Here is a 72089-nt window from a genome sequence, read left to right on the forward strand (position 1 = left end):
AATACGCTGAAAGCTCCGCTTACGTTTCAGACCAAGTTTTAGCCCTCGCCCTGTCAGAGAAGTCGCCCTCACACTGGCGGCACAGCGGCAGCGGGTGGAGCACGCTGCCCAGGCCTGAGCTCGGGACACCCGCGTCCCCGTCAGCTGCGACGGCACCGCGCTGGGCCTCGCTGCTGACAACACGGTTTGCCCGCTACCTCCACCGGGCTCCAGCTGCTGCAGCCAGGCCCGCGTGGGGAAACTGCTTTTTTTTCCTCGTTTCTCGGTTTTGTTTTTTTAATGACCGTGGCTGCGGCGAGGCCCGGCAGCGCAGGGGCGGCTCCCGCCCGACAGGTGGCGCGGCGGGCGGCGGCCGCGGCGAGGAGGTTTGTCCCCGCTCGCCGCCCGTAGCCCGCCCGGCGGAGGCTGACGTGTAGCGGCGAGGCGGCGATGGCGGCTGCCTGGGAGGAGATTCGGCGCCTGGCGGCCGATTTCCAGCGGGCGCAGTTTGCCGAGGTGGCCCACAGGTGAGCAGGGCGGCGCCGGTACCCGCCGCGGCCTCTGGAGCCCACCGCCTGCCGCTGCGGACCGCCTGCCGGCGCCCCCTCCCCGCGCCGGCGGCCCTCCCTTCCCCCACTCCGCCCCCACGGCCCCAGGGAGCGGTGTGCCACGGGCCCCGCTCCTGACACACGGCGGGGTCCGGCGGGGTCAACCAGGCGCTGCCCCTCTGCAGTCCCCCTTTGGTTGGCGCTGACCTGTGTGTCAGTTCTTGTGAGCCCTGAAGGGGCATTAGGGCCTCCAGGGCGTGTATGCAGGTCCACGAAGGTGCGTGGGTATGTAATCGCCCTTCAGTTCAAGCTGCTGGACACCGTCACGGCTCCAGTGCTCTGTTTCTTCCTTGTGTGTTGTTGAGCAGTTGAGGTTGCTGCCCAGAGCTTGGTTTTTATTACCAAAAAAAAAAAAAAAATCCCAAACAAGCAAAAACATCCCCTAAAATAAAAAAGTGCAGAAGCATCAAAGATACAAATTCTGTGAGCACAACCATTCCTAAATTCACGGACAGGTGCATTCTTACAGCAAAAGGGGCTGACAGCTGTTCAGGAGAAGAGTAAAAGCTGTTTTAGAGAGATGACCCACACAAGTGAAGCCATATGGATGATTTGGGGGATGATAAGTAGGATCCTGAAATTAGTTTTTTGTGTTAAAAAGTATTCGCACAGAACAGCAAGTAATCTTCATTGTACTTCCTGTGTTTAGTATTTTTGAAACATCAATTTAAAGATAATTTTAGCAAGTACTTACTTAGAATAACTGATTATTCTTTATGCTGTTAATAGATTGTCAGAACGGAACTGTATAGAAATTGTCACTAAACTGATTGCGGAAAAGCAGTTGGAAGTAGTGCACACACTTGATGGAAAAGAGTATGTCACTCCAGCACAGATTAGTAGGGAGATCCGGGATGAGCTTCATGTTTGTGGTGGTAAGTGTGGCATTTGCTTTCTTCCTCTGGATTTGGAAGTTAATTTTGAGGACTACAGAAAGAATTTGAAAGTTTTCTTCAGTACCCTTAATCTTGCAAAAAAAGTGAGCTTGCTTCCTATTGCTTCATCTACACATTAATTCACCTACTATTATTTTATTTTCACTTTAGATCTGTGTTAAGCTTTTAGGTAAGCATATCAAGATATGTTACTTGGTTCATTTTCACCCATGCAGAATTTCTGAGGTAGAAGTGGTCTAAGAACCCTTCTGAAGGAAATTTGGCATTTCGGTATGGTTGAGTATCTGGCCCAGATGTTTGGCCTTGACTCAGAATTTCAAAATCATTCTCCTTTCATGTCATTAGTAATAACAATATTTTTAAATTGTCACTGACAGGTCTTTTATTTTACCAGTATGAAAAGCCGTCTGCTTTGTAAGATCTGACTTAGATATATAAGGAAGCAAATAGGCTTCAAACTGCTTTTTGTCAATGGTTTTAATGAGAAGACAGTGTATTGTACTTTTAGTTATATTTAAGGGTGCATTTCATGGCATCGTATGTTTGGAAAATCAAGTTCCTTATTATGTTTGTACAGATTAGTCATTTTCTTACTATTACCACAAGTATGCCTCAGTTTGTGTTAGGCCGTTGTGTATCATACCAGTATGATAGCTTGAATTTAATTTAAAGTTGCTGGTTTTTGTTAGTAGCATCATGCAAAGGTAGAAGGTTTTGGCAGTCTCCGTTTTGATACTCATGGAATAGTGGTCAAATCCAGATCAGCATCAAGGCAAAAACTAATTGGGAGGGAGTTTGAACAGTGATTTTTACTTCTGGAATATCTGTATTGGGTTGTCAGCAAGGCTGTAGGGTAGAACAATATGGGATATCTTGCACTGACCACCTGTGGTGTCCGTGATTTGACAATGTATAAAGCTGAAGTTGGTTTAATTGGTCTACAAAAAAGTAATGAAGAAATATGTTGTACACGATGGTCTATGCTATATTCTAAATCTGTTCAAACGTGTTTTAATTACTAAAAGTATATTTGTACTTTTTTTTGAAGGTCGAGTAAACATTGTTGACTTACAACAGGTAACTTTTTAGTAATAAAAAACTATACACTTATTTCCTTTCTTCACCTTGTATACTGTAAATATGGAGTTCATCAGTTATACTCCAGCTAAGTTATTTTTTTAAAAAAGAACAAACTTTATGAAGAGCTGGTAGCTCATGTCAGAGTACTGCAGATTACTTAATCCATCCATTTACTGCTTTATTGAAAGCTCCTCTCTGCTTAATGATAATCTGGGACCTCTGAAATCATAGAATCATAGAATCATAGAATCATTGAGGTTGGAAAAGACCTCTAAGATCATCGAGTCCAACCGTCAACCCAACACCACCATGCCCACTAAACCATGTCCCTAAGTGCCTCATCTACTCGTCTTTTAAATACTTCCAGGGATGGGGACTCCACCACTTCCCTGGGCAGCCTGTTCCAATGTTTCACCACTCTTTCAGTAAAGAAATTTTTCCTTACATCCAATCTAAACCTCCCCTGGCGCAACTTGAGGCCATAAATAAAATCTGCATAAAATATGCAGATTTTCTTTAAGAACTCTTCCTTTATAAACTAAGGGGGGCACACAGAGAAGAAATATGTTTCCCATTTAAATTTAAAGCTGCAGGAGCATGCATAATTAACTTTGCACGCCTCTTTGGATCTTCCCTCTGCCTTCATTAATCTCTTGTCTCCACTAATCTTTATCCTCCAGTAGTCTTCCTCTATGACTAATTTTCCCTTCTGGCTTGAGTAAAATTACTTGGAATCAGAAAACCTTTTTGAAAGACAATTTAGTATTTTCTGTTCATAGCTTTCTGGAATTTTTTATTATATAGGTTTCTTTTAACCTTGTCACAGTTGCAAAGAGAGCTTTTTCCCCCTAAAGCATTGCTGCTTTATTTCAAATCACAGATTAACTGCGTATGTGTGCAATAGTATAAAAAAATAAAAGCTGCTTTCCTCAAGACATAGGAATGTGTAAGTGTAGTATCTCGATGTTTGAGTACTAATTTCAATTTAAAGTTCTGATAAGAGGTTTTGTTGGGGTTTTTTTTTAGGTAATAAATGTGGACCTTCTGCACATTGAAAACAGAGCTAACGACATCGTTAAATCTGAAAAAACTATTCAGCTTGTACTGGGACAGCTTATAAATGAGTGAGTACTTTCAGGAGCAATATGTATAATTCACATCTCAATGCAGGCTAAAAGTGATGGCCAGCCTTAGTTGCTTCTGAAGCGAGATACATTTTTCTTGACTGCTACTAGGACTGCTTGGTGGTGATCGGCGCTTCTTTTCCAAATGGCGAGTGAGGCCGATCCCTGCAGAGCATCCAGTGAATCCATGGAGCAAAGGCCTTACTGAATGTCTCTGCCCGGTATCCTGCATTTAAGAGGCTTCATTTCTTTCCCAGTGTCTTTGTGTACAGCAGCCAGATCTCATTTGCTCTGTGGCTTTGCTATCCGCCTCAGCTATTGACAAACCCTCTCATTTTTTCCCACCTCTTGCTTTACTTCACGAACCTGAGATGTATGAGCAAGTTATTTCATGGCATTCAGCACACTAACAACCACTGAAGTAATACTCTTATGGGGTTGTCTCTAATATTGATTGCACTGCAGGATTTATTCTTGGCAAAGAATGTGGCTCTGTTGAAATAATTAAGACCTATCGTGCTCACTAAAGCCCTTTTATAAGTCTCATTGACATAATGTTTTCCTGTTCCTGCTTTTTGACAGTTTCATACAAGCAGATAAATGGCCAATTTTAATATTAGCCACCTGGTTAGCAGGCTTTCAAAAAAACCCCACATTTTCACTGACATTGTTCTCCTTTATTCCTTTAAAATAACTTTCAGTTTATTTTTGCCAAGATGCAACAGAAAGAAGTATAGTGCCAGGTCAATTAATAATTCAGCATGTGGCTAACAGGTTGATCTTGAATTTCACACTTAATGTGTTGGGTGTTTTTTTTTCTTGTTTTTAAACAAGGAGTTACCTGGATCAATTAGCAGAAGAAATAAATGATAAACTACAGGAAACTGGCCAGGTGACAATATCAGAACTCTGTAAGGCGTACGACCTTCCGGGAGACTTCCTGATACAGGTGATGCAAGCCACCAACCTAGCAAATGTAGAATTGATTGTCTTCACCTTCTTTTGTTACCTTTGCAATATCCATGTCTTTAATTGTGATGAGCTGCTTGTCATTCTAAGAAAAGTATTAAAAACATAAAGGTTGCAGTGTAACAGCTATTCACAGATTGAGGTTGATGTTTGCCTTTTCACTACTGGGCAAAATTTCTTCAGAATCTTTATGACTGTTAGGAACAGATTAGGATTAGTAATGTTAGGAACAGGTTAGATTAGTGTAAGATCTGAAAAATTATTTGTTTGAAATACTAAAGATGTAGGGGTAATTTCATCAGTCTCATTAACTACCCAGGAAGCAGAAATACAATGGTAGAGACCTTTCGATTTATTCAGAAAAGGTAAAATACACGTTCGTTTCTAGAAGCTGAAGCCAGACATTCAGAGTAGAAACAAAAAACTATTTACCTTTGTTAGTGACTATTGTAGTGTTTAAAAGGATTAGCTCTTACCATTGTTGACTTTTGGTCAAGGTTGGATTTTGTTTGGAAGATACTTTTTTCAAAGGCTAATCCTATGGCATGGGTTAGGTGAACAGTCATATTAGGTACCACAGACAACCTTGCTGACGCTCAGTTTATGAGCAGATTTCCTCTAATATTTGTCACATGATCAGCTTCTACAAAAACATTTCTAACATACAAAAATTATTACATGGTTTCTCTTTGTTTCCTGGGCAATGTTTCCTGAGTTTAGTTCACTTTGCAAGGATGCACATTTATAAACTGTTTGCACCTCTTTCTTTTGTGTTTATTGTTGCTAATTTTTATCTTGACTGTTTGAAAAAATGGATAGTGAATTTGTCTGCCACTGGTTTGTACAAAATTAATACAAAGGTTAAATCTTAGTTTTCATTGTGCATCTCCAAACCATACTAATTTATTTTGCAAGGTTTTCTTTCATCATTAGATACACATATATCTGATAGAAGAGGGCGTTGTTAGGAAAGCTGAATACCCTGAGGCTTGGAGTGTGGGCCATAAAGGCTTCAACTTACATGTAGCAAGACACGTTCTCAATATACCTAAATAATAATTTCCACTCGTAGTCCTCATTTCTGAATATTTTATCTGTCGTAGCAAAACTAATTTGCTGATCTGTTAATACAGATTTTTTGATTAATTTTTGTTCAATATCGTTAATATACAATTTTAGCAGTCATCCCAGCTTCTATTTACAGGCATTATCCAGGCGTTTGGGTAGAATTATTCATGGACAACTAGACCAGGAAAACCGTGGGGTGATTTTTACAGAAGCCTTTGTGTCCCGGCATCGAGCACGCATTCGTGGTCTCTTCACTGCGATTACTAGGTAAATTGCAACACCAGCAACCACATATTAAAATTTTTTTACCATAGGTTTTTATGGACCAAATTCACTTGCGATTGAAAAAGAACAGAAAATAAAGACCTATAGATAGATTTCTTTGAGTGTTGTTCAGTTCCTGGGTTGAAATATTTAGTTATATTAGACTCACTTTTTTGAAGTGGGGACCTCCTTTTGAAAGGAGAACAAGGAAAGTATAACAATGTACAATATACAACATACTTAAGTTTTTTGGCTGAAGAAAATGTTAATCGGTAGTTCTTTCATTTGTTTGGAGAGCATCTATCCTCATTGTCATTCCACTGCTCCCCAGTCAATTACATATTGATGTCTACCCACTACATGTGATTATAGATAATTTTTTCTTATTAAATCAATAACCTCTGCATCAATTTGTATGAAGATAAAAACTTGGGACAGCAGAAGTTTCTTTACAATAATTGTCATGGCTTTGTTACAAGATATAACTTCATAGTAATTTGAAATTAAAAACTTGTAAGCTGTGTTAACCATCAGTGTAGCACCCTGGGGCTAAGATATTATGTAGTTTTGTCCAGCTCTAGTAACCTCTCTTATTTCTAGATTCTCCACATCAATTTCAGGTCATTAACTTATATTGTTTTGTTTTTCTTTTTTCCAAGGCCTACACCTGTAAGTAACTTGATCACTCGGTATGGATTTCAAGAACATTTACTTTATTGTGAGTTTCATTCAGACTGTTTTGTATTTTTGTAAATTCATAGATTCTTCATTACTAGAAGTATGCTTTCAAAGAAGCATTTTAGTATATAGCCTTAATTCTGGAGTAAAGAACAATATATTTCTCTTTAGTGTAAAAAGTATTAAACCTTTTGTGCCATCCATAACTGAAGAGATGTTCTCTGTATCTAAAGCAATGAAAGCATATGTTGATGAAATGCTTCTGGGGGCAGAATGGTGCAAGTAGTACAGTACTCATTTTGTCATCTGTTTTGTTATTTGCCTTTAGCTATTGGCAGTTTTATCAGTGAAGCACACAAAAGGGGACAGATTTTATGTAGCCAAATGGCATTAACTACTCTGGATTTTATTTATTGACTTTTCTCTGTGATAGCAGAGGCAGAGCTTTTGTTATGCTCTTAGTTAAATGTCTTTATATGCTGAGAGATAAAGCATATCCTTAAACTGTTTGCTTTTATTTTCCGCAGTTCCTTTTTTAAATAGAAATGCATAAAGATTTCCTATCCAACTGCTGAAACTTTTAGGCAGTACTTAATTGTTTCTCACTTCTAATGTTGCAGCTTTTCTTTGACTACCCCCTCCTGTCTGTCCAAAATGCTGCTTCAAGCATCATTAGTCTTGGATGCTGGCTGACCAAGTGCTGCTGGTCTTCGGAATCCTTTAATGGTTTTCTGTCTCTTCTCATGAAAGTTAATATTTCTCTTCTGTTCCATTGGGTCTTTTTGCCTTCAGGGCATTGCACACTTTAGCTCCACTATAATAGCTCTCTGCTTACCTTCTTGTTCTTTGCGACAAGCTTATTCATTAAAAATTAAAATCTTAGAAATTAAATAAAATCATATAAACACTCTACTTTCACATAAACAATTTAAGGTTTCCTCTTTTTTTTGGAATGTACCATCCAGGTATTCATAGAATAAAAGGAAAATCTGTTAAACTGCATAATAGTAATGTTGCAGTACCCAACAAATTTCAGTATGCAATTACAGTCTTTTTCAAACAGGTCCTGCAAATACATGATCGTGTTTTGCTCACGTACAGTATTAATGTGAATTGAAGTTCTAGTGTTTTCCTGTCACCAGTAATCATCATGATGGCTAAGTGTATTTCTAGTACTTTCTTTTTCTTGGGTTTTGGGGGTTTTTTTAGTGAGTTTGTTCATTTTTTTTTCCTTTAGTTTTTCTTACTGTATTTCATTTCCTCTGCGGTTTCATAAGTTTCAAAGAGCTTTTTACTCACTGCCAGAGTACATTTGATTTTATTCTATCCATTTGCTGAGGTACCATTTCAATTTCACAAATGCTGGAAACTTGGAAAATATCTTGTAATGATATTACTTATACTCTTCGCTTTTTATGTTTGTCATTACTAGCAATGTGCTTTAAAGTGGTCTTTGTCAGTTTTGTGTCTTTTCCAGAAAAAAAAAGTAAGTTCAGTGTACTGGTTGTATAATTTACAAACAGCTAATTATTTAATCAACACTTAGTGTTGACAAGATAAACAATAGCCTTTGGTTCTATCACATAGCTGTGCTGCTATTCCTGTTAAGCTGGCATGAAGTTATGATAGAAAATAATTTTAGGTATGAGAAACTGTTTAAGTTAAAACACTAATTACAAAGCATAATGAAAGCACAGATGTTCTTCGTTTTTGAATGTTGTGTTGCTGATGTAGGACAGGCATGGAGGGACGCTTATTGTCTTTGCCAGACTTTGACAGAGACCTAATAGGACACTACAAACTACTCAATCACCTTTAAAAAGTAAATGTGAGATTACAGTAGTTCTGCAAAGGTCCTGTTGTTTTGATTTAAAACAAAAGACCATCTAGGCATAATTGTAGTAGGGGCTGTGAAATCTCCTATGAAAGCACCTTCTCTGCCCTGGAGTTTTAGAACTGGCACTTGAAATAATACAAAAATTAATCGGCATCTCCATTTCTCCCCCTTTCTCTGAAGACTCTAGTTCATTGCTAGTGCTCCACAAAATTATTTGAAAATCTATTAAAGTTTTACTCTTTTTCCCAAAAACTTTGAATAAAAACAAGTTGAGATTGCAAATAGAGAAACAAACTGTATTTTCTGACAATTGCTTAAGTAGAATAGGCACGTTGACTCTTTATTTTCTAGGGTAACTAAACTATTAGTAAGTATAAAAGTCTAATTTTATTTTCAGAATCTGTCTTATAAGCTCCATTTTATACAAGGTAACTGAACCATGGCAGAACATGATTTCTAGCTCTTGTCCTAGATTACGTAAAGCTGTATCTTGTTTAAATCAGTTTCTCTTCTACATTTGAGGGTAGGAAGGCTCTGCAGAGGGACCTGGACAGGCTGGCTGGATGGGCCCAGGCCAACTGTATGAGGTTCAACAAGGACAAGTGCCGGGTCCTGCACTTCGGCCACAACAACCCCATGCAGTGCTACAGGCTTGGGGAAGAGTGGCTGGAAAGCTGCCCAGCAGAGAAGGACCTGGGGGTGTTGGTCGACAGCCGGCTGAACATGAGCCAGCAGTGTGCCCAGGCGGCCAAGGCGGCCAATGGCATCCTGGCCTGTATCAGAAATAGTGTGGCCAGTAGGAGTAGGGAAGTGATCGTGCCCCTGTACTCGGCACTGGTGAGGCCGCACCTCGAATACTGTGTGTTCAGTTTTGGGCCCCTCACTACAAGAAGGACGTTGAGGTGCTGGAGCGTGTCCAGAGAAGGGCAACGAGGCTGGTGAGGGGTCTGGAGAACAAGTCTTATGAGGAGCGGCTGAGGGAACTGGGACTGTTTAGCCTGGAGAAAAGGAGGCTGAGGGGAGACCTCATCGCTCTCTACAACTACCTGAAAGGAGGTTGTAGCGAGGTGGGTGTTGGTCTCTTCTCCCAAGTAACAAGCGATAGGACGAGAGGAAATGGCCTCAAGTTGCGGCAGGGGAGGTTTAGATTGGATGTAAGGAAAAATTTCTTTACTGAAAGAGTGGTGAAACATTGGAACAGGCTGCCCAGGGAAGTGGTGGAGTCCCCATCCCTGGAGGTATTTAAAAGACGTGTAGATGAGGCGCTTAGGGACATGGTTTAGTGGGCATGGTGGTGTTGGGTTGACGGTTGGACTCGATGATCTTAGAGGTCTTTTCCAACCTCAATGATTCTATGATTCTATGATTTTTTCAGTGTAAGTACTGTTCAGCTTTGTTAATGGCAGTTGTGTTCAATAGCTGGTAGCTTATAGAGGCCTATCTACACTATGGGCATATCTGACAAAAAAAAAAATCATTATTTAATATGCAGTATTTCTTCTGGAACGAGGTTTTCAGGTAAATTTTCCTGTGTAGGTGAGCTAAACCTCCTTATTCTGTATTAAGCATGTTGTAATGTTGACTGCTACTCATATTTAATGAGGAAGAACCCGTACCATGTGATACCATTTAACATTCTGTTCCAGGGTAAAATCTGTCTTTTAATCTGACAATTTAAATCTGTCTTTTAATGAAATAGAAATCAACACAAACTGAGGATAAAAAAGCCATCTAGCAAAGCTCTGGAAATCAGCAGAGCTTGGCAGTTGATGTCACTGATTTTTTTTTTTAATCTATCTAGTGACTTAGGAAAAGGCAAAAGCAGAACATAGGAGGCAAATCAGATATTCCTGTGTACCTTTAATGGATTGAAAATACCTTATTTAGCATCGAGAAAGGCTTAGTACTTTGGTACTATGAGTTACCAATACATTCTTTGTCAGCAATATTTGCGCATTATCAGGAGGTTATTACTGGCAACCGTGTGAACATTGTAAACCATGAAGATAGTCACCAGTAGGAGGTGCCCACATTTATGCAGTTTAGGTAGCAATTTTTCATGTCATTTTAGTGTGTTCAGATCTCTCTTTTTCATCTTGGTTAACATGCAAGCAGGGAATTCAAAGAGAACATTATTAATAAAATGCTCATATATTTTATTGTCTGGCCAGAGAAAGATTCTTTTATGACTACATTTTCTAAATTAAAAGCTCGAACTGTCCAGGTATATGTTCAGTAAAAAGTGTTTTGATCCTGCCATTGTGGCTCACTCTTTTGAAACATTGTATGATTTCCAGAGCTTTTATCAAGACATTCTCATGAGTGTTAAAAATAATTGATAGAACTCAGAAATGTTTCACTAGAACAAGCACAAACAACTTGGGGGGGGGGGGAGAAGAAACAGGGAAAATAATTGCTGTGTTTTGATTAATGGATATATCGAAGTGAAAAATGTCGCTTCATTTATTTTCTTCTTGTAGCTGTGCTAGAAGAACTTGTTAACACTGGTCGTCTAAAAGGCACTGTGATTGGTGGGAGACAGGATAAGGCTGTGTTTGTTCCAGACATCTATGCCAGAACACAAAGCAACTGGGTGGATTCCTTTTTCAAGCAGAATGGTTACTTAGGTAATTAATCTATATTCTCATAGATAAAATATCTTTCTAAAATCAGTTTAGGTAATTGGTCTTACCCTAATATAGCTAATGTCTATAATGAAGCCTCACAAGAATAAGTGGAAATCAATACAGTAGTTGATACTCCTTCGTTAAAAGACCATCTTGCTTATAATGGTTTGTTACTTTATCACAAAGAATTCAGCAGAGAGAACCAAACTGCTAAACAGTAACTTTATTTCTCACAGAGTAACAAATGCTGCTTTTACTACTGTTCTGAAAACATTTCTTAGACTGCTCATTGTAAACTTTTCAGATGATCATGTTTGACCCACATGGTTGGAGTTTCAGTCCAGGTGTCCAGATTACAGCCAAACTTTGGCTGTTAATAGTCCAGATAGCCAAGCGTGCAGTGCACAGGAAGAACCTTTTCCTAAATAAGATTTGTAGAATTGGAGTGGGTAGCACTACTGTCCTGGTTTGAATCCGAACAAGTCTGTCTAACTTAAAGCTGAGTGGTGCTGGACGATGGTGTTTTAAAACAGGAGCTATGGGAAAATGTGGACCTGAATAAATAGAGGAATGTACCCTTATGGTCCCAAAGGGCCAGTCCATAAATAGCAGTTAGTCTTGCAGTTTGAAAAGGTTCGGCATAATTTACTGTAGTAGTATTAAGTGTTTCTGTAATATTGCTTGACCGATAGAGTATCTGTCAAAGTCTTTGAATGTTTTCAGAACATCTAAGTATAAATGGCCAAATAGTCAAAATGCTTTGCTTGTGAGGCATTGCACGATTCTACGAGTATATTGGAGTAACTTTTGAAAACAAAACATTTTGACATTGTATGTATTGTAAATATTGTTTGTGTTATATTAGAATAGTTTGGAAAGGTATTGCAAAGATAAACTTAATGCTATAAGAATCTGAAAAAAAAAGGGTTTTTTCCAAAACTCAGACCAAAGTCATGTCCATGATTTAATCTTCATATTTCTGTTAACTATGTTTAGGTGTAGCTTGTACTGAACTGCGTTTTAGGTCAGCATCAGCTTGAGGCTGCATTTACTTGTATAAAAACTATATGTAGTTCTTCATTTCCTGCTTTCAAAAAAAATTACCACATCAGATCCTGTATGTATATGAAGGTACTTAAATGTAACAGACATCTAACTATTTTATAGAATTTGATGCGTTGTACAGACTTGGCATCCCTGACCCAGCAGGCTACATTAAAAAAAGATACAAGTCCACACAACTCTTATTTCTGAGAGCAGCTTGTGTTGGTCAGGAAATTGTGGATCAAGTTGAAGCCTCTGTAGAGGAAGCCATCAGCTCTGGAAACTGGATAGATGTAGCGGTAAGCAATCCTTTCAGTTGTTGTTGTTGGATTTATTTATTTTGTCTTATTTTTGTGTCAGGTGATACTTTATTGAAACTACACATATCTATAATGAAAATTCCATGTTGTCAAAGAAGAATATTCCATTTAAGTAAAATAACAAGAAAAAAGGCATTATTTGCCTTTAAGTTGGTCTGAACAAAAACAGGGGAAGGACATATCAGTATTTGGTTGATAGATAACCTAAGACTAACTTTCATTTCAAAATTAGTGCTAATGTATTCTGCTAGAGAGCAATATATTTCTGTGGGGGTTTTTTTGGAAAAAAGTTTAAACAGAGGGATATTAGCCATTTTGTCCTGGCTAAATCCTAATTTTAGGCCTTACAGCATTACTTTGTCGCTTGTAAGAAGGCCTGCTGTTGTTTTGTGTTTGGTGTTATTCTGTATCTGTTGAGCTGCATTTTGAAGAAGTTGCCATGCATTTTCCCAGAGGTAACACATATTCTAGAGCAATGTTGATTTGGGATGTTAGAAGATTTAAAATAGTATTTACTCTTAAATTACTAGTTTAATTTTAAAAGTGTGATATATTCTAAATAGTTAACAGATGTCAAATGGGATGTCTGTGGATTCTGTTTATCCACGTGCAAGTATGTCTGTCCATTCTAGAACAGATTATTGTATGTAAATGATTTTGATTTTCTTCACCCTAGACTCTTCTGCCCAGCTCATTGTCAGTAGAAGATGTTGGGATTTTGCTTCAGCAAGTGATGAGATCTTTAAACAAAAATTCTTCAGATTTAGTCTTCACTGACACCATTGTGGTCAGTGAGAAATTTCTAAGCAGCTGTGCTGATCTGTTTTCTGATATGATGCAACAGAAAGCTGAAAAGGTACAGTTTTTTTGATTGGTCAAGATGCAATATACATTGAGTGTTGGAGTATAGTTTATGTGACTTTCTATTTGCTGTTACCATCTCTTTACATCTCATCTGAAATACAGCTTGAGAAGAAGGGCAAAAATGAAGAAAAGATTTGTATATGTAATCAGTGTAATTTAATGTATATTCAGTTGCACTCAGGAAATACCATTACACTATAACAGTATGATCAGATGCTGAATTTTGAAGAGGAGAATAAACGTCTCTTCATGTGTTACACTTGGAAAACACGGTGTTAGATTAGTATACTTAAAAATGGCCAAATGGCTGAAATGTTTCCATATGTATCTTCTGTTGCTGTGTGTATCTTTTTGCTATTAAGTGCATGTTCTTCATTTTAGGAAATGAAAAATAACCCTGTTAATATAATCACTGAAGAAGATTTAAAACAGGTTTCTGGTTTAGAGAATTCATATGCTAATAAAAAAGACAAAAAGGATGAAAGAAGAAAGAAAGCAACAGGTAAGGCATCAATATTTAGCTTAAGCCAAAAAAAAAAAAAAGAGGCTTGTTTAGCCTTGGAAATATTCAAATACAAAGTCCATATAGTCATCATGGACTATATTTTGTAGTCCATTAGTTGCCTCCAGTCCATTGCTGAAGATGTTTAAGAAATAATCCAACCACTTCTCATCATTATACTGTAGGTGTAGATATATCTGAGATATGTCCATGATAACTAATTTCAGGTTTAGAAGTGCAGAGGAAGTACCATAAAGATATCTTGAGTTAGTCCAACACAAGGCAGCTGGCTTCAGAAGCAAGGAATCCACGTTCGTTTATTAGTATGGTCACATAAGATTGAATTGTGCAATGAGGACTGACCAAACCAGTATTAGCTCAGGGACCTCTGTACCATTTTTTATTACACAGTGTAGATACACTCCTACTCTCCACTTTTCAGGGATCCAGAAAATGAAAGTATTTCTTAATTGTCTTCAGAAGTTAATTCCAAAATCACTCTGTCTAAATTGAGAAATGAGGTATTAAGATGGAGTTTTATTTGAGAATATTGTACATCTTTTCTAAGAATCCCGTGCCAGACAATTTTCTGTTGTTTGCACACATAATAGTTATTTGGAGATTCACACAGTTTACTTCAAGGTATATGCTGGGTTAAATTAATCCCAAGCCTTACTCCAGTTGAGTGGTGGCTGTTTGGAATAGATTTTAATTTGAAGAAGAATAAAAATGTGTGGTTTTAACCCTTTCAAAGCTTTCTGGTTTTTAAAACATTATTCAGACTAAAGACTGTATTTTCAGTCCCAAAAACTTTATGTGGCTCTTGTGTTGCTACAGCACAGCTGAGCAATCTATGTTGAACTCGCATGCGGAGTTTTATGTGCTACTGAAAGTAACAAAGCACTGATGCATCTAGCTTAATTGAATATACTTGTCTGCAAAATAAAAGATTACATTCTGCTTTTAAAAAGGCCATGACTGAGTTGACATGGAAACTAAACTTATTCTTGCCGCAAGAGACAGCAGATTTTTCTTGGCCATAGCTGAGGCAGAGAAGCTTGAACTTTAATTGAACTGTCATAAATAGAATGACTTCAGTTTCCAGCCCTCTGAGGAGTGAGACTCTACTGAGCATGTACTATGTGTCTAGACACATTCATATCCACAGGTAACATATGCTGCACCATCAGCAAGCACTACCCTGAAGTGGTTTTTTAGATGTATTACCTTAAAACAATCAACGTCACGGTTTAAGGATTAGATGTTGTTACTGTGTATTGGCAGAATGTGGCCAATGCCACGTTGCCTATCTCAAGGTCTGTGCGTGACTATATCAATATCTATTGTTTACGTGTAACCTGACGTGGCGTACTGTTAATGCAGTTCATACAAATATAGATTCTGCCATGTCTTGGATTAATGAAAATTTTCAAGATAAATTCTCTGTTGCCTATTTATAATACCATTTGCAACAGTCTGTTACAAACAAGTATCTGTAGAGGCATGTACTCTTGAAATCCTTTCTGTAGGTTACAGTCCATGGATCCTGTTGTCATAAAATACGGCTTTTCTGGCAGTAGTCTCTCTTGCTTCATCTCTCTGTGGATAAGATCTTGACTGCAGATTGCAGCTTCTTCTGTATGGCTATTCAAGTGGAATACAGAATGAAGGAAGCTTTGTTTCCAAAAAAACTAGTATATTGCACAGTTGACAAACAGTTTGTATCTGCTCAGCTGAATGCAGTCACATTTCAAATAAGTTTGTGAAAAACACCAACTCTTTTGTTTGGTTTTTTTTGGAGAGGTCACAGACTCAGGTGGTCTCACAAGTACACCATCCGCTGCTAGCTGCAAGTGAACTAGTTTGCTGTTCCTGCAAAGTAATGCTTAAAAATCCATCTATAGCACGTAACAGATGCAGTTAGCTTTGTGAGTAGTAGCATCTTGTCTTTGTGTTTCCTTTTCTTGAATGATACTGTTACATAATGTAGTCACTTGAAATCTTGGACCTTATATTTAAATGGCAAAGTAACTACTTTCTCAAGATTTAGTGCATGTATAGAACCAATTATTCTGGAGTTTAAATTTCTTTCAAGTGAAAGGGGAACAAGCTGTGAAAAAGGGAACAAACAGCAGAACAGCTTACCTTGTGGAGAGGGACTGTATTGCTAATTGAGATCCTGTCTGCAGTGTGAATACATGGATTATGGGACCTATGAACAAAGTAATTTGTTACGTTTGTCAGAACTGGAACATCTCGTTGCTTTATAGTCATCTAGGAATAGTTGAAAAAGAATTCGTGTTCTAGTTAATTGAATGCACGCTTCCAGGAATATTTTGGATAAATGCTTCCTGTGTAGGATTCTTTCTCTGAAAGAAAACTTAACAAAGTTACATTATCTGGGATATTTTTCAGTAGCTCAGTTATTCAACATCACTGAATAAAAATGCTAAATGCTTTCTGAGATGCTATTTTCAGCCAACAGAAAATCTCCCATTACATCGTGGGCACTCGTATCTCATCTGTTTCCAGCTGGAAAAAGATATTGCTCTTTTTTTTTTTTTAATCATATGTACATTTGATATGATTAGTATTTGTGGTTATTAATGACATTAACTTAAACAAAGCTTTGACTCAGTTGCTTTTTTTTCTTAAGAATGATACTTACGAGCCTAAGATTCTGGAATATATAGTGTAGGTCACATTTAGAATCAGGTTGTGTTTTTTTAATTCAGCATTAAGTAACACAGATAAATTACCATAATATTGTAAACTTTTTAAGTGCTACAACTTTACTGTGTACTGAGCAAATAATTCTCCACCAGAGGGCAGTGGAAGCGTGAGAGGAGGAGGAGGTGGTAACGCTAGAGAGATCAAGATTAAGAAAACCAAGAAGAAAGGTAGAAAGGATGCTGACAGCGATGAAGAGTCGCAAGCAACTAGCACAGGTTTGTCGTTTTAGTTTGGGCACTATCTATTCATACTGACATGTTTTTATCACTTGCTTTTCCACATCTCTCTTTTTCCCCACTGTATTGATAAGGTCAGGTAAAATATCAAAGAAGTTGAGAATACTATTTAGTTAGAATTGTATCAATGGATATGATGTTGCTATTTAAATGAAATGGACATGCCGTATGCACTGAAAAGTATAACTTAGTCTTTAAAATGGCTATTCAATTTAAGTAAAGGAAATGAGAGCATTTTATTTTTTTTTATTTGATTTTTTGTAGGAAATGCCTTAGATTTCGGGATGAATATTATACTTGGTTTCTTAACACCTGCTGAATAGCATATGATAAATGGAGAAGTTCTCATCCAGTTCCAAAGCTTAATTAGCTTAAATTAACAAATCATAGCAATGAAACAGTACTTAGATGTTTTTCCTCATAGGGATAAAATATACAGTCAAAATAAAGTTTTAATATTTTAAATAAGATTCATCTGTTTAACTGAGACTTCTGCATCTGAGCTAGCTACCTTTATAACTATTGACTTTGTAATGGAGGAAAGTACGTGCTTTGAAGGCCTAGCCTGTCTCGCTTGTTTTAGATGTGTATTACAGGATGAGTTTGAATCGCTCCCTGTTGGTGCCCATTTCTCTACCTTTACTGTTAGGAGAAGGAGCATGGATGGCTTCCTCAGAAGTAAATGCCTACAGTGTTAGACTTTTAGCAAACAGTGGTTGCAAATGAAACAATCATAATCATGTGTTATTTCTTTTATTCGATGAAGTACAAGAAACGTGTACTTCCATTTTAGACTTTCAATACTGACTGAAAAATACTTTTAAACACAATATTTGAAGTTATGAAGTACAGCATCTTAATTTTGTATGATACTACTCCCATAGATTACTGTAATTCACATATAAATGAAGTTATTTTTCAAGACTGCTCGGTTACAGAGTAAAACAGTGTTACATCACCTTTTTTTTGGTGTAGCCTTTCATGTTTTACAATTGTTGCTGCTTGTATTGCTGTATTGTAATAAATAGATTGAACCAAAATCCCAAGATAAATTCAGATGTAACCATTCGAATATAAATAAGACCCTTCCAAAACATGATTTAAGCTCTCTTTCCGCCTGTTTTTGTAGCCTTGTATGTTGTTCATTGCTACCGTGGCACGACTAGGGACATCATTGATTTCCATTCATTCAGTTACCTTACGTGCAGAATAAACCTGTTTTATGCTGCATCTGGAACATGGAGTGCCTGTCCTTTTCTGGTTCCCTGTCATCATCCTGATCTCATTCTTATGTGTAAAAACTAAATTCTGCCGCGTGCAGACAAACTTCATATTTTGTCCAAAACCAAAATACAGATGCACTAATTCGTATGCATTTACAAGCAGCATGTAAGTTGATTTTATTACTGGAACTTCTTGTCTGGTTTAATATTCTTGCTTTATCATGTCTCAAATTTTATACTGTAACCTGAAGCTTAGGATACTCTCTGTTACATGATTGTGTACCTTACTAAATGGGGTTTAAAAAAACCCAACAACCTTGTGAAATCCTTCAAATAGAAACGTTCTATTCAGTTTTGACATTTTAAAAAACTATTTGGTCTTGGTGACGTCGTCGTTTCTAAACTAATGGATGGGCCTGGCAGTTTGAAATGTATCATCAAAAATGTATGTCCTCATATACTACTTAAGTTGTCTGTTACAGAAGATAACTTCTAAGTGATCAAAAGAGAAATTTTGTCAGTTTTTATATGTGTAAAATTTAACTGTCATGTATAGTCATCCCTTTTTTTGCATTGTTGGTAATGCATTTCTTCTGTGGAGGTTTGGGCTTTGAGGCATTTCAATGTCTCTTGCCACAGAGTAACTGCAGCAAAACTAAATGTAATGTTTTCTCAATGAATGTTGCTCATGGCCGCTATAGGTAGGAATAAGCAGCCAGAGTTCCCTTTCATGTCACAAGAGGAAATTCAGGATGTTTTAAAGACCCGCATGCAGGATTGCCCTGAAGAGCTTATTACAGAACTTGCTGAACATCTAATAAGGTAATTTCAGTAATTCAACTGGAGTTAGAAAGTCTGTGGTACACTTCTTCAGATGAATCTTCTCCTCAATCTGTTTTCTTGCTTAGAAAAAAATGTTTTGCTGATGGAAGTGAACCACAATATTCTTTGTCTATACAGCTCCATGTTACATACTTGCTTATGTATTAGAAAGCCGTGCTGACGCAGTAATGAGAAATAATGCTTCTGCTTAGCAGTAGGTGGTTCTGCGTCCTTTGTCAGCAAGTGTATTTTCTGGTTCATGGGTGTATTTCCACCCCCTTACACTGATCCATGTTGGGGTTTCACCAGTCCCATCTTCTGTACAGCCCTTGGTATACGTTCATGTTCCCTGTCTTTTGTGGCTCTGCTGGTACCTGTGTGAACTGGGTAGTAAGCTAGGTCAGCAAACTGATCTAAGCAAACATGAATAACTTCTTTTAAAAGATGTTCCATACAAGAGAGAGGATGTGAATATGTGTGTTCAGGGCAAAAAGGACATGATAGGACTGTAACAGCCCAAGCTTGAATAAACTTGGAGTGCAATGATAACTGAATCTTTAGACGGGCCTGTGCTATTTTCATGCAACTTAAGTCTTCCCCGCTTACAGCTCTCATTGATCTGAAATTTGTCCACAGACCCCTGAAAGAGTTTGTGAATAGCGTTGCTTCTGGAAATCTTTTCTATGTTTCATCTTGTTCCCATTTAGGAGTTGTTATGAGTTAAAACCTTGGCAAGCATTTACATACCATGTATACTGTAACCAGTAGTACTTCTGCAATTACAAAAGTACATTTTAATTTCCTAGTGCTTTTTTTCTGATTTCAATTATTCGCTTTTTATTTATTTCACCATTCTGTGGCATTCATGCCCCATTCATTTACTGTGTAATGAGGGAGCTTTCTCTGTTGCTGATATGTTTGGAAAAACCTTCTACAGTTTTACACTTTGCTTAATGTTCCCTTTTTCTCCTTTCTTCTTCCCTGTTCGAAGACCTTTAACAAAAACTTATCAGGAGGTTGTGCGTTCTGTTTTTACGTCTTCGACATCTTCCTCTGGAGCTAGCAGAAGACAGACTATGAAGGACTTGCAGGAGGAATTCTCAAACTTGTACAACAACGTTCGGTTATTTGAAAAGGGAACAAAGCATTTCACAGGTACAATAAATATATACTTTAAAAAATGAATATGCTTCTTTAAGGATGTTGAATTTATTCCAGAATCTACATTCAAGGTCAAAGAAGAGGAACAGTTTAAAAAGGAAAAACTTAGACGTGTTTATACTGCCTAACACTGACCTTATGCTGGCGTGCATTGCTTTGTACACTTACTGAAATATGTTCTCTTTATTTCATACCCATAGTCTATTATATCTTCTGTCAAGATAATTGTGGGTTCTTGTCCTTCTTTCCAAAGTGTTTGCATCCCTTCCCAGTTTTTATTGTCGGGGGGAGGGAAGGGAGAGGAATTAGTAAGCTTACTTCATTCTGTCACCTGTGCCACTAATGAAAGAATTGAATACTACCTGATTCTAACAAGCCCCTGTTAAAACCTCTTTTAGGTTTGATACTGAAAGTAGCTGATCCTTGAGGGTAGTTTTTCAAAAATATGTAGATTCATTTTGCAGTGGGTTACTTTGTAAGGTGTCTTCTTTAGCTACCTATATTTTGTGACAGAAAAGTAGCATTAGGAAAATATTGTAGACATTTCCAAGATTCTCTGCTGTATTCAGCTTTCTTCTAGAACTTTCCCCGCGGAAAACTTATAACAAAAGGAAACACTAGCAAAAAATCCCAATATTCCTATGTTTAGGAATAAATGGAATTATTTCCCATTAGCCTCTGTTCTTGTACATGTGTTCTATAGCCTCTTTTTTCTAAATTTCTACTGTTTCAGTCTTAAAGTCATGTGCCTGCTCTTCTGTTTAACTGCTTGTCCTGTAGACTTTTCCTTTACATACTTTTTATTTGTTGATGGATAGCAGTGGTTGTTCATTAGCGGTTCAGGAGGATTGTACAGGGGCTAGTTTACTGCTTATACAGGTACACCTTTGAAATACTAACAATGCATTAAAATGCGCTTACAGACCTGAAAGCTCACATTTTTCACTGAAGAATGTTCCATGAGCAACTGCAAATGAGGCATGTTAGCCTCATGTATCCGGATAACTTTCTCATACTACTCATGGTTGATAGAGTCCCTGTTTTAGGAGGTGCTGTGATAACTGTCATAGGAATCAGATAACTATAATAAGTTACTTCTAATGACTTCTTTCTTTTAACAGATGAGACTCAGACTAACCTTACCAAACACCTGTTGAAGACTGTCTGTACAGATATTACAAATCTTATTTTCAACTTCCTAGCATCTGATTCAATGATGACAACAGAAAATTATTCTACAATCACAAGTGAGGTACATAGATAACAGTTCCTTTTTAACAGTCTCAAGTAGATCGGTGATGTTTATTTAATATTTAATTATCTTCTGTTTAAATATGCCTACAGCTAAAATGGTAATTAATATTACGGATTATTTCCATTCTTGTCTCATACAGGTCCGGACCAAGATTTTAGGTAAATTGCCAGAAGACACCAAAGGTCCTTTAACTAAACTGCATACTTCTCTGAATGGCAAGGTAGAGTGATCCAGAATCTTTGAGTTCAGATTTTCCGTTCTGCTGATACAATGCTAATAAACAGCTGATATACATAGTGTAGTACGTAACTGCTGCTGCTGTGAAGGACGAAGGCAAAGTAATCTTTTGAATTTGTGTAAGTCAGTGAGAGTAAGTACATTTTCATATCTGTGAATTGTAAGAGGTGAAAAGGCGATCTTACATTTGGATACTGATAGTCACCTAGCTCTTTGCTTCTAGATGGAATCCAGTGTATCTTTTATGTGCAGGTGAGAAAAGTAAAAGCTGAGAGAGAATCTGCAGTTTAAAGTGGTTGATGTTTCTTGTATTTTGTTCCTGAAGTTCCTGATTGTTCTCCCATGTATTCTTAACTAGTAAAATCCTGGATATTTTAAAAAAACCCTTCAGATTATGGCAGTGTAAGTACAAAGGAAAGTAATTTATTAATTCTTTTATGCAAAAGGCCATACTGATATGTTTGTTAAGAAAAAATGTACCTGTAAATAATCGTAGAACATGTATTCCTTTTTTAATTCCATTTTTAAGACTAATGGATTATAGTTTGTTTCAGTATTTAAGTTTATGAACTATTAGAAGATTAATAAAGTTAATTTCTACGAAATACTTTCTACTTTCTGCGTTCTTCCATAGTTTATTCCAAATGTATTCACAGTCATCTGTTCATGTGATTAATTGTGAACAGTAGTTACCCTTTTTTATAATCTGCAAACACGTATTAAGTATTTATATTGTTTTTTAATAGAGCGTAGAAGATTTTCTTTCGTGCCTTGATTCTGCAGTGGATATTTGTGGTATTATGGTGAAAAAAGGAGACAAAAAAAAGGAAAGGTACCTTAATTTTATTTATTCTATGCACAGTATGTGAAATGTAGCTCTGTTGCTGCACAAATGTTAGATGGGTAGTTTGGTAGCAGTCACACAGAATGTGTAAGTAAGAGGCAGTCTTTCATTCCAAACTGTTTAACTGAAAAATACAAAGTCAAGCAGTCCTAATTCCATGGGAGAAGGAGGAGGGGAGAGTTCATATTCGGCTAATTTGCTTGACTCACTGCTTACTGTGACATAGTTTATAAATTCTCTAGGGGGCTTTCAAAATCTGAGCTACACCAGTGCTAGCTTTTTTTTTTTTTTAATGTGGAATTTCACATAAAGAAATGGTCAGTCAGAGGAGAAAATTAAAATTAATTGAAGTTAGATAAGTTTTAGAGTCTATTATGAACTACTATAAGACAGAATGAGAAACATATTTTTATATAATGTATTCCTGTTCCTTAGGCAAGTCCTGTTTCAGCATAGACAAGCTCTGATTGAACAGCTGAAAGTCACAGAAGATCCAGCTCTTGTTCTGCACCTGACATCAGTACTGTTATTTCAGTTTTCAACTCACTGTATGCTTCATGCACCAGGAAGATCAGTACCACAGATCATTAATTTCCTAAGTGGCAAGATCCCAGAGGTATTCCTTTCTAGATTTTTAAGGGGAAAGTACCTTTTTTCTATGACAGAACATAAAAGTTGTGCCTTACACTATTTCTGCTGCATAAGACTGGCACCTTTGTGTTTCATGTCTAATCATTACTTCATGTACAGAATATACAATTTCTCTAATCTGTATTGTATTTCAAACCTATCATTTCAGGGATCTGTCTTCAATATTTTTTTAATAAAACTAAAAATCAATCTGTTATTAGTACTGTAGCTTTTGTCTTTATCCATAGAGACAGCTATGTATTGAGGGATGTTCTAATTCATATAACTGAAAATTTTTACACTCTTTTTCCTCCCAGCTAGAGCATGGTTGCTTTTTAAACTTTTCTAATTCAGTTTTAAAGAAAGATATACCTCTTCAAAAGTAAAAATACTGAAATGCACTTTCATTTTTCTGCCTCTTTGAATGTCTCTCAGAATTTAGGTTGCAAAATACCTTGATGGAAATATATTTATGTATCACTACCCTCTTTAGGCAAGAATGGGAGAATGCTTTTTTAATTAAAGGTCTGTGTACCTTCTCCGTAACATTGACATTCCTTTGTTTTGTTCTGTTTTTTCCCCTCAGGATCAGCATTCTCTGTTAGTCAAATACCAGGGATTAGTAGTGAAACAATTGATCAGCCAGACTAGGAAAACTGAACATGGAGACGGTGACACAACAGATAACCTGGAAGAGGAGGAAGGCACAGATACCATTCGAAAAGAGCTCCAGGAAATCACTACCGCTATCAAAGATCTTGTTCTCAGACCTAGGAAATCTTCTGTAACAGAGGAATAAAATTATTATTCAGTGCATCCACATCCATGATATAGTCAGATTTTATTTTTTTTATCCTGAAGGGAAGGATAGCAGAAAATGCTTGACAAACTTTAAAATTTGGCTTCTAACAATTGCAAGTCACAGCCAGGGAACACGGTTGTTGGGTGATGGTGGCAAATGGAGTTTTGTTGTGTACTACTACAGTGTACGTGTAACACACATTAAATGTAGATGTGACAAGCACAGTTGTGGACACTGGGTATGAAACTAGTGTTTTTTAATTGGCATCTTCATGTGAGGCCTTAAGAAGTGGTTATTCTTCAAGTAACAGTGTATTCTGTTCCATACGCACACAGACGTATAGTTTTATTTCTCTGATTTGGATTCATAGTGATCTAAGGCTTGCCTGTATATCTTAATTTCAAATACTAGTTTTGAAAGATATACTGATACCTAATAGTATACCAAGGAAAGGCCATCTTTACTTTTTGATATCATTAGTGGATGTTTACAGCTTCTGTTCACTGGACCGCAACAGTAAAAACATTGAGTACAAGTGTACATTGCTAAACTTAAGAAAAGTGACCCAGTACTAATGTGAGTTTCTAAATGTAGTGAAAGCTTCTGAAAATCGGCACACTCATGCTATTAATGTGTTCTGTTAATGTCCGTAATAACAATTCATTTAAAACTTGTAATTCGGACAGAGGAGGTGATACCCTTTTGCACTGGCATTTTGGGAGTGGATGAATACTGTTACGCCTGCCGTGTTTTACGTGCTGTATGTTCATTCGGTGGACTTGTTGAGTTCTTAGTCCAGTTCCCATAGCAGTTAGAAGCACTCGCTTGCATTCTGTCAGCTCCTTGAGAGAACTTGTGGTATTCTGTTTATCCTGAGTTTCTTGAAAAGAATTTAGTTTATGATCTTTCTACATAAACTTTATAGACCGAAATACTGGCTAAAGTGTTTCCCTCATGTTTTTTACCAGCCTTATTTTTACAGGAGCAGTACTGCATGTCTTCAGGAAAGTGGAAAAATGTGTAAAATAGAGTTCTGCCACTATTAATGACATAATTCTTGTATGTCAAATATACTTCTAACTTATTTTTAAGATAAGATAATTTTCAAACCAGAAATATTTTAGTTGTATTACTTCAGCAATGCCCGTTGATTTCATATGTGTAATTTCATGTTTTTGCTTAAAATCAGGTTTGAGCAATAAGACAAGTAATAGAGTTCTTTTCACTAAAAATGTCATTCACCCGTTCTTGCCAAAATTCTTTGATGCTGAAAGAAAAAAAATTCTGTGCAAGCCCTACTCTGTTCAAGTATTTCTGTTTTCCAGCAGTTCACGTATTCTATAAGCTGGATCATAAATATTCCCAAGCCTGAAATAGCAACAGATGAAGGTTGAAGAGGCCAACTATGGAAGCTCAGTAACAGATTAACCAAGGTTAAGTTAATTTTGGTAAGGTAAAAAATACATATATAAAAGGCAGTAACGTTTAACAATGTTCAGATCAATGCTGATCTTTTACCAACTGTAAGGCAAAACAGTTTGCCAGTTGTAAGGCAGAAGCAAAGGTAGTTGTTTCTCTTTCCTTGGCTGAAGGCCATCATAGCTGACAATAAAGGACAATGAGGAGTAAGAGATGAAAAATATTCAGGCTGTTTAACTTTGTTTAAGAAATAGAGTTTGCATACAGGGAATAGGTTTGATTTCTTGTTGTTTAGCCAGAATAATTATTCCGCTCCTATACTGAATGTAGACAATTTTATATGATATTGAACTATTTTGTAAATAATATGCCATATGACATTCTGTATGCAAATACGAAATTATTTTAATAACATTAAATGAAGTATTTAAAATGCATTCTGTTGACTTAGCCAATGGTTGATCATCTTGCAACTTGCAGCTTTCAACCAGCAATTGGTAACATGCGCCATTTGACTTAACATGCCATTCTGAGTGTCCCTGTATTTTTGTTTGATACTGTTTTATGCTGGAATAATAATGAACTTCTTATAAAATTTACTATATCATGTGTTAGACTTGCTATATTGTAGCCAATGTTATAAGGATGATTAAAAAAATATATTCTTTGAAATAGATACAAGGGAAGCACTACAATTCAGAGATACCTTCTGGCTACTAACAGAATTCAAGGAGACATAGGTTGGAAAACCTTCCCAGATATTTTTGTTGTCTCTTAGATGTGGAAAATCAGTCTTTAGTTTATGATATAGAAGTATTTTGAAAGAGAAAGAAAAGGAATATTCACAATTTCCTGAATATTTTGCTAATTCATGAGATTTTTCCTCTCCCTAGGAGGAATGTATGCAGGAGGAAGAGTAATCTTGTCTTAGAAATCAGAGGTTCAGTTCACAAAACAAAACTGCCCTTTGGAATATCTAGGAAAATGAAAGGCAATACAAAGTATACAAATTGACGCTTTTACATTGGTTTTAAGCATTTAGTGTCAGCCTCTCATTGCCCTTCACCTACGGTATTTAAACACCACCATTATATTTTTATAGACTCGTAAAGCTGATGTGTATACATATGCACATATATACATATATACATATGTATATATACATATGCATATATGTATATATACACAACTATTTATAAACATGCATCTCGTAGCCCATTTGCTGCCACTCTCAGCAAATTGGAATGGGTGCATTAGCCATAGGTAGAATAATACCTTTCTCAGCAACAGCCTTTCCTTTCCCTGTTTTTAAGTGGCAAAATGTGACTTTTGTAGCTGGTTATTTGCAGGTCTGCTGGAAATACGCAAACTGTTGCTCTGTTAGAATTTGCAGCCTTCTTTCCAATTCTCTTGTTTCACAGCTTCTTAAAAAAAAAACCAAACCTTTCTAAGTTTCTAAGTAATAGTACTGGGATTTGTTGTCTGCATGAATCCATCTTATGGCTTGTTCAGATAAAACTACAGTACTTCTGTTCTCTGTGTAGGCTCATGAGTAGGCTACTTATGCAGTGGTTGCTCCTTGAATTTTTCTAATAATTTCTTCTAATAAGTAACAGTTACATTTTCCGTAGGCTAGGAAAATGGAAATTTCTACATTTTGTTTTTTTTTTTTTTTAATAAGTTTAGTACTCTTGCAGAAGACACAAGAGTGACTGTACTGGGTCAGACCAAAGGTCTGCGTAGCCCAGTATTGTGTCTCCAGCAATGGCCAGAAGTGGATGCCTAGGGAGGAATATAGAACCAGGCATGTAGTGATTTTTCCCTTGAGTGCTTTTTGAGCCTCCAAATATGTGCTACTCAAACTTTTTGAATTATGATTGTACTTTAAACATAGAAAATGGTAATTAGCTGAAGCTTTTGTGTAAACCGGATACTTGTGAGAGCAGAATTCCTTTCTCTGCTGACCCAAATAACAGAACATATTCAGTAAGTGCCAAAGATGTTTTCTCAGGAAAACAAGTTATTTATTTATTTATTTAAGGAATTGTTAAGGAATGACTTTTTTTTTTTTTAATTAATTAAAAAAATAATAATCTGAATTCAGAAGAGCAACTTGAGTAGTTTAAAGAGAAACAGCATTTGATTGATGAATTTCCCAAATCTTCAATATGAAGAGGAAGCTAGGTCAAGACAGGTCATGTCTGGGGTCAGATGAAATAAGCTGCTCTCTCTTTCAGGGAGTTCAGGAAGAGATGTGAGAGCTGTAGGAGACATCACCTAGCTGATACTCTGAAGAAGCAGCAGAATTTTTGTTGACCTCTTCAGTTATACTCAATTTGCACCTGTTGGCAAAACCCAATTGTTTTAAATGCTTCTCTGGGCACGTCTTCTGTTAACATAGCTACGATCTCTACCTACAGTTAGACAAATTTGAGGATAGTCTTTGAAGTTTAAGGAAAGTGATATGCTGGAGGAGGTGTCTGTACTTCTCATCCTTTCCGGAAAGAACGTATTGCGTTAGAAGTATTTCTAAGTGTCATTAGCTCTTTTGACGGATCTGTTTGGGTAATACTTTTGTCTTGCTCTGATTTGTGAACTTCAGAAGGTAGTTGGTCAAGAATTGTGCTTTCAGTTTTCTCTTTCTGGAAGTAAAGGCAAGAGGAAGCTATTCATGATTCTCATTCTGGACTCAAATTCACACCTAACCTGTCCTCTGTCTTCTCAATCTGCAAAAATCGCAAGCTTGAAAAGTGCATGGTGTAAATAAAGCTTATAGCTCATATAAAAATGAGAAAAGAGTTCAATCTAGTTTAAGTACATGACAAAATAAGTGTCTGCAGAGGTTTAATAAACCAGTCAGCCACAAATAGAGAAGGTCAATTCTTGGCAATATTAATCAGAGGATCAGTCTTAATTGCAAGATATTACCTAGACGCAGATAACCTCCAGAACATGACCAGATTTGGCAATTTTACTGAAGTCTTCAGATAACGTAATACATCTTTAAACCATTTAAACATTTCCTTCTTTCTTCTATCTGTGATATAAAACAGCTCCCACCCACTTGACATTATATACTAAATGATTCAGATCTATTGGCTCTCGGTTGTGGAAAAATCTGCCTGGAGGTCAGTTGTGGTTCATACCACAAGCAGCCATCCTTTTTTTCACTCTGCTCAACTTCAGCCTGCATTTTCAAATGGACACAGTATCCTTACTTTCAGCTGGGATTGGTTAAAGGTCTCCATAGAGTCTTACGCAAAGTATAAGCATTTCTCTGTGCTCCATGCAGGCAGTAGACTGTCTGTGAAAGTCAGCTGGCCCCTGTTCTGTCCAAGCAAAAAGTAAAAGAGAGGACTGCGATCCAAACAAGGCCAGAACTGAGAAATACCGAGGGAGAACCTAGAGGAAGCCATTGCTGCCACTCTGATGGTCACGCCGTATGAACACCTTCTGCCTGCCAGAAGAGCGGCAAATTGTTCCAGTCCAGAAATTGCTGTAGTAGTGTCAGAGGAGTTCTGCTGGGTCCCCGAAAGTCTTTTCTGAAATTGGAAAAGTGTTTCTCCCTGCCCCCTATTTCCTGTACACAACAGTCAGACTTTAGTAATCACGACTTCTCTATTTCTTTTCTGATTTACGAGCCCAGATGAGGTCTTTTGGATTCATTATGCATGGACCAAAGTGTATCTGGGAATGAATGATGATCCATCTTTTTTTTTTCTTTTTCTTTTTTCTTCTTTTTTCCTTGTACTAAACAGTTTGGGGCTTTGGGGGTTTTGATTCTTTAGTTTTTTAAGAGAAGTGCCTTTTTCCTTTTGACAACTGTCTGAAATATGTTCCTTTAAGAACCTCCTACATGGTATGTATTTGCAATTTGTAAACACAATATGTCAAAGAATGATTTGATTTGGTGGTGAGGCAGCCAGCTATTTGCATGTCATGAGGTCTAAGGGAAACAAACTGACCCTCAGCCTTCCTCCATCCAGCCAAATTCTGATGGGACCCTCAAATAGCTCTGGCAAAGTGTTCTGTTTCTTTTGGACTCGATGAATGCTTGTTTCTGTGAAGGCACATAATTATTTCTTCCTTTATTTTGCTGCACAAGTTATCAAGAGAAGCAGCTTAAAACCAAATGTGAGTATTGAGGCTCTTTTCCATTATTCCTTTATTTGATAATGTTTAAATGGGGTAGTATACAAGGTACCTAATTTAACATTTTGAGCAAGTAAACGGGAACTTTTTTCTTCAGACACACAACTGCTAATTAAATTAGATGCAGAATTCTACACATGTATCAAAAATTTTCTATTTTGTGTACCAAAAGAAATGCCACACTTTTTTTGGATGCAATTGTTTTCATTTTATTAATTGGCTCGCTCATTAATTTACGGGAAGATTGTTTGGGGTTTCCTTTGTAATGAGGTGAGGATTAATTTTATTTACTCCAAAGAACAAGCTAACAGTAAAAGTGCATGCTTTTTCCTGTGACATTTGAATCACCATTTTTATCTCTTAGCAAGCTTCCATAGCTATTTGCTATTGCAAGAAAACTTTCTAGATAGTGTCTTTTCTGATAAGGTAAGTCACTTGTTCCTAGCATAACTAATTTTAACACCTAACACAGATTGTTCTTGGTTTTTTTCAAAGTAAAACCAGTTTCCAAGCTGGTGTTTATAGCAATATTTTTGACTTGTCATCAAAATCAAGTATCGTCTCCAAATTCTCCCTCCATACAACACTTTGTTTTAGCTATCACATTTTTAGGATCATAATTTTGGTTTGGAATTTGAAGGGAAAGAGTAGTATTGAAAGGATATACCACTTTATACTGAAATGGTGCTGGAAATGTGTGCCTATACTGCAGAATTAAAAAAGAAGTATGGGTAACTGTGGAAATATTCCTTAAATTAAAGTCTATGTATATTAATTGTACTGCTACCTGATTTCATAACGGCAGTCTTTTTGATAATGAGGTTACAATTAAATTTGGACAAAACTATCAAATTTAATTTCCATTTCAATAATATAAATGTTTGAAAATATATTTCTTTAACTGTCCCTGTTTTCAAAAGATCTGGTTTTATTTCTGGAGCTGGGCACCGAATCTCTTACATTTAGGAAACAAGTTTCAGATGCCTTTTTTTGTTTGTGGTTAATATTTTCACCCACATTTTTCTTCCGTTTGTGTGATAGTTGACACTTCTAGAGTATTCTAGCAGAACAGGCTGTAACGGATTTAATATACTAACGTTATAACAGATTGCTGATGGTCTTGCCATGTAATTTTATTGCAGTGTCACAAAAGTCACTTTGTTTCAAAGTTTTGTAATTGGTAGAGACTGAAGATGACATACCAACCTTCTTGTAAGATTAGAGCAAAATGAAATCAAAAGCTGCTCGAAAGAGATCCTGATCAGTTGTGACGTATGGTATCTCCAGGTTATTCGCAGGCAGTAATATTTTACGAAGTGTATATTTTTGGTTGACTTGGTAAGGCATATGTTCTGTGGGCTATATACCAATAAGCCCAGCATTCTTCATTTTTTTCCGTATCTGAGTTTTATTTCTCAAAAAAAGTTAAAAACTTTTAGTATTGCCTAACCATGGACAGACGGAAAGAAATGTGAAAATCTTAACCAGCGTGCTTCCAAATGTTAAGCCCAAAATCAGAGAGTGAAATTCTGACCCGGTTCGAATGAGCGGCCCTCCTGTCGATTAAACAAGCTCCAGATGCCGTTCAGGCTTTTAGATCACCTGGGGAATAAAACTGACCTGAGGTTTTCTGCACGCTTCCCTGCCAGTTAAGGGTAAGATGATGTCTTATGACTAATTCTAGGATGCTCGTAAAATTAATGATTTCCAGTTCAACTGTTCTATTAAAATCTCTAGAGCCCCAAGCTTGGAAGTTGGCATGGCAAAATGCTGCTGATGCTCCGCTTGCGCTCCTGCAGTGGAATTCATTCTTCTGGGAACGGGGCGTGCAGCTCTAGTGAGAAAGGAGGCTGTGAACTCCTCGTTTCGTACAGTTGTATTTTCCTGTAAAATGTAAGAGGGATGAAATAAGGATGGTTTTGTAGAAATATGCAAAATTACTCCAAAAACACTGAACTGATGTGTTAAAAATAAGTTAATAAAATTCTACAGCAGAGAGACGCTGAGGGACAAGACTGTTACAAAAGCTAACTAATCTCCCTCGGTTGCCTCTATAATGATGGCTAATTTGAGTTTCTGCTGGTAATCACCCTGGAGAGGAATTTCTCTCTCTCTTTTAACTATAAAAAGTGCCTTGTTCCTTAGCCTCAGTAGGCTTAGGTTGGCTTTCGTGAATATCCCTATTCTTCTCTGATATTGTACAGTATACATCAGCTATCATCCCTTCTTGTTTCCCTTTCTCAGACTAAGACTTTTCTTTGATTGTACTTCATTCATGCTAGTAGGTACTTTTCTTCTCAGCCATGGTTGTCTTTGAGTTTGAATTTTTCTAGGTCCATATATAAGGACTGGTAAATTCTTGCACATCTCAGCATATAATGGATCTGAACAGGCTGCCCTCGTTTGTTGCTGGCCTCACACTTGGATGCTTTATAACTCAGAAAAATATTCATTTTCCTATAATGTGCGCATAGATAGCAGAACTGATAGAAAGAACGACCTAGTGACAGAACATGGCGTAGTTGTTGACAGAGCACACGCAGGAAACCAGAATCCAGTCCAGAGGGACCTCCAGCAAGTTGTTCCGTGCCTCAGTTCCCCATCTGTAAACCGGGTTTGTTACATTGGGGAGAAAAAAATGAGTTTAAACCCATGTTATCCAAAACTGTCTGGAAACAACCCAAATTGACTGGAAAATCCTTCATAATTAGAAACTCTCTCAACTGCTGTAGCCCTAAGAGGTTTGACACAAAACTGGAAAAATTCCACCCAGAACATTTTGCATAAGAATATTAATGGTAGCCTCAGAGTAATTAAGGACAATTGCAAAGTCCACAACTGGAACATTTATAGCTTCAGCTAATTTTAGAAGTGCTTTCTACCTCTAGCACTGGAGGTTGACCACGCGGCAACCTTCATACAGTGTTTTTAACTACCCCGGGCCAGTGCCATGGATACAGCCTGATGAGCAGACCCATCTAATGGCAAAGGCGTAGCGACTGGCTTCTTTTCTTCCCACTCCTCCAGGTTTGCTTGCTGACCTTAAGCAAGTCAGTTACTTTGTTAACCTTTTCTGTAGACAAGAATCTCACAACTGTGTTTTAGGATTACTTTATTATTGTTGTTACAAAGGCATTCTGAAACCTTTGAAAGGAAGGCTGTACTTCAGAGTATTAGGTTATAATTCTATTTATCAGAAGCCCAGAACAGTATTAGGCTGTAAATCCATTTATCGGGAGCCCAGTCTTCCTCAAGTGAGCTCTTCGAGTTTCAAATTCAGCCACATCATGATTCATTCATGTATTATAACATGCCAAATTGTGGCATAATTAGAGTTCTGTGAGTCTGGGATTCTATTTGCATGAAAAAAAAGGAAAAGATTAGAGGAAAAACTGTTTCAAGCTGATCTTCTAATTGTCAATCTTTGTTTAGTTTGGTGCTTGAAAATTGAAGAGCATTGAGAAACATTTCAAATTAAAAGCTCAAAACATTTTGGGTTTTTTTAAATACAGTAGCAGAATTCTTAATTTGCTCAATCACTTGCTTAGACTTTTTACTGAAAACATTTACCAAATTTAACATAAATTAGCAAAAAGGACTTGGACTGTATTTGTTTCTTAATGCAGTTTCTGCTGCTGCTTACCACTCTCCTCCTCCTCAGACTGACCTTATCCCCCACAGCTGGTCAGAGTTATGGACTCTGAGCATCATCTCCTATTGAAAACTGTCAATTCCATCCTAGGTTTGCAAAGATGGTTGCTCTGCTATTGCTGCATGTCAGGCTTCACGTCGTCACTTTAATAGACTTTACTGGTTTCAGTGGACTCATTGTTCCACAATATCCTTGAGTTAAATAGCATGTTCTTAAAATGTTCCGAAATGTTAGAAAGGAATTTCTTCATTCTTACCAAATTTCTTCCAGAATTCTAAGACTTTACTGATTATTTCTATTTGTCTGAGTCAAATGTTGACTGTCTTGGCTGTTCAGATAAACTTTAGCCTTCATTTTCCTTCAGTCAGAATAGGGCAATCCTACACTGGAACCAGCTTTTAGATAGCGTGTGTTTATAATCATAGAAAGAAATCCACTCTGAAAGTCATAGTGCCAAAAACAAAAAAAGGACCTTTTTGCATGCCAGGACATTACAAAAATCCCAGCCGGGCAGTTAACGAAAGGGTCAGTAACCTCACATCATAATAAAGAAAGGCAGAATACCATGGTCTACTCATTGCAGGGCCTAATTTTAAATCATAGCCACTTTTAGGAAGATAGACTATGTTAAAATAGAAAGAAACATGTTTAATGTCTGGCACAGAGATTTTAAGGCTTAAGGGAAATGTTAGGATAGCCAGTCACATAATTGTTCAGCAGACCTTACCTCCTAAGTAGGCAGAACAAGTAACATATATAGGCACGAAGAGGCACAAAGATTTCAAGTACATGGCAAAGGTCACTGGCAGGACGTGAACAGAACCCAGGGCTGAGTGTCTCTAAGGACTGGTTGATGTTGCTGCTCACAGGACATGAGGATTGAAGTTAAAACACAGTCGATGCCATGATATACTCTATCTTGTTTGACAGAACATTATCTACTCAACTGCTCAAGACTCAAGAGGTCTTCAGTTAACATTTTTTTTCTGGTTAATGGACGATGCACAAAGCCGCATGTTTAAAGAAAAGGAAAACAAAAGCAAACAAAAAAAAAAAACACAAAAAACCTGAACCCAACATTTTTTTCTACGCTCAGTCCTAGTAACACTCCATTATTTTTCCTCCCTGGTAGAGGACGAACCAGAAGACCTCCACTCCCTGCCTTTTCTCCCATCAGCCCCACTCCTAAAGGGGTTCACTGCCTTCAAAAGTCCTGTTGTCAGCTCTCTTCTAGAACTGAGTTTTTACATTGTGAGTCGTATATCCTTTTGCTGTGTTGGAATGAAATGTGCTGGTTTACTATCAACAGTGAATATAGGACATGTCATAAAAGACTGTCTATCTGAATATTTTATCTTTTTTTTTTTCCTCCAGCCCAAAGACCAGCAGCCTGCCCTTGACGCACCTGCATAGTTAAGCTAATAAGGTTTTCCAGCTTTACAGTATGTTTAAAACAAATACAGGGCAGAGAATAAAAGGTAAAAATCACCCTGCTATAATTCCACTTCTTCAGTGAAATGCAGACCCAGCCAAATTGTGCTAGTTTGTTACTGCAACCTTGGTGCAGATGTTGAGGCTTCTTCAGTGAATTGTGCCTAGCGCATCCCAATAGATATGAGGACACCAACCCTAACATGCAGAGTTAAAAACCTAATCCAGAAAATATTAAATCACCTAACCTGGCATCCATGAATTGAGTGAAATTATTCAGCTGCATTAATTTACATACATATGCAAGTGTTCCTGGGGTCCTGTTCTAAAAGAAGACAAAGCAGGAGTTCATGTAACACTTAGGGGTAAACAGAAGGAAGTTAAGTAAGTCTGCTTAAGAACACCCACCATGTTTTTTCATGTTGATTGGTTGTTGTGCGCTTTCCTGGAAACCTTTCTCGCCCTCTGTCTCAGTTATATTGTATAATCAATTCATTACTGTAAAAGCAGTAGAGTACAAAGAGTACCACATCTTTGAGGTTTTCTCCACCAGATTAGACCTTCCGTGGTCTGTCCACCTTGCAGATGCAATATATGCATATGTATTTTATATAGGACTATGTTATTATTGGATCCCTGTATTCCAAAGAGATTGCAATTGCAGAGGATCATTACTGCTAGGTCTTGTAGCAATGCCTACTGTGTTAATTGTCAGTAAAAATCCAGAGTGTGTAGGTAGTTCTTGCTTTGAGATCAGGCTGTTATTGGCTCTACTCAATGTTTCTGCCCATTCCTTCCTGCCTCTTAGGACTGCCCATCCTGAAGCCTGCTTTCCCTTGGGAAGGTCCATGGAGGCACATCATGGAGTTCCTCTCCACGAAAATGAGACTGCCATGGTCACCCTAAACAGCTCACATATAATCTTAAGAGAGGGTATATATGCTACATTTGCAGTTGCCAGCATTTCTTAGACTGTACCCAGCAGTGGCTTCACAAACTATAATTCCTGTGGGCATAATAAGCAGTCCAGGCTTGTCTGCAGAACCATGTCATCTCTCTTTTCAGTGAAAAGTTTGGTAAGAAGGTGGCAGTTAAGACTGATGGAGCTCTGCAAGCAGCAAAACTGGCCATTCATTGGGCCTAAAAATCTAAATACCTGGGAACAATGATAATTGAAGTAGGGATCTTATATACCAATACTCCTTGTAGCCTTTGCTTTTCCGAAGCTGTAATGCCACCTAGCTCATGCCAATCTTTTAACAGGGCTGAGATTAGAAATCTTTAGATTTCGTTCATTTTTATAAGGTGTCATATTTTTATTACGGAAGTGCTGCAGCTCAGTTTATTTTTTTCCTCAGAAAACTAGGTCAGGTTGTCACAGTGCAGTTGGAAGAGAAAAGGAAAAGGCTGTGCCGCTGCAGCAGACACTTTATTACCACTTGGGGGTTTTATGTTTGGGTTTGGGGGATGGAGGTCTTTTTTTTTTTTTTTTTTTAAATAGGGTAATGAAAATCCCTTCCAATTTTAGCTTGCTGCTAACATTGCTGCTGCTGCTGCTTATCTTTTTCTTATTGCTCATTTTATTTCCTAAAGCGGTTCTAAAGTAGGTCACAGGCTTTTAAAGAACCCAGCTAGAAAATGTTGTACTGCGTAGTCAGTTGTAGTTATTTTTTAAAAAAAAAAGATTTTAATTCATGTGATGTACCCCTTCTCACAAGACACAGTACTCTTCATCCACCTTTCTGTCCCCGAAATAAAATGTAAAGGTGGGGGAAATCCGGCCTCTGCAGTTGATGCATCTGCAAAAACAAGAAATGGCCTATTTTTTACTAAGATCTTAAAGATTGCAGTCAGCATCAGCGTTGCGTATTGAAGCTCTGTTACCTCTTTAGTGGCAAGGCTGTTTCGTTTCACGGCCTGTGAGCACTTCACTCCCCGCTGTATCACAGGCATCATTTCCTATCGCTATTGTTTTCCACAGGAAAGCTTTCAGTCCCGAAGGCAAGCTTGTTTCATTTTCAGGTAGATGTGTTCCTGCCCGGTGGTGTTAGTATATTGCTAAGGTGCTGCTGTTTCCTTGGTGGACTTCTGCTCAGCTGTGCAAGCATCTTGACTTTAGTGCATTGTGTAGAGGGGAATCGGGAGCCAGATGTGCAGACGCCGTTGCAGCAGAGATCACTCGGAAGTGCTGCTCTAATTTGCACACGGGGGATGAACTCACTGGTAAAAGCCTCAGATCAGGACTTCAGCACGTCTTCATTTGTAACTTTAATTTTCTTTTTATTTAAGCACTTTTTAAAGTATTTTCAATGATTAGGGGATTGTAGGTGAGGGTGGAGGCAGGAAAGGGGACTGGACAAGCCAGGCAGAAAGGGTGGTGGGGAAGACTTTGTATTCATTGCCAGAGATCAGCTGTGACCTCAGTGATCAATTCTCACCCTGACCAGTTCAGCCCCAAATATTTAATGTTTCTTTTTCTCTTCCAAAGTCATTTAATACTTGCTGGGTTGTAGGTTGATAGAAGGAAAATACATTAATATTTCCGTGCAAGTATAATATGTTATTCTCTACATTCCCACTATTTTAATTGAAAAAACTAATCCAACATAAATGACCTTTTGCTACCAAATCTCTCAAAATGAGATCACTCTAACTCAGATTCACATCTTTTTTCCTAGAATAAAAGTTAGCTATAAAATTGCTTCTTCAAATGAAATTTTTAACTTTATATCAAAAATAAAATTTGTTTTTACTATAATTTTTTCTGTTGAGAATTTAAGATCCATTTTTAGACCAATATTTTTCAGTCAAATTTCACTTTTTTTGAATCCTACTTTTCTAAAACAAACTGACATTTTCCATGAAGTGGGTATTTTTTATTCACAAATATTTTCTATTAAAATACATCAAAATTTTAAAAATAAAAGTGTTAGAGCATTTTGGATCAAGCTTAGTGCAAAACTCCTTTTTCTTCCAAAAATACCCTGATGCAATAACTTTTTTTTTTTAATTTATATTAGTTTTGGAAGCTTATAAATGCTCAAGTTTCAGAGCATGAATTTAATCCTCTAAAAGAGATTAGGAAATTAATGAGCAGGTTGCTGCCTAGCCATCCTTTGTAGGGTTTCTTGCATCTTCCTTAGGATGTTTTTGCTTGCTGAACTGAAAAAAAAGACATGTACAGTTATAGTAGTTTTCCTTCGCACAGTCATTAAGTCATCGCAAAATAATTTTTAGATCTGCTTTCCCCGCTGAGTTCTGGTAAGGAGTATATTTAGTGTAGATGTCAGTGCCCCAGACTCTTCCTCGTTGCTCTGTACAGGGCAGTGGCTGAGCAGCAGAGCGGAGCACTGTCTACGTTTCCTTCTGAGGCAAGTCATCAAAATAGCCAAGAATATTGAAGGCATCCAGACCTTCACATCTCTTCTGTAGCCTGGTCTGTAACAATTAACACCAGCTTAAAATTTAAAATTATCAGTGAGGAAAAGGAGCTTTGGCTTGCACCAGCCTACAACAATAAAAATAAAATCTTCTTTACTATCTTTACTATCTACTATCTGTGGTAAACCAGATACCGCAGACAAGCCACTAACTCCTTTCCATCAGAAAAGGCCCAGCTTTTGGGCAGTACTCGTATCTAAGTATCAGGGTGGTTGACAAAGGACATGTTGATCATGTTTCACACTCAGTGACAGCACAGAAAATAATATGTGTCTCAATTTCACACATGGCTGGGACTTGAGAATGTTGGAAGTGATTCTTCCCTGTGGTAATGCTGAATCTACTGAAACTTTTTTTTCTTTGAAAGAAATTATCTAGAATCACTAGTTTCCTTTGCTCTTTCCTCTGTAACCAATGTCATGCAGTTCCACTGAACGTATTTCAATTGAGAAGGATTTAGAGACTATGTTTACCAGACTTGAAATATCAGGAAATATTGAAATTAATTGTAATGAAGAACCTAATTGCTTATATATTTTTTTAAATCCCACTTTTTTATTATCTTTGAAAATATCTTCCAAAATCTGTGCTCCCAGGATATAGGCAGCAAAGCTCTAAAGCGTGCAGTCAGTTTCAAGCATGTAAATATTACAGCTGAAAGCAATAGCATTTCTCACGTTTAGACTACGTGCATGTCTAGCTTAGATGGGGACTCACAATAAGTCATCTACAGGAGACCTGTTTTGTTGTTATGAGAATGACCCCACTCCTGCTCAAATGCCCATAAGGGAATACTGAGGTTTTGTGGACTCTTTCACCCTTCCTCTTTTATCATTCAGCAGTGATAAGCCTTTCTGTGGTCCATCACAGAATCACAGAATGGTTGAGGTGTCATGGGACCTGCGGAGATCATCTAGCCCAACCCCCTGCTTAAGCAGGATCACCTAAAGCAGATTGCCCAGGCCTATGTCCAGTCAGGTTTTGAATATCTCCAAGGATAGAGACTACACAGCCTCTCTGGGCAACCTGTGCCAGTGTTCAACCACCCTCACAGTGAAAGGTTTTTTCTTCTGTTTAAACGGAATCCCTTGTATCTCAGTTTGTGCCTATTGCATTTTCTCCTGTCAGTGAGCACCACTGAGAAGAGCATGGCTTCCTCTTCTTCATAGCCTCCCTTCAGGTATTTGTACACATTAATGAGAACCTCTCTGAGACTTGTCTCCTCCAGACTGAACAGTCCCAGCTCTCTCAGCCTTTCCTCATAGGAGACGTGCTCCAGTCCCTTAGTCACCTTTGTGGCCCTTTACTGGACTCTTTCCAGTAGTTTCATATCTCTCTTATACTGGGGAGCCCAGAACTGGACCCAGCACTCCGGATGTGTCTCACCAGTGCTGAGTAGAGAGGAAGGATCACCTCCCTCAACCTGCTGGCAATGCTCTTCCTAATGTCCTGCAGGATGCTGTTGGCCTTCTTAACCACAAAGGCACGTTCTTGGCTCGTGTTCAACTTGATGTCCACCGGGACCCCCAGGTCCTTCTCTGCAAAGCTTCTTTCCATCTGGTTGCCCCCCAGTATGTGCTGATACCTGCAGTTATTCCTCCCCAGAGGCAGGACTTTGCATCTCCCCTTGTTGAACTTCATGAGACCCCTCTCACCCCACTTCTCCTGGTGAGGTCTCTCTGGATGACAGCACACCCATCTGGTGTATCAGCCACTCCTCCCAGTTTTGTGTCATCTGCCGATTTGCTGTGGGTGCATTCTGTCCCGTTGTCCAGGTCATTAATGGAGATGTTGAACAGTATTGGTCCCAGTGTCAACCCCTGGGGTACACCACTAATGTCATTACTTTAAATCGTCGCCTTTAACATTGTACCTAGGATTCACTAATGATTTCTCATCCCCACCTTAGGCTCGTGGCTGCTTTGCTTTTGGAACTCAGGCAGCTGAAGCTAATAAATTTAAAACTGTCTAAACGTCTTCTAAGTATATAACTCATCAGCTAATTTGGGTATACTTTTTCACATGGCCCATTTGTATGAGATGCAATTCTCTAACCTGTTTTATGGTTGAATGTATAGAGTATGACTGAGAATACTGCCAGGTTTTTTACAGGAAAAAGTACACCAATACATGGTTGAAATATTTCATGGCTTCATTTGATTCTATAAATCTGACAGTAGTCAGAAAGGAATGAGCTCCATAATGAAGACAGGAGAAAATTTTGACTGTACCTACTATGTGAAAACTTGTAAAAAAAATGTGGGTAAGAATGATTTCAGAAAGATAAATTGTCTAAGCCATAGCATTAACCCTACTTTTTTCATATACTGCTGCTGGTGAAGGTATTGACAGCACCCAGGAATCTGAGCAGATGAAAAGGTTTTGCATTCCTGGGTAATAGCTTAGGAGAGACTTGAATCAATATCGAGCACTCCACTGACAGTTTGCCTCTACTTAAACATGGAGCTGCATTACTGACCAGCAACACTGCTGATCAGCCGAGCTTGTTGTGTTCAGAATAATAGGGCCAGTTATTCTGGACTGGAATCTCTGGGCACCGGTGTAGTACTTGTATTAAATGATGAATTGCAGTCCTTGACTCTCATGTGTTGATTAGTTAAAAAAAAAAAAAAAAATCCAGCAAATAATCTAGGTTTAATTCAGTAGCCAGTTAGCAACTTTTCTGTCTGCCTTTTCCAAAAAAATAGCTTCCAGCTACTACATTTGGCATGCTTATTTCTGACCTCTAATTTCTCTGTACAGTGGGTTTACTGTGGTGGTAATTCTTGAGCTTTTCTAGCAAGGCACACGATAGAGGACGAATGTCCATTAGGAGAGATGCATACAGAGCCATTCATTTGAATTTTGCCAACTAAATTACTCAGGCTGACCTCAGTAGCAAGTACAAGTTCTATTGGACAAGCTGGATGCTGCTGGTGAAAGTTCTGTGGCTGAATTAAAGGAAATATCTAGCTTGCCATAGAGGCAATAGGGCTAGGCTATTGCACCCACTCTGTAGCTGGTAAAGAGAGTTTGAGGGACATAGGCTAGTCAGGTCTCTTCTGCAAAGGCATTTCTGTATGTCTGCACCACTGTGAACACTTAGTTGAGGTACTTTCACTGCTCTAATTTATCCTAATTTGAAGGATAGGTAAGTAGCAAATTTTGCTGTCCTGGGATAAAGGAAGAATTTAGATGGCTACAACAATGTCTGAGTTTACATGGTGTAAACAAAGCAGACAGCAATACCAATTAAGGCAAAACAGAATTCCTGGGATGCTCGATCCCCTAGTTAAGCCAGAGCTCTTGCCCTTTTTGCTCGTGGTCGTGGGGTGTGTAAACATGGTACAATGCAGTGCAGTGCAGTTACCAGATCAGCCTCTAAATGAGCTGCTTTGCCTAGAGGGTCCACCAAAACCGTGTCACTTGTGGACCTTGAAGCCATACAGTCGTATTCTTACAGCACAGTCCTGGTTGGCATCTATCCTGGCTGCTTAAAGCAGAACTTCATCAGCGAGAGCTCTGCACCCACTCAGATACTCCCAGGACCTGACTTTGTATTACTGTGCTGTGCCATGGAGATAAAACAGCTTGTTCAAAGTTAACACCTGTGTCTCTACTTTCCTGTAGGTGCTTGTTTTGACTTGATCTGTAATATATGCCCTGAGTTCCTATTGCTTCTCTAACCATTTTTAGAAGAGCAAAAATTCTAGTATCCTTAAACACTCAAGTGTAAATTAAAGGTATCAATCACTGGGAAAATTGCAGTTACTCTAAGGTAGGGAAGAGACAAAGCGAGGGTATTGCCAGTGTTTTGAAAATACAGCATACGTTTAACTGTCTTGTGAGTTCATTTTTCTTGAGGGGTCAGGGCTTTTATTAGGTCTAGTCACAATAACAAAATAACAGATTTCTGGGGGGTAGCAGGCATCCAGAGAAATCAAGAAAATGTGATCTCTGAAATGAGGAAAAATTTCCTTGTAGAGCCTTGTTAGAAACTTTTATTTATAAAATAATGATATTGTTAGAAATTTTTCCTTATAATGATATTGTTAGCTTTACAATGCAGTTGTAACCTTGAGTCACTAATGTATTTTGCAAATGTATGTGATTAATTGTTCAGCAGCTCTCACAAAAAAAAAAAATAGGGAAAATGAAATCAGCAAATTCGTGCAAAACTGTGTTCCAAGATAAAAAAAAGTACTTAACTGAAAATAAACAAGTGTCTGGGACAGCTTGCAGGGGTGTCCCCTTCATAATAGATCAATTTATTTTTCTTATCCTTCAGTGTTGTTGCAATGATTTATTTTGCCATCATTTTTCTTTCTTTATGCCTCCCTAATAGAGAGCCTTGTTACGTTCATTATACGTTCTTAAGGAAAAAGATGATGCAGTTCAATGGCAGGCTTATTTAGATCAGGAAATAGTCCATTAGAATTGCCGTAAAGCAAAAGAAAAAGGTACAATATTTTTACACGTATGTATATACCTACGTGCCTATGTATATTCATTCCCACCTAAGTAGGATTAATGTTTCTGGGCTTTTTATATTTATATAACCTAAGGGAAATTAACATACATTTATAGAAAATATCAAGATAAATTATGAAGAGACACCTTAACATTGTGGCTGTGCTTTTTAGTTCCAGTGAGAAAACAAGCATTCCTTTCCTGATGGTTCCACATTTATCAGGTTTCACAACTTCACAACCATTTTCTTATGGCTTTCTTCACTGGAAGTCTTCTAGTGCTCTGCATCTTATAGGAAAACATTTGGCTCTACAGAAAGTCCCCCTCCTAATTTGTCGTAGCTAAATTCTACCTTAATCTGCTGGAACAGTGGGCAGACTAGCCAGCTCCGTTGTTTTATTTTCATCTGCTTTATAATTCATAGCATGAGACTGCTGCATTCTCAAATCTGACCTCAGGGACTCCAGTTGCAATATCCTCGCATCTTTGGCAACATCTCTCTGCTCCCCCTTGGAATATTCTAACACTACAAATGGTATCAGGTATCCATGCCTACTAGATACATAAAAATCAATGGTATTTAGCTTTGTTCCAATTTAGATAACAAAATCCTCTTTTCCCAAGGAATGAAGACATTGCAGTCTTTCCCTGTGCCTAGGACACGAGTTAGCAGCTGGAATGCTGGAGTCAGCGTTTCATTCCATGAGAGTGAATAGCATCAGACCTCCTGAGATTTCTTAACTGACCTTCAAAACACGAAGTCTAGCTTCCAGCAAACTTAAAGCAAACATATTTCTCTAGAGATTAGGATCAAAGCACAAGAAAAACATTCTACTTAACTACGTGGTGCTCGTACCATTACTTATTTATTGGAGCAAGGGTAAGTGGTGCTAGGGAGATGAGATTCACTTTTTTTGTTGCATTGCCTAATGGTAAAAGTAGTTCACAAAGGTTACCCAGACCTTTGCCAAGAGGTTTGCAAAAATCATCATTCTTTTTCATACCATCGCTGCTTCATTCCCAAATATGGTTTTATATCATCATGGTCAAACCCTGAAGACATTTTCTGAAACAAAGCCTTGGGTGACTTGAGCACTTTAGTAGAGGAGCAGCTCAAGGACACCCCCAGGCTTTGACTCTGATCTTGGGTGTAGTCTTTCAATGTTCTCAGACAACCACTGTCATCTATAAAACACAAGTAATGGGACTTTGTTCCCATATCCATATAGCTTTTTAGGAGGATAACTACATTACAAATTCAGAAGTTCTGGAGTATTACAATAGCAGGTCTTGCATGTGTGTATAACCCAGGCTTCCTGGAACAGATTGGCTTCCTGGGAAGAAAAAAAAAAAAAAAAAAAAAGAAAACCACTTTTTGAAGAAAATTGTTGGGTATGCAGAGTTTTCAGTAGCTTAAAAATGTATCGCCATTCATTAGAATGAAAAAACAGAGCTGTATCTGCAGATATTTGAAGCTATTTGTTGGTGAGCTTTGTACAACAAAAAGCACTATAAGTAACACATAAGCTCTTCATGCATTCCCTGTTAGGATTTTCCTGTTGCCGCTTTTAGGCTGGGATGAAACTGTGTTAGGAAGCTGGGGTACTGATTCAGCAGGGAAGAAATCAGAAAGGTAGTCTACTCAGGGTTATCCTCGGAGGCAGTTCATAACTCTAACTCCCACAAAAAAAAAGGAATGAAAATTCCTCTGAAACCCGGTTTCAAGCCTGGTCTATGACCTTGAATATGGAGCCCAATTAACCACAAACATTCCTTGATTGTCTCCCTAGCCACCATTTTATACTGCTTCCCCAACATAGAAAATGAACAAAACTTAACCTTGATTCTGGTGATGACTATGTAGTTATCGTGCACTGAATTACTGCGCTGTGTCTGGTTTTATGTCATGTTGTGTAAATGTACAAGCTGATGGATGTAATTTTCTCATATACATGGTTTCATTCTTTTCACATTCAAATCTCTGATCTTAAGGAAATGGAAGTCCAGATTCAAGCCCTGTTATGCTATTATTCCAAGGATATCACATAAAACACATCTGTAATACTCTTAAGCAAGCATGTTTCCCACTGATCTTACAGATTATTTGAGTTCCTTACTACACCCTGTCTTGGCTAGCACGAAGATTTAGGGCAGTCAGAAATACAGAAAATCAATTCAACTCAAAAGATTTTCAATTTACAAGAACAAGTTTTCCATAGCCTGTGCCAAACGATCAAGTCATTACTTTTGGTCTGGGATAAGCATTATAGCCTCTCTCTTTTCACTGTCTTACTACTATCCCTCCAGGAATAGATTAATAAATGCCTGACCTTATGCATTGGTGCCAGTGGAGACCTGCAGTAACTGTTCTTTCTCACAGTTCAAACAATCATATTTGATTACATCTCACAGCAGAAAAAGATGAAATGCCTTTTTAAAACTGAACCATGGGTATAAGACAGGCAGTGAGTGTATGAAAACCAGTATGAGGAAGTAATTCTAAATGGACTAGATGTAAGGTCTGTGATGGCAAGTACTCCCTCGAATCTTGGTCTTCATATGCTTCTCTTCCTTACTCTCAGGCTTTGCCTCTGGTAAAGATAAACTAATTTGCACTGTTATTCAAAGCACAAAGATTTCAGCTGCCAAAAGTTACTGATATGTAAACATTTTAGGAGACCTTCCCTGGTTGTTCTCAAATCCTGTAAAATTTATGATTGCTGGCACTGACTGCAGCAACACTCAACGAGTTTAATGAAGAGTGCAATCCAATGAGTCCAGCAGATGTTTCTGGGTTTGCTTCACTGGGAACTTTCTGGATTCTTCTTCCTTCATTCCCAGGAATCAAGACCCAATTTTAGCAAAGTGCTGATGATCCAACCAGCAACGAGAAGACTGAAATATGTTTTCATCTCCACATTCCTTAAAACGTTCAGCACTGCAGACCTATAAGCAGCTGAGGTTTGGATGCTTATCCAAGCCTCTTTAGCCTGAAAAACTGAAGGATGGGAAACTCGTACAATTGGCTCTCAATAGGTTTGTGGTATTTTCTGCACTTGTCTGGCACAGAAATATAATCTATCTGACAGTCTTCTGGCACTGCCAACGTGGAACCTGGCAATACAGAAATATGTAAGAAAAGACAATCTTTTCCAATAACAACAAGGGAAACTTACTTTGAGTTATGATTTTGTTTGAGTTATGATTTAGTTTATTTCTCTTTCTATTTTGCTCTTTCACTATCCAGGAGTATTTGTGTCACCTTACATTGCTACCAAATGCTAGCAGCACAGCTGGGATTATGCAAAACCAGCCATATAGCTTGGAGTTCCTTGTCTTCCTTCTGTTCAGTCAGGTAGATGTGGGGGTATTTTGAAAAGGAAGGACTGAGCAGAAAAACAGGAATGGCAAAAGAAAGCCAGGAACACGCTACAAAGTGCTTGCCACTTCTCTTTGGCCTTTTAACTCTGCAGTTGGTTTAATTCTTGAACTATAGCTTCTATCTCCATTCCCTGATGTCTGGATAAACCACGCCTCACAATCCAGTACATAATGCTCATAATGTCAATAGTTGTACGCAGAGAATGTGAAGACGGCTTCATTTTCAGGTACCTGACCTATCAGTGTAAGTACCATTAGATTAAGCTGAAGCAGTCTTCTTGCTGCCCATTATGTAGGTAATACAATACACAGTATATGTTGTTAAAGACTACCATTATATTATGGAACAACCCAGCATTAGAAATGCAAGGCACTGCAAACGGCCAAGAAACGCCTGTCCTAACTTTCACAGGTAAAGCAGCATTATTTATTACTTGGGCAAGCAAACAGTCATCCACTGAATTACATGATTTTGCCATCTTTACAGATCACGTGAAGAACCCCACCAGAATGACCAGCAATCACACAGACTGTCATTACTGCCTGCAGTCTCTTTGTGGAAGGAAGTATGCATTAAGAGAAGAAAACGCTTATTGTGTTACATGTTATGACAGCCTGTTTGCCAACCCCTGTGAAGAGTGCAAGCGACCTATTGAGTGTGATTCCAAGGTAAAGATTTAGCTTTCACTTCTTGTTCTTTGCTAAATTACACACAAATCCCATGTCTTTAATGTCAGATTCTGTATCCGACCCTCTGCATATCCCTGTGCTGGTGAAGAGACCTAAGCATAGCTGTTGTACATCCACACGCAGCAGAGAGAAACAGCGCTATTTTCGCAGAATAGGAAAGCTCCGGGGCCAAAGATTAGGAAATCTGCACATACATATACCTCAAACATATGTCGATGCTGTGGTGTATGTGTGGACCACAACTGGACTCCATGCTTTACCTCCAGTCACTCACTTGCTGCAGAGACTGCACAGTGCTTGAGTGATAGTAGGGTGCTGGTGTAATTCAGTAGATCAGGCTGAATGAAACTTCGGCATTTCTGAGACATGTCCATTGAAAAAAGTATTTTGAGTATTCGATAAATTACCTTTACTGTAGGTAAAATCTTGACATGCAGATGTCAAGCTGAAAAGAAACCATGTTTATAATTCGTATATTATTCCCTCTGTCTTTTGGAAATGAAATATATTTTAAGTTTAACTTATTTCCATGCTTACCTTGCTCATCTCATAGATGGCATGTTAGTGGCAGTGTTTCTGGGCTTGGCTTTCTTTTCACCTCTCCCCTTTTTTAGAATATTAATTAATAATATGAGTTCCTCTGTGGTCTTTCGCAGGGTTTCCAGTACACCATACTTCAATTTACAGCCTGTACACTTGACTTTGAATTTTAAGTTCAGATAAAACCTGTCAAAATGCCTTTGTTTTGCCGAGTTCAATATGTAGTGCTCACCTTCTCCCCATGCTCGCTTTGCCTATGTTCTTTTGAAATAGAAGGTCAGAAAGTTATTAAAATAGGCCTCCCAGGAGGCCTCTCCAGCCAAAGCACTTCGTGGTTTTCAAAGCACATTGTCTGTGTACAGCTCGGTACTGTAAAGGAATCATCCAAGGAAATTGCTGACTTGGATGAAGACTCTTCTCAAACTCTCATCAGCATTTTTCAACAGCAAACTTGTACACGTAGCTCCAGTCAGGGTCACCCAGAAAACATGTGCTCTGAGCTCACTAATTCCACTTTCAAAATTGAAAATTAAGTAAGTGGCAGGACTACCGATGTCAAAGATCATTAACAAAAGGTCATGTCTTTGGACTGAGTGGAAGGAAAAACTGGGAGAAAAAAGCAGGAGTAACAAGAAAGGAGTGCAATGGGCCAGATTCAGCTAGAAAAGTAGCCCACAGAGATCTACAGCTGGTTGTTCTACCTCTGCCAAGGTGCTAGAGCTTGGCTCTCTTCCTCTCCTTCTTACCCAGCCTTTGCCTCAGGCTGCTCTGGGGCGATAGCCTATTTTCTAAAAGGTTCAGAGTGCTAACTAACACAAATGAAAGTGGTAAGCACTCAGCACTTAGGGTAGGGATCTGACAAAGGAGAAAAATGAGATTGGATTTGTGTCCTTTTCTGCTTCTTATAAAGGAGACCTGGAAGGGTCTAGTTTATTTTTTAAGGTGGGAGGTTTTTTGGTGGTGCATTTTTCCCTTGTTTTTTTTAACCTTGGAAAAATAAAATCTGCTGTTTGCTCTTTCTTTGAATTCTTGGTGGAGGTCTCATACGTATACTGTTAGCTTTTTCAACCCCTAAGCCTGCTGAGTCTTAAACAAACATTTTTCTGCCAAGTTTTTAGGAGGAGTTATATTAGGTGTAAACAAAAGCAATGTTTTTTTAATAATCTTCCTAAGAATCATTTTGTCCTCAATGAGATTTTAATTGCTTGTTTTCTTCAATAATATGATCTCTCTTTTGTGTTACGTAGTGTCAGCTGGAAGAAAAGGTAGTAACATTAAAAAATACATGAAGTTCATTTCAAAGTCTGTAGAGAATGCACTTCTTGTCAGGTGGCCTGTGCACATTAAAAATGTTGATTGCTTGTTTCCCCTTGAAGGCCAACTGTAAAATATAAAATGGTTCTTCCAATAAAAACATATCTCTGATGTTACATAAGGAAGGACTATTGCCTGTGCCAAAGCAGTTCCTAATAGCCTCTGCAAGAGATCTACAAAATACCCTGACACAGTGACATTGAGTACTTGCATCACCTCTGAGCACACCTCCTGCCAGAGACATGTGTCATCTCTTCAAGTCCCCATGGCAATGATCTCCATTTTTCATTTTATTTCTGGGAGGAGCTGAGAGATAAAAACACTGTAAAGAAATGTCTTCATTAACATGGACTTACTTTCTCCAAGGATCTGGCCTACAAAGGCCGCCACTGGCATGAGGGATGCTTCAAGTGCGCCAAATGCAGTCACTCGCTGGTGGAGAAACCGTTTGCTGCCAAGGACGAGCTCTTGTTGTGTACTGAATGCTACTCTGATGAGTATTCATCTAAATGTTTCCACTGCCAGAAGACCATTATGCCTGGTAAGACAACAGGGACCCTTCGGTGAAAAATGGAACTGCATTTTTAATTATAACCACATCCTTGAATAACTGAGCTACAAGGTCCTTGACTTTTAGAACAGCTTTCAGGTGACTACTTCTCCTTTGTGTATAGTACCCTCCCAGCAGTGCAGAGAGGGCAGGCAGATACCTCTGGTCTAGCACTGACAGGGCTTATGAATCCTTATAAAGAATATTAGAGTTCAAGAGAGGGTAAAATGTGTTCATGTTGCGTCCTTGATTCTGTTGCAGTTCTTAGGAAGCATATCCCGCTGTGAGTGTAGGTAGACAAACAGAGCTATCGTTAGCAGGAGTGCCAGATTAGACATCTGCATTTTTGTCTGTCACATTGACCAGACCTTGAGCTGATGTTCTTTATACCATTTCTTTCACTCAGAAATATTTTTTGTTAGAATTGTCAAAACATGATATTCTGTGTCCAAATAATTTTCTGCATTTTTACTAAAAAGAATACAAGTACATTTGTGTTTACAATAGGTTTTCTTCCTGCCATTAGCAACCTTGAAAATTCTGCACTTTCCACTAAACTGCTTCTCAGCTTTTGAGCATGTCTGTTCAGGACATCCTGTAGGCTTTTCATTGCTACCACACCAGTAAAGCTCATACAACAGAGAGATTGTCTAAAAGCTGCCTCTTCAGAGGCATCTCAGAGAAACCACACCACCGTATGTGGCAAAACGAAGCAGCTTGCTTAGGAAAGTGGGTCCCTAACTTTTGGAACAGTGAACTACTCTCAATGCTTGACCCTTTTTACAGATCATGTGTATAACTCCAAATACCAGCTGCAAACTATCTGCCATGGCCTCATGACTACTAGTTTGGGAACCTTTGGTCAAGGAAATCAGTAAATTTGGCAGTGACATAGGAATTTTATTTTCCAGTAGATTTTAATGCCAAACACTAAGGTCTGGACTTATATTGTCTTAGTATAAATACTAGGTTACTGATGTTGTGGTTCAACCTGTAGCTTTCACAGAATCATAGAATTATAGAATCATAGAATCATAGAACCGTTTGGGTTGGAAGAGACCTTAAAGATCATCTGGTTCCAATCCCCCTGCCACGGGCAGGGACACTTTCCACTAGTGTGGAACTAGACCAGGTTGCTCAAAGCACCATCCAACCTGGCCTTGAACACTTCCAGGGAGGGGGCATCCACAGCTTCTCTGGGCAACCTGGTCCAGTGCCTCACCACCTTCATAGTGAAGAATTTCTTCCTTACATCTAATCTAAATCTACCCTCTTTCAGTTTAAAACCATTACCCCTTGTCCTATCACTACATGCCCTTGGAAAAAGTCCCTCTCCAGCTTTCTTGCAGGCCCCCTTCAGGTACTGGAAGGCTGCTGTAAGGTCTCCCCAGAGCCTTCTCTTCTCCAGGCTGAACAACCCCAACTCTCTCAGCCTGCCTTCGTAGGAGAGGTGCTCCAGCCCTCTGATCATCTTCGTGGCCCTCCTCTGCACTTGGTCCAACAGGTCCATGTCCTTCTTATGTTGGGGGCCCCAGAGTTGAACGCAGTACTCCCTCGACCTGCTGGTCACACTTCTTTTGATGCAGCCCAGGATACAGTCGGATTTCTGGGCTGCAAGCGCATATTGCCAGGTCACATTGAGCTTCTCATCAACCAACACCCCCAAGTCCTTCTCCTCAGGGCTGCTCTCAATCCATTCTCCGCCCAGCCTGTGTTTGTGCTTGGGATTGCCCCGACCCATGTGCAGGACCTTGCACTTGGCCTTGTTCAACTTCATGAGGTTCGCACGGGCCCATCTCTCAAGCTTGTCAAGGTCCCTCTGGATGGCAGCCCTTCCCTCCAGAATGTTGACCGCACCACACAGCTTGGTGTCGTCGGCAAACTTGCTGAGGGTGCACTCGATCCCACTGTCCATGTCACCAACAAAGATGTTAAACAGCATCGGTCCCAATACCGACCCCTGAGGAATGCCACTCATCACTGGTCTCCACTTGGACATCGAGCCGTTGACCGCAACGCTTTGAGTGCGACCATCCAGCCAATTCCTTATACACCAAGTGGCCCATCCGTCAAATCCATGTCTCTCCAATTTAGAGACAAGGATGTTGTGCGGGACAGCGCCAAATGCTTTGCACAAGTTCAGGTAGATGGCGTCAGTTGCTCTTCCCTTATCCACCAATGCTGTAACCCCGTCGTAGAAGGCCACCAAATTTGTCAGGCACGATTTGCCTTTAGTGAAGCCATGTTGGCTGTCACCAATCACCTCCCTGTCTTCCATGTGCCTTAGCATAGTTTCCAGGAGGATCTGCTCCACAATCTTGCCTGGCACAGAGGTGAGACTGACTGGCCTGTAGTTCCCCGGCTCTTCCTTTTTTCTTTTTTTAAAGATGGGGGTTGTGTTTCCCCTTTTCCAGTCAGTGGGAACTCACGGTTCTGCCACGACTTCTCAAATATATGATGTATAGTGGCTTAGCAACTTCATCCGCCAGTTCCCTCAGGACCCACAGATGCATCTCATCAGGTCCCATGGACTTGTGCACCTTCAGGTTCCTTAGATGGTCTCACACCTGATCTTCTCCTACAGTGGATGGTTCTTCATTCTCCCAGTCCCCGCCTTTGCCTTCTGTGGCTTGGGCTGTGTGGCTTGAGCACTTGCCAGTAAAGACTGAGGCAAAAAAGTCATTGAGTACCTCAGCCTTCTCCATATCCCAGGTAACCAGGTCTCCCGTTTCCTTCCGGAGAGGGCCCACATTTTCCCTCATCTTCCTTTTATCCCCGACGTACCTACAGAAGCTTTTCTTGTTGCCCTTGATGTCCCTGGCCAGACTGAATTCTATCAGGGCTTTAGCTTTCCTAACCTGATCCTTGGCTGCTCAGACAATTTCTCTGTACTCCTCCCAGGCTACCTGTCCTTGCTTCCACCCTCTGGAGGCTTCCTTTTTGTGTTTGAGTTTGTCCAGGAGCTCCTTGTTCATCCATGCAGGCCTCCTGGCATTTTTGCCTGACTTCCTCTTCGTTGGGATGCATCGCTCCTGAGCTTGGAGGAGGTGATCCTTGAATATTAACCAGCTTTCTTGGGCCCCTCTTCCCTCCAGGGCTTTATCCCACTCTCCTGAAGTCCAGGGGAGTGAGCTTGCTGTGCGCCCTCCTCAGTGCCCTAAGGATCTTGAACCCCACCATTTCATGGTCACTGCAGCTCAGGCTGCCCTTGAGCTTCACAATCCCCACCAGCCCTTCCTTGTTGGTGAGAACAAGGTCCAGCATAGCACCTCTCCTCGTTGGCTCCTCTACCACTTGGAGAAAGAAGTTATCATCAACGCATTCCAGGAACCTCCCGGATTGCTTATGCCCTGCCGTGTTGTCCCTCCAACAGATGTTAAGGTGGTTGAAGTCCCCCATGAGGACCAGGGCTTGTGAACGTGAGGCTGCTCCTATCTGTCTGTAGAAGGCCTCATCCACTTGGTCTTCCTGGTCAGGTGGCCTGTAGCAGACCCCCACCATAATGTCACCTGTCCCTGCCTTCCCTTTAATCCTGACCCATAAGCTCTCGGTTGGCTCCTCATCCATCCCCAGGCAGAGCTCCATGCACTCCAGCTGGTCATTGACATAGAGGGCGACACCCCCTCCTCGTCTCCCCTGCCTGTCCTTCCTAAAAAGCCTGTATCCCTCCATCCCAACACTCCAATCGTAGGAGCCATCCCACCACGTCTCCGTGATGCCAATAAGGTCGTAGCCCTGCAGGCGTGCGCACGTCTCTGACTCCTCTTGTTTATTCCCCATGTTACGTGCGTTTGCCTAGAGGCATTTAAGTTGGGCCCCCATGAAGCTGACCTACTGGCTGGAGTGGCTGGAATTTCTTTTTGCTGCTCTTCAGGTGCTCTCCTGCTGACCTGTGATCCTTCTCAATAGTAGCATTGATGCAACTATTTTTTTTAACATATATTATTTTTACAGTTGATTTCCTTTTCATTACAGGTAAAGGCAGTATTAGTGGAAATAAATGTTGTAGCAATATAGTTGTGTTCAATTTAAGGATGATATACTGTTTAGATTTGATATAGTTTAGAAAATGTTCTCTAATAGGTACAGCTTACTAGATGTGATGACAATAGCACCAGAATATAGTGGGATTTGTATTATTATCCTCCAGTGTATATCCATCTTGTAGATTTTGCCCCAGAGTCTAGGAGACTAAATCCTTGCAGCAAGTGCCAAGGGTAGGGGTAACAGTGCAAATAGAGAACTGAAGTGACATGGGGATGCCAACCAGCTTCTAAATCATTAACAACTCCTTTGTCATCAGCTTGCTAGCTCTGTGTTGAAAAGACCTAGTAGGCAAAGACAGTGAAGTCAGCCTTCTGATCACTGGGAGGAAGCTGCAAACCTTTTATGTTGAAATACAACCAGTAGTTTCTCTCCCCACTAGCCCCACAATCCAGAAGACAGGTGTTGTGGGATTAATCAGTTATATCAGCAATTTTCTTCATGTGGAAAGGATGGTAAAGCACCTGGCACCTCTCTTTGCAGTCTGATGCTATCAGCAGGGGAGGAAGTTATGGTGGAGAGTCACTGGAAAAATTCTTCTCAGATATCTTAGACTTCTCAGGTATTTTAGACTTACACATCTACATCAAGGTGTACAGGGCATTTGTACACAGAGCTAAGAGCTCTGAAACTCCTCTGGCAGACATTTAACTGAGTGATTTTCTTCTGGGATTGCATCTGTCCTTGCGCTGCATCAAAAGCATCTAGTTCAACATGATAAAAAGAACTGTTGATGTAGGACGGAAATGATGAGCTATAAGAAGAGGCAGTGTAGCGTGCCTTATCACAGAAAAGGTATTTACTTTAAAAAAAAATTGCCATCTTAAGCAGAATAAGATTAATGCATTTATAAGTGAAGGAGACTTAGTTTAAGGAAGACAAAAGACAGGACATTAATAGATGCACTAAACATCCAACAAATTAATCTTTAATTTATGAAAGTGCTATGTATCTGAACATCATCACTGAGTTGGCTGCCCTGAGAGAAACTCTGAGCAACTGAAGTGTATCACAGAGAAGTAACCCCAAAAGATTCATGTAAGGACAGACTCTAAAAATCACAGCTTAGGCAACTTAGCGCATCTTTTGCCAGGTGATCATATGGCAGTGAATGTGTTCTTGAAATTTCAAGTACCTAATTAGAAACTCTATTACATTGAGGATAAGTGCTTTCTTGGGTAATACAATACTGAGATAGAAGATTAGAAACAAGAGTCTTCCCAACATTTAAAATTTATGTTACAAGGCTATATCTGGGGGGGATTTTTCACTTTGGGTTTTTGCAGGTTCCCGTAAAATAGAATTTAAGGGAAGTTCCTGGCATGAATCCTGTTTTGTTTGCCAGTATTGTCGGCAGCCATTGGGAACAAAACCATTGATCACCAAAGACAACGAGAATTACTGCGTGCCATGTTTTGAGAAGCAATTTGCTCACCATTGCTACTCTTGCAAAAAGGTAATTAAATGTACAATGGAAAAATTTCCCTAATGAGGCAACATTGCTGGGGGGGGGAAGGGGCTGGACTATATAAAATGTCTGGTGAACTAAGAGTAAGAGCATAGGTATTGGTATTGGACACTGAAAGCTAAATGCAACAGGGTCTGCTGTCCCCTTATATTTAACATTAATATAAGCCTTATCATATTTGAAATAAATTTATTGACCAAAACAAACACTTTGGGGTTCTTTTGTTTGCACTTTTTAAAAAAGGCTGACATTTCAATGGAAATTATGTAAAACCTTTCTTTCCTGGTAATATATGATTTTGCCTTGATAAACATGCCTCCCTTTCCAACATTTTTCAGATATATTCATATGTATAATAAGCCACCTAAGCTGAGCAAAGCATTCACAGTCTTGCCTGGTTTTCTCTTGAAATGTATCAGGCAATAATCAGATTAAGTAATATTCAGTTGTGATAATACTAGTCAAGAGTCCTACCATTTCAATACGTGACGCTTCCCCTGTGGGTACCAGAAAGCTTGATTTCAAATGAGGTTTTCTTTTTTTCCCCAAATACAAATAAATCAATTCATCCCTCCGTTTCTCATGTTTTAAAATTGTCCCTGATATTGATGAAAATACTCAAAGTATCACACTATTCTAGTGTAATACTGTTCTCTAGGGAAATGTTTTAAGCTGCTTTTTATGGCTGAATTTAACTTATTCTTTAGTACCTGTATCACTCTGGAAGTAAAAATTTTTTTTTTCATTTCATCAAATAACTTGTAATTTCTAAAGTTATTTCATGTTTATCTGTAAACCTCTACCTCTAACAAAAGCTTTTAATGTAAGAAAAATCTGCTGCCTGTTTTTTTCTTCAGTAGTTAAACTTTAGAAGTACTTTTATATATTCCCATGTGTCTACATCTAGCCTTTAATTTGCATTAAATGATCACATGTCAAATATAGTAATTCTGCCCTATGTTTACTAGAGGCATTGAGGTTATCAGCACTTATGTGAAATAATCAGGATTTGCTTCTTAGAAAGTCCAGGAAGGCAAAGAGTCTCCCTACATAATAGCTAAAACAATTTTACTACTTAAACTTGCATCAGTTCCCGTAAATGAGAATTGAGCCCAAAGGGATTAAATTGCCAAACTGGAGTCTTGAATCTTGTGCCAGAGATTTTGAGATTTTAATGGAAAAGCAAATGAGAGTTAGAAGTAGCCCAATACTGGAATGCTAAGGGGATTGGGAACTATTTCATTTTTTTTATTGTCTGACATCACCCAGTATTATTCTTTATTTCCCTGAAACCGTATTCCCCAGGGAAATTTGATGGTGCCACTCTTTTTATTTAATTAAGTTTCTCCAACTTTTTCTCCTCGTGTTCCAACTATATTCATTCACTCATTCACTGTCATGCATGTGAGTTGACAGTAGAAACACTATCTTACAGCCCGTCTTTATCTCTACAGAAAGAGATAAAGTCTGTCTTTCTCTATAGTCTCTCATAACTTCTGTGAAACCAGCTCTTTAACACATATATGGAAGCCATAGAGCAACTGGAGATTTCCCTCTTCAGAAATAACCAGTGGAGAGCTGTGAGCGAGTTTCAGGGAATGAGAAGTTTGATGACACTGATAAGCGCCATTTTTTTCTTCTTTGGCAGTGTAGATCTCCTTTCTGCCTCACTTCTGCTTCTTTACTGTCTCTTTCTCCCTACTTAAAATACTGTTTCAGTTGTGAGACAGCAAAATGCCAGTTCCAGTTGGAGATTAGCCATAATCTCAGCATTGGTTGTCTCATTCACTGCCTATCGCTGAGAATTGCTCTTCTGAGAGCATGCCTGATGCTAAGCCTTTATCTGCATGTGTAACAGAAAAATTTCATAACAAGTTAACCTGTTTATTATAAACCATGAGGGTATCCTATGATAGAAAACAGAGAATAACAAACCAGTGGCATGTTCAGCTCAAATGCAGTTAGTCAAGTTGATATTCCAGATGAAAAAAAGTTGACATGACCACACTTGCTTCTCTTGTGCATATGTGAGGAGCGAAAACAAGTGGAAGGACTTATGAAGGACTGGATAATCCTTCAAGTTTCACAGCTTTGTTTCACTGCTCTGTCCTTTTTGTCAATACATTAGGTAATAACTTCTGGGGGAGTGACCTACCATGACCAGCCTTGGCATAAAGAATGCTTTGTGTGTGCTGGGTGTAAAACCCAGCTGTCTGGACAAAGGTTTATTTCCAAAGATGAACATCCATACTGTGTAGACTGTTTCAGCAAATTGTATGCGAAGAAGTGTGCTGCTTGCAAGAAACTTATTACAGGTGAGTCTCATCTTCCAGAAAGGTCTAGACACCGATGAACCATCAGGCTTCTCTCAAATCAGACCTTTACTAAAACAGCATTAGAAACAGTCCCATCATAATGAAAGACCGAGAGAGTTAACTGCTAGAGAGACCCTTTCTCCGTGACATGTAACGTGTCTTGCTAGGACATACTGATCACACGTGTTCCCTGACTGCTGAGGAGCTGTTCTGTGTGCCGAACGGAGTTCCCCCATTGTTTGATTTAGTGCTTTCTGCACTAAAATTCATCCCTAAGAATATATGAAAAGGCACTTTTTGTCTCTTCCCAGGACAGTGCACACAAGTCCCTCGTGTCTGTAATTTCTTCACCTTTGTTTTTAAGTGCAAATATGATCAAATTGGACATGAATTAACTGCCTGTTGGTTAGGCACACCTGTCAAATTCGAAAGCTTGCCAAATGCAACAAAGCTCTATTGCATGCATCCTTGTGTACTTAGATAATTTATAATTAGACATATAGGTCACTAGTCTATGATAGCTGAAGTTTTCTGAGAGCATTTGCTGGTGTTCCGCATTGTAATTGTATTATGTGTGGACTCAACTATTGAAGAGTACTGATTGTTACAGATGCATGCCACATATGTAAGTGGACAAATAAAATGATGAATACCCAATCAAACGGGCACGATTTAAAAACAAAACAAACAAACAAACAAAAAAACCCAACACAAAACACCGATGTTTTATTTCAGATACTCATGCTAGGAACTCAATGATCTGGTGATTTCTGAAGGACCCCATCTTGAAGAAACTTAGATGGAAATAATTAAATTTCACTCAGTGTTGTATAGAAACTATGTGTATCAACACATTGCAATTAATTTTCATGAGAGTTTGTTGGGAAGATCAGCAAACCTGAATGGACATTCTGATAAACCTATTCTGTTCAGAGTTCATAATGGGATATGAAAACAAGCAAGTGAATTGTGGCTTTGCTTAAAATATTTCTCACTGTATTTAATTTTAAAGTTGTTTTCAATTCAGCCAACAAAGGATATTTCAGGCTATGGATCTTTGTTCATTTGTTTGTTTGCTAGATGAATGACAACCTGATCACACATCAGAAAACAATCTGTTGCATTTCTGAACCATGTCCAGAAATACTAGATTCGCATCTTCTTTCTCATTATCTCTTTCAGCTCTCGGAGGTGCCAAATTTATCTCATTTGAAGAGCGCCAGTGGCATGGGGAATGCTTTAACTGTGCAAAATGCTCTGTCTCGCTGGTGGGCCAAGGATTCCTCACTCGGCAGGATGATGTCCTTTGTCATGAATGTGGCTCTGCTTCATAGTCCTGTGGAGAGCTGTACAGCTGCATTATTCTCACTTTGTAACCATGTACTTCATTACTCTGCAGTAAGAAAATAATCTAAAAGGTATAACAGTTATTTAGTCATTCAAGTAACTTTCCAACAGCAGTTTAACTCTATCATAGTTCTCAGCTGCTTGTAAAAAAAATTCAAACAGCCCCATACTGGCTAAGAAAATAATGCAGAAAAGATTCATACATATTTTAAATCTAACTACAGTATCTTTCTCCTTGTAACACACTGCACTCTGCTGTTAGAAGCTTAAAAACTTACATTTCATCTCCCATAAACCAAGGAGGATTGTGAAAAGTCTATATGGCATATGACTAATGATGAGGCAATAGCACTGCTTCACAGATGCAGACCTTGGTGTGGAAAGCTGGGCACATGCATTTTTCTATTGGATCATAACATTGATGAGAACAACTTGTAAATACCAACTTCCTCCACATTTCAGGCAAAAAAGCTTCTGACAAAGCAGGCAGAAAGTAGGAAGAGGGGGGTACTTTTACACAGAGGGCCACCGAGTAAGAGAGGCCTATTCCAAGGCCAGATAAAGGGAAAAAAGGGTCATTTTCCTCTCCTTACTGAGATTGCTCCTCAGAAACATAGTCTTTAGTCATCAGAAAAACCTGAGTGACAGGTCCTTTCCCAAAATTCGTTAACTGTACTTAATTTTTCAGGCATAACTGCTTTAGAACATAAATAAACCTATATTTTGAGCTACTGCAACAGCTAAGGATTGCCCAAGATTGGATAGTGCTGATGTACACTTTCCCATAGCTAATATACCTTAAGACTCTTTCCATTGTCTTCGCTAGACCTTCAAATACACGCATAAAATATATTTTTCTATTAGTAGAGACAAGAGCCAACTCATACTTGTCCCTTTAACCTTGTACTTTCCTCCCCTCAGAGCCCATTTGCCAGCAATCAAAACACTGTTAAAGGCCTTACCATTTCCACCTTGCTAGGTCTTTGATCCACAGTCTACCCCTTTTCTTCTAAATGCCTGCTCGTCTGTAGCAGGCTGTAAGCTCTTCAGAACCAATACCTGATTCATTTTGCTATGTGCCACATGCATTTGCCAATATTATGTCAAGAATTGGTAATGTTGTCATTGCAAGCTAGGCAGTCCTCGTTTGCAATACAAGGTATTGATTTCTGGGTAGCTGGCGTTGAGAAGGTTATATCTGCTTGCTGAGCTTCAGCACTCAAGTATCTATTATTAAAAGTCATCTAGAGCCGAGTTACAAGCATTTCTCCTCTTACTTCTTCCATACTGTATGTTATAATGGCCTGACTCGTGTTGCAGTGTCTGCACCAGGCTGTAACATCACAGCAGTACAGTGATGTTAAGGATAGCAGATTCTGCACCGCTCAGCACTGTTTTAGTCCTCATCTCGCATGTCTTGAAGTCATACATTCTCCTTTAGACTCTGACCTTAAGTGCGTAGAGTTATTGGCTGACTTGAGTGGGCTTTATTCATACTGAAGCCAACCATTACTTTAGGTAGAAAAATGAAAAAAAGAGAAAAGAAAAAAAAAAGAATATGTGTGCATAGCTAAGCCAGAGCTGAACTGCAGTGGCATAAAATCAATATGCATAATGACTGACCAACAAGTACATAGCGGTCTGTTTTCCAGTCAATAAAATATTGATCTTTTGCTCTACGTGGTGTTCGTTTTTGGTTTTCAGTTTCTTCTTTCATGGCAGCTTTTATTGGAGTCTGGAGTTTGATTAGTTTACGCGTTTTCATTTCATCCCAGCTGCCTCCTTTTCTATTTCCACATTTCATATGTCTGATACAGGTTCTTGGTAAGACTTGGATTCCCATAAATAGAAATATGTTTCTTTGCCTTAAATATATATATACACACGCACACACATACAGCGGTTCACAGCTATGTATGATGTTCTAAAAATGTGCACTGAGTTATCAGAAATTAGCCCATTAGTAAATGTTAATTGTCTTAAATTTTTAAATTAAAATGATGAATCACCAGACGCAGGCTTGTCTGTGGGGTGTACCTTTTGTTTGTTTTGTGTGAAATAACATTCAGCAAATTGCAAGAATGTGGTTTGGGCCCTTTATTCAGTCTTGTCTGAACAATCTTCCATCTTAATTACAAACTGACGCAAGAATTACCAGGCAGAGTCCTAAGACGTGACAGAGTCACAGGTCAGACACGCTGATCATGATAATCCCAGTCTTCAAGACTTAACATTTAGGAAGATGAAATTCTTCTCTGACTCATCAACTAATTATATTTTTAGAAATACCAGCTGAATTATTTATTTCTCCTGCAGTAAATACACTACAGTCAAATCTGAAACTGAGCATTTTCACTTGAGAGTAATAATAAGAAATAAATGTGGCTGCTATAAATAGTTTGAATAAAAATTATGCTAGATATCAGATTGATATTTCCTAGTCTCAATCACCAGCTACTGATGTATAAACATAAATACAGTAATACTCTGCACAATTTGGGTCAGCTATGCTCATGTAGATGAAAGCCAACTTGAATAGGTGCAGAGAAGGGCTGCAAGAAGGAACAGTGTGTCTCTGTGGAGGACTGTAGATCATGGAAGGGACTAGACAGCTGCTATAAGCCAAGAGCCTGCATTTGATTCAAGAACAAAGGCAAGTAAACTCCTCAGGACTGGAAATTGGAAATTAGAAAGCTGCTGCTACTGCTGAGCAGTGATGCTCCAGGAGAGCCTCTTTCCAGAACCAAGAGGGGAATAGCTATGCGGTCAGTTTTAAAGTGATGCTTGATCAGTGTGTTAAATGGCGTATATAACATGATTGCCTGGGATAGCAAAGCACCGGGTAAAATGAACCAGATGGTCAGCTTCAGTCTTTGTTGCTAACATTTGATTTACTGCAGGATGATCAGTGTATAGACTCCAGTGCAATTCAATTTTCTTTAATAAACTTCAGAGGATGGAGTTTGAGATTTATTTTTAAGTCAATCTTTTTTAACGTCATGTGATTTTCTTTAACATTGTACTGTTTTATTTTAAAATATATCTAGTTTTTCCCTGTTTATTAGCTGCCTAGCTGTAAGGCAATCACATTGCTTTTGTTATGGTCAAGCTCAATTATCCTAAGGTGCAGTGGTGTCTCTAATGCCCTGATCACATCCCCACTGTACTCATAGTTATCCCAGGGGACTGGGAGGGATGACTGCCATTTGGGACTAACTTCTGAGGAGTGAAGTAGGTGTCCTATTACCTCCCTCAATGCTTAAGGTTGAAGTTTAAGTTCTTCAACCACTGCCTAATTGCCAGAGAACTCCCGGAGGTAACAAGCTTAAAATACGAAGATAAGCCCTGCAGTATTGGTACCAAGTGACCCTTCTCTACCCATATTTAATATTTTTTACTCTGAGACAAGTTCATATGGTGAGAGCAAGATGTCAGCCTGTCCCTGGACTACTGCTTTTAAAATCCAGGCATGTTTTCAGTAGATGTTGTAGCAGGCAACACACAGCAGCAGTAACTCAGAAACCCGGGATCACTTCCCAGCACAGGTGGAGGCGCATGCCCCAGACTCATGACTTAGGTCTAGGATGAAACCCAGACATCCTCCATTCTCCTTGTTCCCTGGTTTTCTGGAAAGAAAATCTGTGAACCGAGGCTGGGGAAGAGCTAGGGCATAGTCTGGCCATATCAGTGAAGTGGGTGTCACATCACAGTATAGTTTTTCTGCCGTAACTCAGCATATGCAAGTTCAACTGGTTCTTGTACTCTACTGGTAGATATCGTCCCAGGCTTTCTTCATGGTAAGAGTGGCTCAGTGCAACCACAGGAGCATTAGGAAGGCAGTGGTAAAGTTTTGCAAGGCCTTCTGGACCTGTGGTTTCAAACACTTCACAGGCCCCATCTCGAGAGGGGAGGTACCTGTTTATACCCCACTGAGTTGACCAGCAATTTCAGCACCTGGTCAAAGTTCTTATGAATCTCATTTGATTTAATAGAATGGATGTAGAGCAGTGTATTGTATTTTAGAAAGACAAGTAAAAACACAGTGACGTTTATACAATAACAGATATCAATAGCTGAAGGAAAGTAATGTTAAATGACTGCCTCAGTGGAAGCTGGGAGATCATTTCTGTAAACAGAGAAGTTGGATGGGATTCAAGCCTATAGCCAGAACAAACTTGTTTACCAATCAAGCAGGAATGCTGCAATAAATCCTCTACATTCGTGTTAATAATATCTCAAAAAGAAAACGTGTGTGTGTGCGTGCATGCTCGTTCACCCTCAAATTGCCAAAACTTGAATGGACTGAGTCACAGGAACCCTGGCAACTTGAACCAAAGTACAAAACACCTAGCATGGTTATAGACTGCTATTTCCAAACAGAAGTTTCAGTTCATCATATTCAGAAGTACCAGGTACAAGTACTTTGGTATGAAAAGAGGGCGATAAGACCTTTGGAGGACAGATATGGCTGCAGTTTTTGTAACATAGGGATGTTATCCAATTGGCAATACACAGCTGAAGTGGAGGGTCTAGAGATATCAGATTTGGCCTGAATCGGAAAGCTTTTCTTAGCTTGCTAGAGAGAACATTTGTCCAATAGCGTCCATTTAAACATTTCTGTGGACTTTCATCCTGCATTTTTCACCCAAGTCCTTAGTGGGGCTCCTTGAATATGAGGCCAGACAGAGACGCCAGACAGAGAGGCCAGACGGAGATGAGGCATCTCTACAGCACAGTCACACAGACATCCGCTATGGCTAGAGAATACAGCACATAAAAACCTGGATTTGCTCAGTAAAAACTAATTCAATGTCAGAAAAACAACCATTGTACAGCATTACATCCATGCTAATAAGCACTACATCTGTCTTGGATATAATCCAATATCTTTTTTTATCAGCTTGTGCCTCTGCTGTACGTTGTTTACTGTCCTCTCCAGTAAGATATTCAAGACTGTAGATGCTCACCTGATTCACTGCAGATTTTTTTTAGCACTAACTGAATTAATAAGTTACTGCATACAAAAGACTGCACTACCACCACATCTCTGAAAAAAAGGGAGCCACGAGTCCCTTTCATGCATAGGCTGTGTGAAGCTTTAAGAGCAAATCACATCAAAACAACAAAGAAACACTCAGCTCCTGCCTGTAGCCTGGACACAGATATGAAGGTGACCACTAAAATACTCAGACAAGATCACTTACAGAGCAAGCAAAGGAGCGCACGGCCTCAGACATTTCAGGAACTGTGTCAAGCAGAAAACTACCTAGCAAAATCAAGAAACAATTGAGCAAGTTTTTGAGGGTTCAGATGTTTCACTCCAGTATCTCAGCTCCCTCTCAAGTCACTTGTTAGCTCTCACCTAACAGCTCACGTCCTGATAGTCGTCAGGTGCATTCCTGTAATTTCCACGTGTGACCAGGAGAGCAGTTTGCTGAGAAAGGACCTCAGTCTGGCACAGCGGCCCAGCCTCAGGAATCTCTGGGTGACTTATTAAATAGACGATTGACCCAGCAAAAGGTAACAAAATCCAAACAGCCTTAGATAGTTGCTCGCATTTGAACCCCACTGCTCAACTTACTTAGAGTACTTCTGTAGCAAAGACTTACCTCAGGTAGCCATATCCACATTGTTCCTGGATGAAGATCCTCATTTGTCCATCTCTGTCTTCACCTTAGACTTTGGATTAGATTTTGCTAGACTAATTATCAAATAAATAAATAAATAAAAATAATCTCTTCTACCCAACACAGCTTTCCTGGATTAAGAAAAATACAGTGCAAAATAATGTAAACAGTTTATCCAGTTCTGCTGAATTACATTTTTTTGTTATTCTTGTTTCCCAAAGGAAAAAAAAAAAGGACTACTTATTTCTTGAGAACAAGCTCTTTACTTATTAAAAAAAGCAAATCAAGCCCTTAGTCAAACATTTTCATTGGAAGGACAGCAATCTGAGTAGAAATTTCTGGCTATGAAAGCAGTTGGCCATAAAAGGCTGCTAATATGAGGAATAGGACTTACCTCAAATAGTAGAAAAATTGATAGCAAATCTGTAACAGAAATTGTAGCCTAGCATGTACTTTGCGAGTCTGTGACAGAGGACCAACCTCAGGACACCAGTCTCCTGTTAGGGGCCAGCCTGTTCTCATACGGCCTTGGAGAAGTGACAAGTTGGGTGACCCCAATGTCGCATTCCAATGTTTTTAAACATTTGGATTTCTTTAACCTTTAACTCTTGAATTTCCTGGCTTTCTCACGATAGCCATCTTATTCCTTGTTAGCTTGATTTTTTTTTTTTTTTTTTTTAAATTGCTGCAAAATCCTTATTGTAATCTTAACTCTTAACTCACTGGAAAGTAAAGCACCCTGATTGATTATTTGGGGGGGGGGGGGGGGGGGGGGAGGAGCAATGTCTGTCATCATTTACAGAGATCTTTGATTTAAAGCGTGTTTCCACTTGCCTATAAAACACCATCAAAGTTAAATGTTTTGAGCTGAGGTCTGTGCCAAACCTTCTCAGGCCAGTTCCTGCTTTCCCTTTTCCCCTTTTTCGTTTTCATCCCCAGAAGATTTCAGTCAAAACTATCTTACATTTCACAAAACAAAACACAGAAAAAAATATAATGTTTGCCTTATACTAAAGAACCCTGAACGTTTTCTTTAAGGGGTTTAGGTGCTTCACTTGATTTTGGCTCAGGAACGTAATTGACAACAAAAAGGAAAGCCTTCTCTCATGGAGATGTCTCCTGCCATCCCCATAAAAATCCACTTGTCCCAGTTACATCTTTTCTGCATTAAGGAATTGCAGACACATTTCCCACAGGGCAAATGTGTGGTCCAGATACTATGTACTTGATGACAACGACTTGTAAGCATTTTAGGCTGGGTACATGTTTCAGTTCCTTCAGCTGTAAAATGGAGATAACTCCCCATCTTGGAGGAATCAAGTTAGATGATAATTGTGAAAATTGATCCATCTAAAGCCCTGTCATAGCAGACTCATGGTGATCAACCTGACAAGGCCAATCGCTGAGTAAAGCTCCCAATTCTGTCTTCAGAGTAGCTTTCAGCATGGAGCCGCATAGCTAGCAGTGCTGAGAGTCCCAAATGCAGGACGGTGCTCGCCGTGAGAGCATGATCCACTCTGCATGGATGGTGAGGAATGGGTTCCCTAGGAAAATAATCGTTATGGGCTGTTTTGCCTAAAGGCTGTGCTATGCAGGAGAGGTAAGGGCACCACAGAGGCAGCTCTAACTCCAGTGTTTCCTCACCAGGATCAGAGACAAGCTCTGAAAGGTCTAACCCAAATTAACCAGGATTAGTCACTTTTTTGTTGTTTAATATTTTTGGCAACCCGCCAAAGCCCACAAATCTTTTCAAAAGAGGGCTTTAGTGGGATTTGTGCCCTCTGCCAGTGCCAAGGAGGGAGCAAAGGGCAGGCCACTGCGCCCGAGTGGCCCTTCCCGCCAGCCCCCACTAGACGGCACGGCTCGGCACGGTGGCCTCCTGGCCCGCAGCCACTCCAATGCAAACCTGTCACCAACCACAAAGCTTCATAAACCCTTACAGCTGCACAAATCCAAACAAGTTTCCCTCACTTCTGAGGCAGGGATGTGCTCTGCGGACTCAGGCTCGCTGTATGTTTAGAGCACACTGCCTCAGAAATGCAGTGATGCTTATTTTCTGCATTTATTAATGCTCGCCTGCTCTTCCTGTTGACGTGCTGCTGTCAGACAGGGGATGTGCACTGGACCCAGCTGCCTCTCTCCCACTAAGCAACCCCCACTGATTTCTGCAGAACTGTTTCTGGAAGACAGAGATTTCCCGTCAGAAAGCAAACCGCAGGGCTGTTGACTACGGAGGAAAGACTCAGTCAGAACATAAGGCTGTGATACTGCTTTTTATGGGCATCTAATTGGTTTTCATTACTGAAATTAAAGTCACTCTGTGTGACTAAAAGCAATGGTCAGCTGCAATTACAGTCTTGTAGCTAAACAAGAGTAACTTAGACCGGCCAGAGCTATTAAAGAGGAATTTAGGCTGAACAGGATTCCCGCCTTGCTTCCCTTTTGCCCAGAGGCTTAGGTAGTCTGCTGCATTCCTGGTACAGAAACAATTGCCGTTGTTTTCTCCTGAGAGGGAAGCAAGGTCAGGTCCCTGTTCTACCCTTCACACTGGTTTACAGTGGGAGCATTCAGCAAGCTGGGGTTTGCACTCTGTACCAAACAGAGAACTCGCACCAAGGGAAGGTAGCTGGTAGGCACTTTACTGTCTTACACCTCTTTTTTACTCTCTAAAACAAGAATATACCATCTAGCAGAACAGCACACGCTTTCTTTTCAAGCATGATATCTAACAGACAGTTAGTGCAATGGTAAAGACTGCTAAATAGCCTGACATCTGCAATGGATGTGATGAAAAAACTATACCCCCGACAATGATGTTTGTTTCCAGCCATCTTATCTAGGTTTACAAAGTCTGTGTTGCAAGCACCTCATTATCCTGAGGAATCACAATAGGCTTCCTTTTAGGAGGCACAGAGAGGCTGCATGATCAAAAATCAAGATTCACAGAAGCCATTGGGCTGAGTGGGGGAGTGTCTCAATTATCTAAAAGAAAATATTGCTGAGAAGGTTATAGGCTAAGTCACACCACTCATTTCCAGACAATTAATTAAGGGCAGGAAAGAAACAAATGTCTCCCCCACCCCGGGATTTAAAGTTGTGAAAGCTCTACCAAGATACTTAAGTGCTCTACCAAGCAAACAAGTCTTGACAGAAGGACATTTGTGCATTACCATTCTTCCAGACGTGAGAGCTCAGCAGTGAGCAGAGTCGTGAAGAATGTGAAAAACCCAACTTCAACTCTCTTCTTTATGCAATTTGGATTAAAGATTTAAACTTCTTCAAGAAAGTGTCCTGTCCTGAGCACTGGTTATTTGTGCATTCTGGAATCAAGAAAAGCGCCACATTTCTTGCTGAAGAAATTTTCATATTACATAGTATAATTAAATATGCATTGGTTCAAACATGTGAGAAGAGCTCTATCATACATAGGCATGTTGCTCAGCTGGGAAATCTGGAGCATCCATTTCCAGCTGCAGCAGGTGACAAGAGTCACTATGTGACTACATCAACTGGTCCTGAGTCAGACACTGGTTTGTTGGGATGCAGCTTTTCCAGAGGAAAGACTGCTTCTGTAGACATTCATACACTAGGGCAAGGGCATTGTTAGCTTCTCCCCTCTCAAGACTGCACTATGGACATCATGGTACAGATTCAGCTGAGAGATCCCCTCCAAAAACAACATAGAACCAGTTTCAGCATGGTGGTACACAGTCAGGGTTATTAATCAGTAATATCGGCTGTAGTATTCTGAGCAATTCACTTTATCTTCTCAGAACTGTAAACATGGGAAGCAAGCAATTTAGCTCATTCATAGATATTACCATTAACATTATGATTTCAAACACTGGCCCTGATGGGAACTGTCTCTCCCCTGAGGAGCAGTAGAGAAGTGAGTTTGCAGAGATGCTGCTGGATGCCCAGAGCCTGGGACAATGGCAAGCCAAGGGGTGGTGAGTCCCTTGATAGGGGTGGAAGTTTGTCATGGTCTAACAACCTGATTTTGCACCATGTTCCCATAGGCGCTCTGGAGGTGGCGGTTCATACATTTTATCAGGCAACTGGGAAACCTTTCAAACATATCTACTTTCTGCTTCTCGTTCTATGGGGCCAGATGGGAATTTAAAAATTACATAGAATGGAAACAGTCAAGAATAACTCAATCAGTCTATTCCAGGAGGAATTGCTGGGTTAAGAAGGATTACTTTTACTCTATTGAATGACTGGATAAAATAGAAATAGATTGTCCTTAACAATATCCCTGGTGGGTTCTAAGGTGGATATAACTAGTAACTGCTGGATGAAAACTTCTCAAATACAAGGGTATGGTATAAGCGACAAAAGAAGGGTGTATTAATGGAAAAATAAATCCAGTTAGAACTATCACAATGAGACAGAAAATAAATAGGTCTGTTGTAGCTAACTCCAGCTTTATTTATCAGAATAATTCTTGCAAGTACCAAATCAAAAGCATATATGTAATTCCCCTGAATATCAAATATTAAACATGCGCACCATGTTCTAAGAGTGACAAGCATAGTAACAGAAAAGTGAAAAGGAGCAAATGAAATATAGGAAAATAACAGTAATGCATCGATCAGTATGAACAGCAAAACTTCCTTATATTAAAATGATGTAGCAGTTTAGTCATGGAAAGATGATGTTAAATCTAAAGATTTGCCACATGAATCAGTCAGGTATTAAAAGGAGTAATCTTTGGCCAAAAAAAAAAAAAAAGAAAAAATATCTAAAAAATGAAGTCCTTTTTCCTATATAACTATCCTATATTTCATTTTATTGTCTATTGTATAGTCACAAGAGTCCCTGAGTGACAAGTTAATGCAGTAAAGCGCCATAACAATTTTAAATGCATTTTGCCCTATTAATCATTGATATATTTTCAGCATACTTAGTATTTGCATCACTTAGGCCCCATATAGTAGAGTCTGTGTAGATGCCTATCATTATAATCCAGCCTAGCTAAGATTATTTTCACTTGATGAAAACATTTTGTGTTACCACACAGATTTCCTTATCTTGTTAACTGGAGAGATAGGTAAGTGTGTATGTGCATTTATTTCTCACTTGTCCCATAGCCTTCATAAAAAAAGAAGTGACTTTTCTTTGTTCCAGTGAATCTATGAAAAGCAAGTCCTTCCATTTTCTTCAGTCCTGTGCTGAGCAGAAATAGGACAAAATTTTAAAGAGGCTTTGGCTACCCCACCTTATGGCCACACTCACAGTTAAAAGCTCCGTCCTCAGTGACATGGAAAAAGTCAGAAGAGTTGGTTTTGTACCCACACAATTTAGAGGAACTGGCTTCTTCGTTCGTGCACAGATCTCAATCAGACAGCAGTAAGCCTGTCTTACCTCACTGCATGCAACTATGGCTAGTCAGGATGCAAGCAGCTTGCACAGCTTCTCTGCAGTTATACAGCACACAGAGAAGCCCAAAAGTTGCTTCTAATCCACCAGGTCACAATCCATCTTCTACTGTGTTCAAATGAGCCTATAACAAATCATCTACCGCTGAAGTTACAGATGTAGTCTGTCACACAGTGTGCACCAGGCACATGAGATGGCTCAGAGGTGAGTGCACCCATCTTGACCTGGTCATACAAAGCTCACAAAGCAGCCCCCCGCTGTCCTGCACATCAAGCTGGTGCTGTACAAGCTTTCCAGAGTGCATTCTCCAGTGAACTCAAAAACCTCCTTTGTCAGGTCACGAAAGAGAGGTGGCTCCTCTGACAGGTTTAATGGAAAACCAGAGCAAGTGGCTTTTATGCTCTTCACATCAGCCCTCAGGAATGACCAGAAATTCACCTTTCAGCATGAAGAAGCAGAAATGCAGGTCATTTGCCATTATCCTTTACAAATTCAAAACTCACTAAAGAAAGCTGTTGAGAGAATGGACTATTAGAACTGGTTAAACGTCACCTGCATGCAGTAGTTTTCTCTCCTACCACAGGAATCTGTCGTTCACGTCAGTCAGATCAGCTATGGTACCCCTCACAAAGGGCTCTTCACAGAGCCCGTCATTTACATCTAGACAACTGCATCTAACTCTCACTAAGTTCATCATTAAGTTCATCACAACACACGTGCCACTTCCTTGAAAACAACAAGTATTCAATGTGACACACTTTTGCCTTTTCTACATTTTTGGGGTTGAAAGCTCTCTTTTGAAACAGAATTGCTTAGTGTTGCTACATGTTACTTGACAGACAGCCTGTCAGAGAAAGTCCATTACCCCAAGACCACCTATAATCTCAGGATATTGCCAGTTACCTGAAGGTTTACCACATGACATTGTGTAAAGCAGAAAAACTACAATACTTTTCTCATTTCCCTACCAGTTGTCATGCAAGCTAGTAATTCATCATAGATACCAATACTACTTGGTAAGTAACATTCACTATCTTTAATGCCAAAATCAAATATAAAGCCATCCTGAGCCAGGAGCTCCTGCTTTGCATGAAGGTAAGGTCCTGCTAATACTGACTAGGAGCACATTTCTTTGAGACTGAACTCTTACTGACAGTCTGTCAGCACACCTAAGCTCTGTTTGCGTGTTCTGCTTGGGAAGGAAAAAATACAGTTTGAGGCTATCCTCAAAAGCTGCAGACTTGTGGCATGTCATGAGGACTACTCCAGGTCAAGAGAACTACATTAGGCCTGTCAGTACTGGCTAGCTGGCCTGGGCTTGTTTTTGAAGGTCATTAGGAACAAATGCTTAGGAATCAGTTTAACATCTGGTATGGGAGAGAGAATGCTTTATTAAGATCATCATAAGAGAGAAGATGATGGAGGCTTTTCTGACAATGATGCATTTAGAATTGGAGTTATGTTCATAAACACAATTCTTTCTTTGACTGGGATTTTCCCTTTTTCATATCTGAGACATTAGGCTTTGATTTTTAAATTCCAGAAGCACAAATCTGTATTTAATGATATTTGGCAGTTTTTCAGTAGAGCACTTCACAGTGCTTTGGAAACATTAACCACATTTTAAAAGTACGGAACAGCAGTTAAATAAATTGATTGACATATTTACAGAGTCATGGGCAGTTGGGAAGAGGAGGAAAATGGTCATAGAGCTGCAATTCTTTACTCCGTAGTGAAACAGAAGTCTCACCTTCATAAAAACCTCAGCAAGCAACATAAACAAAAACAAACCCCTTAGAAGAACAGTGGGAATAAGGAATAAGGCAAAACACAAAAATACAGTTCTCTTAACCATGCAGACACATTTTGAGACAGTTATTAGAGCTAGTATTGCTTAACTTTGCTAATGACCTAGGTAACAGGGGAGAATGTACCGCCTGCAAGCTGTGGACCATACCAAATTGTAGGGAGTAGTTCATATGCCAGAGGGCTGAGTTGACATTCAGGGAACCTATATGGGCTGGAGAAATGGGCCAACAGGAACCTCATGAAAATCAACAATAGGAAGTGCAGAATAGGCCAGAACAACCCCATGCACCAGTACAGACTGGGGACCAGACTATGGCTTTGTAGAAAAAGACCTGGGGGTCCTGAGGGGGCAACAAGCTGAACATGAGCCAGCAATACACTCTTGCAGGGAAGAAGGCCAAGCATATCTTGGCCTGCGTTAGGAAGACCATTACTAGCAGGTCAAGGCGTGTCATGTTTGCCTTCTCTTCAGCGCTCGTGATACGGCATCCAGAGTCCTGTGTCCAGTTTGGGGCTTCCCAGTACAAGAGAGACCTTGCTAACCTGGAGCGAGTTCAGCAGGCAGAGGGCCAGCAAGTCAGGGGCTGGAGCGCTTGTCCTGTGAAGAAAGGCTGGCGGGGCTGGGCTTGTTCAGCCTGGCAAAGAGAGAGCCAAGAGATCTCGCTGCTGTTTACAACCACCTAAAGGGAGGGCGTACAGAAGACCGAGCCAGACTCTTCTCAGAGTGCACAGTGACAGGATCAGAGGCAGTGGACATGTTGCAATGAGGGAAACTCAGAGTCCCTGTAAGAATTTTGTTTGTTTACCATGAAGGTGGTCAAACCCTGGCACAGGCTTCCCCTGAGAGGCTGTGGAGCCTTCATCCCTGGAGGTGCTCAGAGTTCAACTGGGCATGGCCCTGAGCAACCTGATCTACCTGGCCCCACTCTGAGCAGGGTGTTGGACTGGACAACTTCTGGAGAGCCCTTCCAACCAGCACAGTCTCTGTGTCTGTTAGCAATCTTATGATCTTCACAGCACCCCTTTGAGGGAAATGTATGTGTACATCATACCACAGGGGCTGAGGGAAACCACATGAAACACAATGGTGATGTATTCGGTATCAACACTGTTTCATGGTTGTTCTGAAGCAGTCACAAACACGCAATTAATTAATTCTAAGTGCTGAAAAGTGTACAACATTATAGGAGTAGCAACTACAAAGGAGTTCAAGTCCTCCTACTAAAAACTTCATGTGAACTTTAATCATGCCTC

General features: G+C 39.3%; 2 protein-coding genes across 2 annotated transcripts; both read left to right on the plus strand.

The window, feature by feature from the left end:
* Positions 1–418: 418 nt before the first annotated feature.
* Positions 419–25831, plus strand: UFL1 (UFM1 specific ligase 1). Its single transcript, XM_076333260.1, has 19 exons — positions 419–506; positions 1317–1462; positions 2532–2560; positions 3590–3687; positions 4522–4636; positions 5861–5991; positions 6648–6706; positions 10984–11130; positions 12298–12473; positions 13171–13350; positions 13740–13860; positions 16686–16808; positions 18754–18874; positions 19866–20029; positions 21157–21287; positions 21430–21510; positions 22274–22359; positions 22807–22987; positions 23588–25831. Exons 1-19 carry the CDS (start codon positions 430–432, stop codon positions 23798–23800), a joined length of 2379 nt encoding a protein of 792 aa, XP_076189375.1. The 5' UTR covers positions 419–429; the 3' UTR covers positions 23801–25831.
* Positions 25832–29299: 3468 nt separating this feature from the next.
* FHL5 (four and a half LIM domains 5) lies at positions 29300–58004 on the plus strand. Its single transcript, XM_076333261.1, has 6 exons — positions 29300–29356; positions 46237–46418; positions 48660–48834; positions 54174–54343; positions 56484–56670; positions 57853–58004. Exons 2-6 carry the CDS (start codon positions 46260–46262, stop codon positions 58002–58004), a joined length of 843 nt encoding a protein of 280 aa, XP_076189376.1. The 5' UTR covers positions 29300–29356; positions 46237–46259.
* Positions 58005–72089: the final 14085 nt, after the last annotated feature.

Source organism: Aptenodytes patagonicus, chromosome 3 (assembly GCF_965638725.1).
Source record: "Aptenodytes patagonicus chromosome 3, bAptPat1.pri.cur, whole genome shotgun sequence".
Taxonomy (NCBI): domain Eukaryota; kingdom Metazoa; phylum Chordata; class Aves; order Sphenisciformes; family Spheniscidae; genus Aptenodytes; species Aptenodytes patagonicus.

What these genes read in the sequence shown, in the direction of transcription:
- FHL5 (XM_076333261.1), top strand. Translation starts at nt 46,260, where the DNA reads ATGACCAGCAATCACACAGACTGTCATTACTGCCTGCAGTCTCTTTGT. An exon ending in CTATTGAGTGTGATTCCAAG is followed by an intron (nt 46,419 to 48,659) that starts GTAAAGATTTAG and finishes ACTTTCTCCAAG; the next exon opens with GATCTGGCCTACAAAGGCCG. An exon ending in ATTGCTACTCTTGCAAAAAG is followed by an intron (nt 54,344 to 56,483) that starts GTAATTAAATGT and finishes TCAATACATTAG; the next exon opens with GTAATAACTTCTGGGGGAGT.
- UFL1 (XM_076333260.1), top strand. Translation starts at nt 430, where the DNA reads ATGGCGGCTGCCTGGGAGGAGATTCGGCGCCTGGCGGCCGATTTCCAG. An exon ending in CAAGCAGAATGGTTACTTAG is followed by an intron (nt 11,131 to 12,297) that starts GTAATTAATCTA and finishes ACTATTTTATAG; the next exon opens with AATTTGATGCGTTGTACAGA. An exon ending in TAAGTGGCAAGATCCCAGAG is followed by an intron (nt 22,988 to 23,587) that starts GTATTCCTTTCT and finishes TTTTCCCCTCAG; the next exon opens with GATCAGCATTCTCTGTTAGT.